The sequence below is a fragment of the Glycine soja genome, chromosome 1, assembly GCF_004193775.1.
Source record: "Glycine soja cultivar W05 chromosome 1, ASM419377v2, whole genome shotgun sequence".
In the NCBI taxonomy this organism is placed as follows: domain Eukaryota; kingdom Viridiplantae; phylum Streptophyta; class Magnoliopsida; order Fabales; family Fabaceae; genus Glycine; species Glycine soja.
Genome location: NC_041002.1, coordinates 56,971,240 through 57,022,712, shown reverse-complemented (window position 1 = coordinate 57,022,712; position 51,473 = coordinate 56,971,240). Strand labels below are relative to the sequence as shown.

Genomic DNA, 51,473 nt, shown 5'->3' with positions numbered 1-51,473 from the left:
TATATATATATATATATATGATAATAGAAATATTATGAGTGACAAAATTCTTCCATTAAATGTATAATGTAATTATATATTTAAGATTAAATTCGAGACCATAACTAAGTTTAAACAATGTCTTACTTGATGGTTAGTTTGTCATTTTCTAAGATAAGAATTTACTCTCTATATATATATTCAAAATTTGGTTTGAAATTTTCTTGTAATTTATCGCTTCACTAAATTTTACAAGCTAAATGTGACGTGAGAATTCACATTTTTTATTTTTATATATAATTCTCTGACTTTATCTTTCAAATGTGTTTTTCTTAATAAAATGCAATATCAATTACCAGGTGTTTGAAAAAATTTTGTAAACGTGAAAAATCACATTCACTTGAAGCAACCTGAAATTTCAGGTTTTTGGATTTTTTTTTTGGCGTGAAAAGACTGAAATTGTGTTTTAAACTTGATTTTAAATCGTACTACACCCTTGTTCCTCTACCATGACTCAATAGTAAGGATGACTACTATTCAAATTATGGTGAATAGTTGGCTAATTTTGCATGCTAAGGTGCACTTCATTTTTCTATTAAATCCGGAAAACTAAAGTCATTAAAATATAACTCGTATAGCAAAATAGTGGATCCAAAATTTATTCGAAACTAACCATAAAAAGAAACAACACTTAAGTGATATATATAATAAGAATAAAATCACGTTATTTAGATAAACTTCTCTATTTATAAAAAAGAAGCACAATAAATTAAATTTCTTCTATAAATAAAAACCAACTTGTATATCTCAGTTTTAAGAAAAAATAAATGAAAAACATTTTTAAAAAATGAAATCTATAAATTAATTTCAACTTATAAAAAAAATTAATTCATCTTATTTTCTTTTCCTATAAATACTTTGAAAAAAGTTTATAAACCATTGTTTTAATATATCCCAATTATTTGATCATTTTTAAGAGTATCTACAGGGTTGTTTATGCGAGTTACTTACAAAGAAGATGCATTATTTTATTGTTCAATTATTTGCCTTAGCATTTCTTACACAGACGTTGCTGCTTAACTATAATTTTATCAATAAAAAGGTACTTTCTAGGCCAACAATCAACAAATAAATGAAAGGAAAGAAAGAGTTAAACACTCATTTTAATAACTTTAGCAAAAATATTGGATGAAAATTAACGTAAATTTACATTAAAAGACATCATGGAAAATAAAAAATTAGCAAAATACTGTAAAAATCATTTCTCAAAGAAAAACAAACGAAAGTGAACTCTAGATTGTAATCACCTCAGCAGATGCATGCATCCTCTTAAAAAGCACCTCAACCGCAAAGTTAAAAGTAAGCACAGCACACATGTAAAGTCAGTAACATACTTTAAATTTCAAGTTATTCGTAGTAAAATCTTTTAAGCATCAGTGTAATAATCATTTATGTGTAGTTTTTCTGCTTTGAATTTAATCCACAACAGCTATTGTCTCATCTGATATCAAACATCGGGTCAAAAAATGCCTTCTCACAACTATGACCCAGTTCCATGTCCATATGTCCATCTTGTAGGGATGTTAACTGAACATATATTACAACACACTCTCCCTAATGGAAAGATGATATTTACAAAGACCCAGTTAAAATGTGTCAGGAGACAAATGACTGTACATATACACAAATTAGAGATGCTAATAGGTGAAAGAGGGAAGGGGGGGCAAAATGGTTGGATCCATGGCAAGTTTTCACTATGTACAGATTATATACAAAATTTACTGCTCCCTTGAGATTTACCAGAAAGGGCACCACCTGAAAAAAGAAGAGAAAAGAGAAATCTAGAAATCATAATTTGCTGAAGATGTGAAAGGTTTATTATCTGTCATGAACCGACTATTTTAAAAGAAAAGCTAAAGCTGTTCGGCAAAGAAACATCAATGGCTTTATACTTTTATATCACAATTCTAACTCGTACCCTCACACGGAAGCCCTATTTCCATGCCATGAACCAATTATCCTAGAATTGGGGGGGCAGCAAGGATACAACTCTAGACCAATTGGTCATAGAAGCCCTATTTCCATTCCATGAACCAATTATCCTAAAAACTTGAGCTGATAGCTGAAGCCATCCGAATGGTTTTATATTATATTTCTAACCAAATTAAAAAATCATGAAAGTTCCTTTTGATCTAATCAAAAAGAGAAAATAAAGGAGGGAGTCAAAGATTGATAAGCCCATTTACCAGAACTCGTGTGTGGGTGGGTGTGTAAAATTTGATGTTTACTCAGAAAATTACTAAGTTAAGAGACCATACCCTACGTAGTTTTGGCACAAATTTTCATGCGAGGAAGCTTGGATTATTAACTTTTGAACTTGCAACTTCACAGATAAAGCATGATCAACTTCACGAGTGTCTCCAGAAATTAAACTGCTATGGTCCACAGCATGCTGAGGGGAGTTGTTTGATACTGAAGAACAAGTTGAAAAATCCCGTCCTGTAAGCTTATTACTCATGCGAGCCATGACAACCACAGCACGTTCATTCAGAACCTCATTAGCATCACCAAGTTGGTTAACAGCCTATATCACAGGTAGATAAAATGAGCACTCATTAATCAAAAGCAAGCAACAAAATAATACAGTATGAAGATACCTGTAGAAGTTCCCTTTCACGGGCACCACGCTGAGGGTGGGGAAGCTCTCTATTCGGGGCAGATTCCTCAGTATTTACAACAGGAGGTACATGATTGCTGGTAAGCATAGACATTTGTGGAACTTCATTGAAGTTAAAAAGACGCCAATTTATGAGAGGATCATGTACAAAGGCCTGAACACAGGAAGAAGAAATAATCAACATATTTATTAAAAAAAATTCCCAACTAGAAACATAAGATGATTTAGAGAAATAATCCCCACATGTTGACCCAATTTAACACCTGTAGTTAGAGAAGTGTTCTTTCAAGAGAAACATAATGATGGTTTTTTTTTTATCAGCAAACATAATGATGGTTACCTTACTTTTTTAACCTTGAACAAATCTTTGTAATTGTTCAGCTTGCCCTATTTCTTTCTTCACCTTTCATATATAGTCTTTATGATTATGATTATATAATATCTTTGCAAAGGTACAAAATCTGTGGAAAATTAAAAAAGAAAAACTCCCACTGCTTTTCTGTTTCTTAGATTGGGCTTGCATGAGAAAGGAAAGAAACATATAAAGGCCTTATGTTAGAAATCAAGTATTTATTAAGGGCCAACACTTTGTTAAACCTAACGGTTTTCCTTATAATTTTCCATACACAAATAATTTTAGTCAATTACCTACTACCTGGTACCCACATTAGCGGAAAAACCAAAAGGAGTAGTGCTAAACCTCCATACACTTGTATCAAATGATGTGACAGCCAAATTATAACCACCAAGTCCTCAATTAGATTTTATGAATTAAACAATGAAATTAAAAAATCAAATAATAATAAAAAAAGAAGGCAATATTTTTTACGCATTTTATTTCTTGGCGTTACATTGGATGATATGGCAATGCTCTGCACTGCCACATCAGTTGAGAGAAGAATTTAGGTTCAACATATGGAACATGTAGCATTACTAAACCTAAAATTACTCTCAAGTTAACAATTAGTTTCAAACTTCAATGTAGAATCTGAAATTTACCAGGCTTTCATCATTTGGAATTTCTCAAACTTAGATAACTAGAGAGAGGTTGGAGAGATGTAAATCTATACCTCCATCATGGCCATAACACTATCTTTATTTGTTCGCAAAACTTGCATAACATTTTCACAAGTTGAGCGGAAGTTTCCCTCAATACCACTAACTTCCATGGCTTTCACAAGCATTCTTGTCAAGCGGAAAGGAACCTGAATTGGAACTTGGAAGATAAGATACAATAAAATATTCATAATCCCTATCATTCGAACTTAGGAACGGTTAGCGATTGAGCACCTTCTCCGGGAACTTCTCACGGTTCATTGATGCTTCAAAACAGTCTCCAAAATCTATGTGTAAAATCTTCCCACTGCAGCACATCACAAATATTAGAGGCTTGAAAAAATTTAATTAATGCAAACATAGCAAACTTTCTTTATCACAGGCTACCTAAACCGGTGTAACATAAGATTGCTCGGATGGCGATCACCTAAACCAAGAAGGTAACCAACCTAGCAAAAACACAAGCACTAGTTTAGCCCATAATATACAATAAAAAAACTTCTTCGTACCCCATTGCCCAGAGGCTCTTCGCTATGCGAAGGTATGGGGGAGGGATGTTGTACGCAGCCTTACCCTTGCATATGCAAAGAGGCTGTTTCCGGATTCGAACCCATGACCAACAAGTCACCAAGGCACAACTTTACCGCTGCACCAGGGCTCGCCCTCAGCCCATAATATACAATAATTAAATTAAACAATAACAAGAACAGGGAAATATAATTGTGACTGGCAACACATTCAGGATACTATTGCCAGGTATTCATTAGCAAAATGTATGAAGTATATAGAAAATAAATAGCAATCAGCAAAGCACGTCAAAATTTTAGAACTCGTCAATTTCAATGGTTGGTGATAGAATTTGAGAGAAAATGTAAAGTAGATTTTATGATTGATCAGAATTATTAAGCCAAGTTACAATGAGATGTGTCAACTCTATATATAGAGTGACTAACAGAAAACTGACTCTAATAGTTACTAACTAACAAGATTAGTATCTCTAACTACCTGACAGCTCACTGACAACTTGTTGTTGACAACTATGACTAAGTAAAAATCATTACACTTTACTTAGTGGGAATAAGAATACTCTAATAGTAGGGAACTCATGCAAAACAGTAAGATCATATTAGCAATTGAGGAGAAAAATATGTTCATAATAGTGGTTATGCTAGCTTAAAACAGATAGATAGATAGATAGATAGATAGAGGGACAGTAAAAGGTCATCAAGTAATGGTCAAATTTTCACCAGCATACAAAGCGCATGTCCTAGTGGGATAAGGCTTTTATTGTATGCAAAGGCACATGTTCCACCTTTCACAGCCGATTGTAAAGTCAAATGTTTAGAAAAGCTACGTGGAGGAACTTCTTATAAATGCTTTCAAAATAAAATAAAATCAGAACTTCATATAAATAAGAACTTCTGAAAAGCATATGTTCCGCAACCTTGGGCTATGGAACTTAGTGGATTATACGGTATTAAAAAAAATGTGGCAGGCAGATACAAGATAACAGTGCATGCATAGTAAGAACACACACCATGCTCATAACTGCCAAACTCCTCGTATAATTTGTCCTCCTCTCAAGCCATATCTCCGATGTTCGACTTTTCAACCAAAGTACCTATGAGTTGGAATGTTGTGAAACTCCGGGTAAGTATTATGTTATAGAAAACCATATACCAAGTAAAACTTATACAAACATCACACCCTTGCTAGGTCATTTCCTTCTGTATTGTTCAAAGCATGTTCAAACACCTCCACTTTAGCTATAAGAGGCAAATGATCATAATCAGGTGCAAAACTGAGCATGCATTTGTGTTCCTGATTCAAAGTGATCTGTACAAGAAGGATAAAACAATTCAAGCAACTTAAATCATGGAAAATAATCATATTTATGAGTTAACTATACTACATTTAAACCCAATCATTGGTAAGTGAAAGCAACAGGAACTATGGAGAGAAATGGATAGAAGAGGGGATTTCAAACAGACCTTTCTGGCATCTCTATACTCCCGAATAAGATGATGCAAAGTGTCACAATTTGGGACCCATTCAATTAAACCACTGTTTGGAGACAAAGGAATTACAGCATATCGCTCAATAGACAGATCTTTCTCTGCTGTTTTGGGAGAATTCTCAAGGAGAGTATTCACCAAACCAAAAAGCTAGCAAAAGTAATAATAGAATGCTTATTAATTTGTCAAGATGGGCGAACCTAGAGAAAATTTACCAGGTGCCAAATATATACAAACTGCATGCTCAAAGACAACCAGTAGAAAGGAAATACCTGCATAACTCGTTCATCCTGGCGTAAATCCTCATGTCCCTTCAACAAGAAGGCATAATCATCACCATCACTCCCATGAATGGTTAACTTCCTGGGTCGTTGCTTAGATGTTATGACAACAAGTTGGCGTGCAAATGATGCAATTGTAACCACTGGTGCATCTGAAATAAAGATATGGAAGTATTAGTAGACTAAAGGATTGAATCTGATCCAGCATCAAGGAGGTCATAAAACTAATTTACCAGCACGGTATGACCCGGGAACAGCAAGCTCCAAATTGCGGCATTCTAGCAATTCTGGAGAAACAGACTACAAAGAATATGCATAAAATTTAAGGCCCATAACAATGACAAAACGAATGCATGAATGAAAAAGCATTATTCTTACCTCCAAGTCTAAAGTTGTCAGACTTTGAAGTTGTTTATCTATCTTTCTGAAAACATGATAATAGATATCCCAAGCCTGATAAAGAAATTATTAGAAAACTAGCTCCAGGAAGGGAAACTGGAAATTAATTGATTTATTTCTTTGAAATCCAGCATTTCAACAATATTTAAGAATGCAATATTTCTTGGCAATTCCATTTTTCAGAAACCAGTATGGCATAGGAACATCAGCCCCCTTCATTTTTGCTTCAATCTTTTTCACTAGCTTACGGTTTGGACTTTGGATTATAAGGTTTAGGCTCTTTTCAGGCATGTAACTCCTACTACTAATATCAATTTCAATCCTCCAGTAGAGAGTCAGGTTCCTTCTTGACAAAGTTCATTTGGAAATCTTAAGGTCCTGCTATGATTAAGCCTTTCTCCTCATATGTATGTTGTGTTACATTCTAATGGATGTCAATGTGTAAGTATAATATATAAAACGAGGGGACTAAGTCTAATTTTCGAACCAAACAATGTCTAGGTGTAGTTACCACTATCCTCAAAAAGAGTTTAGTGTAATTATCCATTAAAAATAATATGCTCCGTTGTGTACCTAAAGCACATGATCCTTTTACATGTCTCTCATTCCTTTCTCTCTAGACAATATTAATGTGTCCAAATGACCTTCATAATAAGAAATTTGCTACAATTTTGTCCAAATTTTGATACCTGGGTCAGCTCAGCATCTTTCCCAGTTCTCTTATAATTCATACAGCACTCGTAAGCCTCTAATAATTCCTGTCGATAAGCCTGAAATAACAAGGTGCTGGCAAATTAAAATAAAAAAACTTAAAGTGATAACACCAACATAAAAAATTATGATAAATAATACAAGCAAGGTTTCCAAGATTCACAATATACTATAGTGGCTTAAATAAAAACACAAAAGGAGATTATTGCACCTCAATAAATATTCTCTCCTTTATGGTGACGTTGTTTTTCATTGCTCCTTCTTCAAGCATTTCATGCAATGGCTCCAACACATTTAGCATCCCTTCAATATTATGCTCACCAAAATACAAACGGCTAGCTTCTTCCAGTGCCTCATGCCACATTTCATGCCAAAGAATGGCAACTCTGATCAGTTCCTTTGATACAAGTTGCGCCTGTAGACAATGCCAGCTTATGGTTAAAATGACAGGAGTCTAACAAAAGTAATCTTCGGATAGATTATTATCAAACCTGATCCACTAGTACACCACTATGCTGCCGAACTTTGTCAACAACTTCCTGAGCTGCAGCTTTACGTAAGTTGCTTATTGATTTACAGGCCACAAGCAAAGGATACATGAGAGCCTACAGAAGAAATAAAACATAAATAGACCAAAATTAATAACAAATTTGACATCCAAATCATTTAATGTAACATGACCAACGATACATTACAATAAGAAGCATTTAGTAAGTCTGTTAAGTGCTACTCTTTGAGAAGTAACACAATTATTATATCAAGAAGTTGACAATAAAAGGAATTACGAAAATGACAAAATCATGTCATCGCACTACAGACTCCAGATTTGTCAACCAATTAAATTCAGTTCTCATCTTGCCAACTAAAATGCTTATCAACACCTCATTTTTTCTGTTTTTTTAATATTTATTTTTAATTTCATTATTACTTGCAACCGCCACCAGCAAAAATTTCATGTAAGTGTACTTCATTCACTAAGTATTGCAGAATTGAGTTGGGCAAAATTACATTCACCACAGACAAAATTACAACCAAGTGAAACTATCAAACAGGGAAAATTTTAAGCCTTGATTATTATTTGTGAGTACACAAAAGATGAGTGTCAAGAGTTAAACATTAATTTAACTAGCCATCAATAAAATAATTGATAATATTTGCAGCAATAAAAGGAGCAAACCCGTGATTGAATTACATACCACCCTAACTCTCAAGTCTTGGTGAAAAAAAAATTCATATAAATATAGCCAACCAAAAACTGAAATTCATCCAAACATAAAAAAACGTGTTGCTTCCACATGTTCACAATATCTTCAGTTCTCAGAAGTGAACAACTACAAAGTGATACTTGTAAGAAATTCACAAATAGAAACAAGTCCAAGTTCAACAATATTACACACATACCTGTGGATGATTTTGCCCAATCCGAACCAAAAGTGACTGTATCAACTCTCTCACAGCATGGTTATTAGAGTGTATCCTGGCAATTATTTGAGGTAGAACTACTAGCCAAGTATTGATGTTAACTAGGGAAAATCCTTTCTTTAGGGCCATTTGTACTTCTGCTGTAGCTCCATGGTTGAACCATAATGTCAAAAGTCGAAGAATATCCTGCAGCCAATGTGACATAAAGTTTCATATTCACAGGAAGCAGACTAGCATATTCCAATTGGATTGCATGCAAGAAAGACATACCAAAAGTGCAGTTATTAAAAAAGTAAATTGCAAAAAATATAATTTTCCAAGAATTGCACCATTGAATACAAATCCATTTTTTTATTCGATATTTCAAAAATGTCTCAGGAAAAGGAAGAACTAAGAAATAAGAAAATTAAAATTATTGATGTGTTTTCTGCCTATTTTTAATGTGCATTTGGTTAAGCTTGAAAAAGTTCTTTGATTATATAACTTTTTTTTGGAGTTTTTTCCCCCCAAAAAGCTACTTTTTTACTTTCGAGAAAAGCACCAAATACGCTTTTTCTTGTATGTTTGCTTTTCTTTTCTTTTTTAATAAGAAACACCTAGTGAGACAAGGCTTTGTTGTTGTCATTAATTAGTTGGTTAGTTATTTTAGGCTAAAATATTCATTTTTCGTCGCTACGAAATTTTATATTTTTTAGTCCTCCTAAAATTGATACATACAACTTTTTGGCTTGGAAATAGGTTTGGTTAATAATCATACCTACGTGGCTAATGAGTATCCACCTAAGCTACTGGGTGTCAACAGGTGTCACAAGTTGAGTGGCTGTATTTTTGGCATGCAGTAAGTGCAATCATGTGTTTCTGAAGTGCTCCCCGAGAGCAAGTTGTGCTAAAAATGGAAGTTCCTCCAATGGAGGTGGCTCGAGTTCCTTCGAGTGGATTTGGTGGACGCTTCTTGTTCCTTCTAATGGACTGCACTGTAGCATTTGGAGCGAAGATTCATGGTGGCGGGGCTACCAAACAAGTCGCGGTTATTGGCACAGAATCTGTGACCTTAGGGGCTTGGATCAGTGTTCTTCCACCATGGGTGGTGCATGGATTTGTGCTTTGGCTTTTTTCCTTTTTCCTCTTTGAGGAAACGAAAATGTGTGCTTGAATCCAAAAAAAATTTAAATGAAAATTCAAAAACCTGGTTGCAAAAATCCTGTTTTTTTATACATTTTCCCGGCAACACATTTTTTTCTACTGGGTGTCAACAGGTGTCACAAGTTGATTTGCAATTGACACTGGTTTTTTGTGCAGAACTATTATAAATACTAGTTAAAAACTGGCACTCCGTGTATTAAAGTATGATGGTGAGTCTGTAAGTGCAGCAGTTATTCAACTGCTTGCACTGAATTAGTTTTAGATATTGTGTTTCTGTTATTCAACACTTGAGTCTATATAAACACAGTTGTATCATCTCTTTCGTTGGTTAAATGAAAGTCCCTGTTGCATATATGTGTTGTTTTGTGTATGGTAGCTTAGGGGGTGTTTGATTTGCTTGTTTTCTGTTTTCATTTTCACTGGAAATAGAAAATGGTGATGGAAATGTGTTTGATTGAATTTTTGTTTTCATTTTCAGTGAAAATATTTTCCCAAATGAACCAAAAATTGGAAACAACAAAATCTCGTTTTCAGTGTTTTCAGTTGAAACCAGGAACCTCATTTTGGGTAAAATGAAAACGCGGTGGCAAGGAATGCAATTTTAAACAACAACAACAACAACAACGCCTTATCCCACTAGGTGGGGTCGGCTACATGGATCAACTTCCGCCATAATGTTCTATCAAGTACCATACTTCTATCCAAATCATTAAGTTCAAGGAATGCAATTTTAAGCAAATCTAAAAATACATTTCCTTTTGAAAACGCATTTTCAGTGTTTTTATTTCTTGAAAGCAGAAAACAAGAAGTCAAACCAAATATGTTTTCAGAATTCTAATCTTTTGAAAATGAAAACAGGTTTCAGAAAATGAAAACAAGAAATGTAAACAGAAAATGAAAATGCAAACGAAACACACCCTTAGTTATTTAGCTTTATTCAGAAGACAGCAGGGGTTAGGTCATTGTGTCAGCTGTCTCTCTCCTACTTTTTGTATCTTTTATATATACATATATATATATGTTATTTGAAAGCAATAAAGATAAGTTAGTGAGTAAAAATTTCCTCATATTGAAATGTCAAAATAGGCAAGCTATCTTCCGATTATTTTAGTTTTTTTAGAGAACGAATCGGGAGACATTACGAAATTTTTTCAAATAGAAATAAGAAAAAGTATAAGTATGCAAATGAATCTGTCTTGATTCTTTTTTTTACCGTCCGTCTGCCTCTGTCTCCGACCGCCATTTTCTCCGTCGAGACTAGGGTTGGGTGCGCGTCGAGGAGCACGACTCACCCCTGCAAGTCGCGTGGCCAGAAGGTCAACCACGTGCCGCCGCAGGCCAACGTCAACTCTGGCGTGTGACCGCCACGTGCCGCCTTCCCGTTGCCGGAATCACGTCGGACCAGCGTCAATCTGTTCGTCGGCCTCCCCTGAGTGCGTTTCAGCCTTCGGTTTTCAGTGTTGACACTTGGAACGTGTCAGTCTTGTGCTTCCTTCCCTTTCTCTCCATTAGGGTTTCGTCTTTTTGATTAGAAATGGCTTCTTCCGACCCTGTGTTCTCCTTCAATTGAAAGAATTATTTGTCTTGGTCTGCTTCAGTGGAGCTGTGGTTTATCGGTCAAGGGTACCATGACCACTTGGAGAAAGGTGTTGATGCTGTTTCAAACGATGAGACCTGAATGGGAAAAGCTTGATTATCAACTCTGCGTTGTGTTATGGCAATCAGTTGAGCCAAATGTTTTGGAGATCCTTAGATCATTCAAAACATGTCACTCCTTTTGGAAGAAGGCCCAAGAGATCTTTGCCAATGATATTCAAAGCCTGTTTGATGCAACCATGAAAGTTACGGCTCTCAAGCAAACCAGCCACAACATGATTGCACATATAGGTAAAGCTCGGGCAGTAGTGGAAGAGCTGAAAAGATTTCTTGTGGCTGATTCGTTGGAGGAAGTGAATAGGAAGTTGGACAAGTTTTACATGGTTCTTATCTTGAGGAGCCTACAGTCAAATTTTGATCATGTGCACGATCAAGTTCTTGCTGGAGACCAAGTTCCATCAATGGACTCCCTCATCACTAGATTTCTTCGTGTGCCTCATGTATTGAAGGATGAAAACCTTGCTGATGTTATGGAAACATCAGCCATGGTTGCACCTCGTGGGAGAGGAGGAGGCCGTAACAATAGAGGAGGCCGCAGTGAAAGGGGTGGACATCCTCATTGCACCTATTGCAAGAGAATGGGCCACACTCAAGAAAACTGTTACTCATTGCATGGCTTTCCTGACAAAGTAGCACTGGTATCTAAGTCAGAAAAATCAGAGTCTTGGTTCTCTGATGAGGAGTACCAAGAGTATTTGAAGCTCAAATCCGAGAAACCCAACAACCAAAAACAATCTTCCTTTGTACCATGTTTTTTAACCGCATGTATCTCTCAATCCATTGAAGGTCCCAGTCCTTGGATACTTGATTCAGGTGCCTCTGATCATATCTCTAGTAACAAATCTTCTTTTTCATCCATTTCTTTTCCAAAAATTCCTCACCTTGTTACTGTAGCTAATGGTTTCAAGGTTGCGTCTCAAGGAAGTGGCCAAGTTTCATTATCTCCTTCATTAAAGTTGAATTTTGTACTTTTATTCCTCAATGTCCCTATAATTTAATCTCATTGAGTCAGTTGACTCATTCATTAAATTGTTCAGTAACCTTTATTGCTAATTCTTTTGTTATTCAGGAACATGGCACGGGTCGACTGATTGGAGAAGGACGTGAATCACGAGGGCTTTACTACTTAGAATCCAGCTTTCCTGCGTCCTGTTTTGCAACCTGAAAACCCAAACTTTTGCATGATCGTTTGGGCCACCCAAGTCTACCAAAACTAAAAATGATGGTTCCTAGTCTTAAGAATCTTCGAGTCTTAGAATGTGAGCCTTGTCAACTAGGAAAGCATGTTAGGTCATTATTTCCTCAAACTGTACAAAGATGTAGCTCGACTTTTTCTACCATTCATTCTGATATTTGGGGACCAAGTCGTGTTACATTTTTTGATTTTCGATATTTTGTAACCTTTATTGATGAATTCTCCAGATGTACTTGGGTTTATTTAATGAAAGACAGATCTGAACTTTTGCCTATATTCATGTCTTTCTTTAATGAGATTGAGAATCAATTTGGAAAAACTAATAAGATTTTCATAAGTGATAATGCTAAAGGGTATTTCTCTCATGACCTATCCTCTTTTTTATCTTCAAAAGGTATTCTACATCAGTCCACATGTCCTCATACACCACAACAAAATGGTATAACAAAAAGAAAGAATCATCATCTTCTTGAAAATGCACATTCTCTAATGTTAAACTCCAATATTCCTATACACCATTGGGAAGATGCAGTGCTTACTGCTTGCTTCTTAATAAACAGGATGCCTTCTTCTTCCCTTGAAAACTAAATTCCTCACTCAATTATTTTTCCTCATGATCCATTATTTCATGTCTCTCCTAAAGTGTTTGGTTGTACTTGTTTTGTCCATGATCTCTCTCCTGGTTTAGACAAACTCTCTACTAAGGCCATCAAATATGTCTTTTTGGGTTATTCTCGTCTTGAAAAGGGTTACAAGTGTTACTCTCCAACCAGAAGACGATACTATATGTCTACGGATGTAACATTCTTTGAAGACACACCCTTCTTCTCAACCTCCATGGACCATTCTTCTCTCTAGCAAGTACTACCAGTTCCTTCTCCTTGTCCACTAGGTAATTCTGATCAAACTGTTAGTGAAGTCCCATCTTCTCCACCAAATTCAACTGAAGTTGCTTCTCCACCTCTTATTACATATCAACGCAGGACACGACAAGTTGGTTCTATAGTGCCTGAATTTTCTCCTCGTGATTCTCATCCTCCTCCAACCAATCCTCAAACCATGGATCCTTCTTCTCATCACTCTGATTCAGATTGGCCCATTGACATCAGGAAAGGTACTTAATCTACTCATAATCCTCATCCTATTTATAACTTCTTGAGTTATCATCGTTTGTCTCCTTCATATGTTTTCTTTGTGTTCTCATTATCTTCCCTTACTATTCCTTCCAATGTTCATGAGGCACTTGATCATCCTGGATGGCGACAAGCTATAATTGATGAAATACAGGCTCTTGAAAATAATGGTACTTGGGAACTTATTCCCCTTCCTCCTGGCAAGACAACTGTGAGTTGTAGATGGGTCTATACTGTTAAAGTTGGGCCCAATGGTGAGGTTGATCGGCTTAAGGCTCAGTTAGTAGCTAAAGGCTACACTCAGATATATGGTTTTAATTATTGTGATACTTTTTCTCCTGTAGCTAAAATCACTACCGTTCGTCTGTTTCTTGCTATGGCTGCCATGCGTCACTGGCCCCTCCATTAGCTTGATATTAAAAATGCCTTCCTTCATGGTGACCTTGAGGAGGAGATTTATATGGAGCAACCTCCTGGGTTTGTTGCTCAGGAGGAGTATGGTCTTGTGTGTAAGCTACATCGATCTCTCTATGGGTTGAAGCAATCTCCTCGAGCTTGGTTTGGTAAATTTAGTCATATTGTTCAACTTTTTAGGCTGAAACGAAGTGAAACTGATCATTCTATTTTTTACTGTCATACATCCCCTGAAAAGTGTGTTTATCTAATGGTCTATGTTGATGATATAGTGATTACAGGGAATGAAACTACTAAGATTGTCCAGCTAAAAGAGCATTTATTCAGCCATTTCCAAACCAAAGACCTGGGATATCTGAAGTATTTCTTGGTATTGAGGTGGCTCAATCAGGAGATGATGTTGTGATCTCTCAAAGGAAGTATGCTCTTGATATTCTGGAAGAAACAGGCATGCAAAATTGTAGACCTATTGATAGCCCTATGGATCCAAATCTGAAGCTCATGACAGATCAGAGTGAAGTTTATCCTGATCCCGAGAGGTATAGTGGACTTGTGGGAAAACTCATTTATCTCACCATTACAAGACTTGATATTTCCTTTGCTGTTGGAGTGGTTAGCCAATTTATTCAAAATCCTCATGTTGATCATTGGAATGTTGTTATGCATATTCTTAGATATGTTAAGAGAGCCCCTGGACAAGGATTGTTGTATGAAGACAAGGGTAACACACAAGTATCTGGGTATTGTGATGCAGATTGGGCCAGTTGTCCCATGGATAGAAGATCTACATCAGAATATTGTGTCTTCATTGGAGGGAATGTTATCTCTTGGAAAAGAAAAAAGCAAACTGTTGTTGCTCAATCCAGTGCAGAAGCTGAATATCGATCTATGACTATGATTACATGTGAACTTATGTGGATTAAACAATTTCTCCAAGAATTAAGATTTTGTGAAGTGGTGCAAATGAAGTTATACTGTGATAATCAGGCTGCTCTTCACATTGCTTCAAACCCAGTCTTCCACGAGAGGACTAAGCACATAGAGATTGATTGTCATTTCATTCGGGAGAAACTATTGTCCAAGGTGATTGTCACTGAGTTCATTAATTCTAATGATCAGCCAGCAGATATTTTGACTAAGTCCTTAAGAGGACCTAGGATTCAGTCTATATGTTCCAAGCTTGGTGCATATGATTTATATGCTCTAGCTTGAGGGGAGTGTTGAATATGTGTTGTTTTGTGTATGGTTGCTTAGTTATTTAGCTTTATTCAGAAGACAGCAGGGGTTAGGTCATTGTGTCAGCTGTCTCTCTCCTACTTTTTGTATTTTATATATATATATGTTATTTGAAAGCAATAAAGATAAGGTAGTGAGTGAAAATTTCCTCACATATTCAAATCTCAAGTCCCTTCAAATCTATTTTAGAAATCAAATATGGTATCCAGAGCCTAGTTCGATCAACTATGGCTAATCCTCCTTCTACCAATTCTGCTTTTCCCTCCTCTTCCGCTTTCCCCAATTCTATCACTGAAAAGGTCAATTATTCAAACTTTCTTCTATGGCGGCAGCAAATTAAACCTGTTATCAACTTGTACAAACTTCAACGATTCGTCCCAAATCCTTCAATTCAACCTCAGTTTCTCTTTGACAACGATCGCAAAGAAGGAATCGAGAATCCAGCATGTGAAACGTGGGAACAGCAAGACCAGGTCTAGCTCACATGGCTTCAATCACCGCTTTCTTTGTTGATCCTCTCTCGAGTTCTTGGCAGCATTCATTCGTATCAAGTGTGGGAGAAGATTCAAGACTATTTTCACAAGCAGACGCGTGCGAAGGCTCAACAGTTGCAAACTGAGTTGTGCGCAACAGTACTCAATGACAAAACAATGTGCAAGTTCCTCCTACGCATTAAAGCACTCACAGATGGTCTTGCATCGGTTGGAAATCTGATTTCGCCTCCGTAGCACACTAATGCAATCCTTGAAAGCCTTCCACAGGACTAAAGCTCCGTAATCACTGTTATTGAGAGTAAATCCGAACCTCTTCCGATTGAAGAGGTCAAAGCTCTTCTCCTTGCACATGAGTCAAGGTTGCAGAAGTATCGCAAGATCTCAGACTCACCTTCTGTGAATCTCACTCAGCTGTCAACAACTGTGCCTAATTCTTCCTCTGCACAAAGTTCTGATGCGCCAAACAAAGGATCACAGTTGTCAGATTTGGAAAATTTTCACTCTGGTTCTGGCGGTGAATTTGGCCGTGGTGTGATGGTTTTGGCCACACTAGTGGATTCAGCAAGTAGTGTCTATCTTGAAAACATAGATGACCAAGTCATGTGCAGAACAGATTCTGTTATGCAGCTAGAAGCATACTTCGGAAAGTAATCTGTGAAACACTTCAGAATCCAAAGGAACATGATGTTCAGTTATCATACTGATAGTGCTTAATAAAAATTCTGCCCACAGAAGTCAGGTCACAACCAGTCATTGGACATGAGCCTCGGCACACTGACAGATTAAACATCAATTACTTTCACTCTAGAATTTGCAGCTCCATTTAAGCACTATGCCAAGTAAGAATTGTCAACTTATAAATTTCCCATGGAAGGTTTTCAAAGTTTTATGAGAAAAAAATAAATTTAAAGAACAGTTATTACAGCGAAGTCTAGAAAGCAAGGCTGAAAGTTAAAATTATGAAGCAAACATGAAAGCATGAGAGCTTTTCCAAACACTTGAATACAGTAACTAATAGTAGATCGCTTTGTCCTTGAGTCAGTGCATACAATAATTACTGAACCTAAAACTTCTTCGTTATTGCCAATATTGTCCAAATTGATCAATACATGTACGGATGGTTTCATATTATAACAGAAATTGTAACTTACCTGTAAACTATCATCAACACCTTTGGAATTTGCTGCACATGCTATAGAATGAAAGTATCCAGTGACAGCTGCAGCAACAAATTGTGCTGCAACATCGGGGAATCCTCTTAAAGTATAATGAGACATCACTGCTGTGTTGAATAATGCCCATTTATGCCAAGCTTTGGCCCATTTATTTGCATACTGAGTAGCTTTTGTGAATGCATTAAGTATATCTACAAATATTGAAACTAATTTTTTTTAAAAGAATAAAAGATAAACATCATTTTATCTTCAAAGTCAAAACTATGACAACTAAGAACCTTTAATGGATTCATCAACAAGCCCAGGAGAAAGTGACCACTGCCAGGAGCCAAGATTTAGATAAACACGAGCAAGGAGAGGAACACTAGGATTCAAACCATTTGTGAAGCTCGATGGTGTAACTGGTTGAATGCTGGGTGCACTTGAGAGTTCCATAGCCAAATTCTAGGTCAAGTAATGCAGGCAGATGATCAGTGATAAATATTCAAGTTCAGATAAGCTCTCCCTATACAATAAGAAGACATATAATACCTGAAGCCTTATAAATGCTTCCCTGCGCTTTGAATCCTCTCCAAGGGACCACTGGTACTTCAAGTATGCTAGCATTACTTGAGGAGGGCCATGGTATCGAACATTTTCAGGAGACTTTTCAGGGTCATACTGATAGAATGAACAATAACTTGAGTGGGGTACACAACAATGAGGAATAACACAAGATAGCAAACATTTTAGACCAGGTATACAGCACAAACCTGTAGAAGTTTAACTAATGTAGATTTTGCTTGACTAATGCGCCCACTTTTTCTGCAAAGAGAGGCGAATTTGAGCCAGGTTTCAACATCTTCCACAGGAGGCAGCACAAGTGCTCTAACAACCAAAAGAGCCTGCCAAACCTACAAACAAGCACAATAAAGTCAGAGGAAGGAAAATCAAGCATAATTATGCAAAATGTTAATACAAGGATAAATTGCAAGAGCTCATCATAAACTTTTGTCAAGAGATTTAAAACTGAATATTCAGTATTGAACATCCTAAGTTGCCAATCACAATAAATAGCAGCAGTATCACAATGGACCTTTGCATAGCCGCCCTCCATCACTCCAGAACTCCTATAACATCAAATTTCAGATTCACAGCTGTAATTATAGTTTATTCCAGTTGCAATGCTTCAAAAATTGAAATGTTTTTTTATGAAATACCTGTTTCAAAAAACTTAATCCTCGCTTAAAATCGGCTCATATCTGTTTTGCAATCTCTTAAACTCAAAAAATCTCCACTTTACTCAAACTTAAACCCACCCGCTTCCACTGATTGAGGTAGTTTTGGTCTCCCAACATCCATAGCACAGAGACCAATTGTTAGGGCTAATAACCTCTATTCTCTTTTTTTAATAATAATAATAAATAAATAAAAACATCACAGAGTCATAGAGATGTTGCAGCAAGTTCTCAGAAGGTTACATCAGTTTCAGCAAGCTTCTAGCAGCCCACACCAGTTTTAATAGCTTCTAGCAGCCCACACCAGTTTTAATAGCTTCTTGCTCCATGTTTGGGCTCAGCACTACTTGGTTCTTAGTTCTCCTTTTCATCCATCCCTGGCCAAGCCCACCTCTGTTTTGATATGCTTTTTAATATTAGCAACTTCTTGTTCAAATTACTTTGGAATATTAATTATAATTTTATTAATCTTTTAGTACTTTTTCAGTTTTGAGCATTTATTATGTGTGATAGAAATTATTTGCATTATATCCGCAATGCAGTGTTCACACTGCAATCAACTACACCATTAATGTGTTTTCTTGGGTTGGCCGAGATTAACTAGTGTGAACACATGATATCACATCTCTCTCCTAAATGAGTAGTTATTGGGAAAAATCCAAGTCACACATTGACTAGAGATAAGGCAAACATAGAATATATAAGTGGACAGTGGAGGGAAACCCTCACCCCCTGAGCCAGCTTTTGGGATTGAGTTAACCTAAACCCACATTCTAAGATGGTATCAGAATCTATCCTAGATTCCATTAAACAGACCACCCACCATATTTTCCACGCACCAAGCCCAAAAGTGTTGGGCGTGAGGGGGTGTATTGAGAAAAACCTAAGTCCTACATTGACTAGAGATAAGACAAAGATAGAATACATGAGTGGGGGACAACCCTCACCCCATGAGCTTGCTTTTGGGGTTGAGTTAGGCCCAAACCCACATTCCAAGAATAGTCGGAAGTAATAGAACATTCATAGTACTACATATTAAATAAAACCAAAGCAAAGAAAGCGTCAATTAATATGTATTGGTTGAATTGCACACAACCATTGTTTGTACTTTCACTACTTTGTAGTGCCAACCATATGAATTTGATAGTTGTAATCAAAGCTAACATAACCTCAGCATCAAAGTACTATAGCTTATCAATTTTTTTTTTTTTTTTTGGAAGGCAAATAATATATATGTATTAATATAGTATAGTCAAATAATATATATGTACTATAGCTTATCAATAATTATCAAGAAAAGATTATGTGCCAAACATGTCCGGCTCTTAAGATTAACTGAAAATTAGCATTATTGTTTCAAAATAGTTTCATTTTTCTCACACCCCTTTCTGCACAATTACAACTGTGGACATTTGCAAGGTCATATCAGTCAAGACCACTCTTCACAGGTTGACATACAATTCAATGAAATAGACACCGTTAGGGTTTTTAGTATGCACGAGGATTATGGCCCTGTCTACCTCAACGTTGCTTTTGGCTCCTTCTATACGCTGAGTCCACATGTTGCGAATAAGAGCCCGCCGCTCTTCTGCTACTTGGTCTCCAGTAGGAAGTGTACGGTAATCAATAACCTGGTAGAAGAAAAGATCTTCCCAATTTATATTCATAACAATAACATTGAGTAAAGGACAGCAACTGAAAGTAATTCTTCTCAATATATTAGAGCTTAACCTCTTCTAGTTCTGATAGTTGCTGAACACGAACCATATTACTGTAAGCACGTTCATAACTCTCCAAAACCTGGAAGTGAAAAAAATTATATAACAAACTTCTTTGAAAGCAAATGAAATAAAAGCAACAATTACATATGTTTGAGTTGCGATTCACACACATTCCAATGCACATTTTTTCAAATCCACTGGTCTAGTCTACTTGAATGGATGTATGGGACTTCTACACATGAAATCAAACCTACTCTACATCATAAAAACAACACATGGAGGGTTTGTTGGATTTTCTTCTAACTTTTGGTTTTAAAAACCTTTTTAAAGTAATTCCATGCTACTCAAGAATCAATTTCCCATCCAAAATCTATTAAATTTTGAAAATTGTTTCCAAAATAAGTGTTTTAAAACCCAAAACACAAACAGTTGGGATATTTTTCTCATGCTCTTCTGTTTTGTGGTCCTAGCTCAAGTGTGTGAGTCATCTAGAGTGGTGCTGCATGTGGTGAGGGATGAGCTTGGGGTGAGTGTCTGTTTTTGTTCTCTTTTTTTTAACTAAACTATTTAAAATAGAAATCCTCCACACTCGGAAGCTACAAGAATATGACAACAGGCAATAAAATATGTTTAGAGGAAGTCATGCAGAAAAGGCTATATCAATCAATTTTCATTGAAATCAGTGATATTTATAGGAATATGAGACATTATTCAATTAATGATCATAAACAGTAAAAGATTTCACCATAAAAGGCAAATCGTTGTATAAGGTTGTAAAAAAAAAAATCATCGTATAAGTTTTATATACCTTTGAGGCAAAGGGGTCACCTCTTCCCAAGAGCATAAGTTGTTAATAGAAGCATTGGGAATGGTTTTTTACTTTTTATCAATATTTCTAAATCAATATCAAATGCAAGGCTGATCTTAAAATCCTACAATCAAATGCGTTCTCAGGGTGTGATTACACGATTAAACAATGTCGTGCGCATATGGTGAATGTCCAGCACACAATTAAATACTGGTACAGCATGGAAAGTAATTGCAAAACTTCCTTGCCCCATTCCCAAAAACAAAGTGCTATCATCACTTCATATTGGTTAAATTTCTCGTTATCCAATGATAATGTACGTGAATACGGCATAGTGCCCAATACAATAGAAGAATTAGTAAAGTCAAAATATCAATGCTAAAAATAAAGGTTAAATGACCATTTTGATCCTTTATCTTATTTTTTTTATTCAGTTTGGTTCTTTATCTTTTCAAAAGTTTGTTTTGCTCCTTTATCATATTTAAAAGGTTTAAAATGGTCCTTTGTCTTTTAAAAAGTTCACTTTGGTACCTCATCTTATTTAAAAGGTTGAAAATGGTCATTCAACTACTGTAGATACAACAATTTAGCACCAGTGGTGCAGGTATACACGGCCCATAGGCATCCACCCTCAGGAAATCCAGAGAATCTTAACAAATACATTTTTTTTTTTTGCTCAGCAAAATTAATTATATATAAATATGAAAAAGAGTACCAGAGGTACTATAGACCACATAGTTAGTAAGGAAATAACAGATTCAGAGCAATAAGCATCTGAATGAAAATGTAGGGGAAAAATACATGCCCTGCACAGCTATTTGAACCTATTACACATATTATCACTCCCTAGAGTTAGAAAGCTGCTTTGAGGTGTGAGGACCAAAAACTAAATGGCACTGTGAATCCCTTCTCCGCAACCTTAAGCCATGACCAAGTTAGGAATATGGCGTCCTCCATGACCTTGCTTCCATCAAAAGAATGGTTATGAAATACTACCCCATTTCGATGCTTCCAGATGACCCATGTGAGTGCTACCCACAAGCACTTCCATCTTCTAGCTTTTACTCCATTAGCAGACCTGTTGTCGTGTTGCAGAAAGTGATCTTTGGAGTTATGTGGGAATGCACCCAAAGAGTTTACCCATGACTGAGTTTCCCACCATAGAGGTTCTGTTTTTGTGCAGTGGAAAAACAGATGTGCTGCATCTTCCTCCGAGCTATTACATAAAGGACATCTTGAGTCGTTTAGCTCCACTTGTCTGACCCTGAGGTTTGTCCTGGTTGGCAAACTTAACAAATACATTTGATATGTATAGTAGAAAGATTCTGTGGATTTATCCCAGAGTGATAGCCCCCACCTCAAAAAATATTCCCACAACAGAAAATCCCCCTAGTGCTTTTCTACGCCACTCCTCCCCTTACAAAATTCATCCTCGCATTACTACTCCATACTTGGAATGGGACATTAAAACCCCTTTCCAGTGCCTTCAGCCACAACCAAATTTAGAACATTGCATCATCCAGAACTGTTTCCCCTCAAAATTCCTTGTTGTTAAAGATGTACTTGTTCCTATGAAGCCAAATACACCATGTTACAGCAGCCCACAACACCATCCACTTCTGCCCATCAATTCTGCTGCTTTCACAGTACCAATGCTGCAGAAAATGTTCCCTTGACACCACCTGAACCACTAAGGCAACCCCAATCCACGAGTAACACTCCATCCATATATCTCTTACATTTTCACAGCTAAAAAATAGATGCCCTGCTGATTCCTCAACCCTCAAACATAATGGACATTTATAGTTTAGATCCCCCACAGGTATTTGTCTCAGACATAGATTTCTTGGCAAATTTCCCCCGAAGGGGTCCTTCCCGAAATGGGGCTCTTTCTAAACGATTTCCGGGAAGGGTCTGTTTTTGACGTGAACTTTCAAAGAAAACGCCAGCAGCAATGGCGATTTGAGCATGCAGCAACACGTGGAGGGAAAATCGCCAATACCAGCAGCGATTTCGTGCCAGCAGGACTCGCCAGTTTGACTGGTTGCACCCTGTCTCGCCAGACGCAGTGGCGATATGCACTGGTGTAGCGGTTCAGCAACACAGTGATAGGGCGCAGGCTAGGCTTCAGGCTAGCGCTTCAGCAGCAGCAGGGCAGCATGCCGGTCTCGCCAGTTTGACTGGCGAGAAGCTTGAAAAAAAAATTTGTTCATTTTCTCCTATAAATGGATCTCTCCTTGACTCCTTCACGTACCAGTTCAAAAAAAAGATTGTGAGTGTGTGTATTCTGAGTGTGTGTTTGGTTTCTGTTAGTGAACAAGCTTTGCTCCTCCTTGTGTTGCCTCTTGCTCATGCGTAGCTCCTCTTCCTTGTAAGTGTTTTTAACTCATGTTTTAAATTTCATGGCACACACTTGTTTTGATTCTGAACTTTGAACTCTGAAAGCTTGAAGGCTCAGGAACTTATAATTGCTGCAGAAGGCAAATTTGGAAGTTTAGAAATTTTTTAAAATGCACACGAAAACCATAGGAGGAAGAACCAGCTATTTAAGCTAAACGATGTCACACACTCAGAATACACTGAACCAATGCTTTTGGCGGTTTTGGCCCTAGCCTGCGCGCCCCCTGAAGCCACTGCCGCACCAGTGCATGGCTTTATCGCCACTGCGTCTGGCGAGACATGGGCAGGGACCAACTCGCAAGTTTGACTGGCGAGACCAGCTGGCTTGAAATCGCCACTGGTCCTGGCAAGTCCGCTGCCACGTGGACCATCCGTGGAGGACTCGCCATTCCTGATGGCGGCATGCATTCCTCCCACGTAAAAAAAGACACCATCCCGGAAATACTTTCAAAACAGCACCATTCTGGGAATTTGTTTGTAAAACAACCCCTATTAGGGCAATTTTCCTAGATTTCTTCCGCTTGGTAGCCTATCCCTTACCAGCCTCCACACTAAATGACCTACCTTATTTGAGACTTTAACTTTCCACACCCTTTTGAATATCTCCTCTTCAGAAGATCCAACTACCGCCTCATACAACCATGCATAAGCCCCGCTAACAGTGTATCGATTATCGCTCCCAGCCACCCACATCCACCTATCCTTTTCACTTGGCCGAATACTATAATTATTCAGTTCAGCCAGAAAAGCTGACACTAACTCCACCTCCCAATCCTGAAAATTTCTTCTCCAAACAAAAGCCCATTCCCAAGAAGATCCCCCCATAAAACCCATCTTCGTCACTTTGCAGTTTTGTTGTTCAAACAAGACAAAAAGGTGCAGGAACTTTTCAGCTAGCGGCTCGTGCCCCCCCACCCATTTATCAGTCTAGAAGTTCACCCTTCTCCCACATCCAATTTTTAGTTTCATGCCTTTATTAAACCACTCCCCAACCGCCGAGACGCCACATGACTTCTTTAAATCCCTCCACCATAGTGATTCCTGCTGATTGACCCTCTCAACATCAAGCGCTCTCCAACCCCCATACTTAGAAACCAGAATTCTATTCCAAAGAGAATCATCCTCCTGAAGCATGTTCCATCACCACTTCCCTAGCAGTGCCATATTAAACAATTCCAAATCCCTAACTCCCCAGCCTCCATGGGATTTTGGTAGGCATATCACTTCCTACTTCACCCACGTAATCTTGATCTCATCCCCAACCCCGCCCCATAGAAACCTCCTTTGCAACCTTACCAATATCTCTATAACCTTCTTCGGAATTGAGTTGAGCACTGATTTAATCAAGCACACCCTTCCACCAAATGACAAGTGTCTTTGTCTCCATTTAGAAAGCTCCCTTTGAAATTTTGCCACAATCGGTTCCCAAGTTTCTGCTCTTCTCAGGTTAGCCCCTATCAGTAATCCCAAATAAACAAACGGAAACACAAGGAACCTGGAATTAATGATTGTGTGATGAGAATCATGAAACTGGCCAAATACAGGCTAAAGGCCCAAGTGGAGAAGGACGAAGGCCCAAGTGGAGAAGGACAAAGCCCCCGAGTGGAGAAGGATGAAGGCCCAAGTGGAGAAGGATGAAGGCCCAGAGGCAGAGACACTATCAAGACTATTAATTGTTGCTGAAGGCCCAAACTAATTTGAAGGCCCAAGTTAAATAAGTTTTTAGTTATAATTTATTTTTATTGTAATTTTGGCCCAAACTGTTTAAAAGGCCCATGTCTATTTTTATCTTTTTGTTTAGCTACACTATAAGTATGGGTTTTTGTTTTGAATAAAAGAAACTTTTGGCATTTTGATAAAATTTGGTGAGATTTTCTCTCTGGGTTCCTTGTTGAACCAATCTCAGACTTATCAAGGTAATCCTTGTGGCGTCTGTCCAGACTTATCTTCCTTCACCGGAAGTGGCGTCTACCCTGACTTATCTTCCTTCACTGGAAGTGGCGTCTACCCAGACTTATCTTCCTTCACTGGAAGTGGCGTCTACCCGGACTTATCTTCCTTCACTGGAAGTGGCGTCTAACCTGACTTATCTTCCTTCACCGGAAGTGGCGTCATCCAAACCTATTTAGCCTGTATCAAACGATCCGCCCCGTAAGGTTCACATCATCTGGTATCAGAGCTTCGGCTCTTGATACAGGTTCTATCCTATCCTATCCTATTTTTTTTTCTTTGTAATTTGTCTAGGTTCGTGTTTTTGTCCTTGTTCTGTTATTTGCGTTCTTGTTTACATCTTGTTTCGTTTTTGTTTGCGTCTTGTGTTCTGTTATTTGCGTTCTTGTTCTTGTCACATCCTTGTTCTTGTTTCTTGTGTCTTTCACACTGTGTCAAAAAAAAATTGCAAAACAAATTTGAAAAAAAAAGTGGGTGTTTGATCTTTGAACACGAAATTGAGGCATTTAGAGGTGTTTTTTTTGAAAGAAAATCGTGGAACAAATCCCCTTATCTAGATTCTCCTCTGAATTCTGAGCGTTTTGATATATAGTGGGCCTCAAACGGACAATCGTAGCAAAAGTTATGAGCATTTGAAGTTTACTTGTCATATCTGTGTTATCTTATCTGTTATCCTATCTGTTATCTTATTTGTTATCATATCTGTTTTCCAAATTAAATCTAATTTGTTATCCAAATCTGATCTATTATCCAAATCAAATCAAATCAAATCAAATTTTTTTAACCAAAATCAAATTTGATTTGTTATCCAAATTAAATCTGCTACACAATCTGTGATAATTAAACTGTCTTTCCTCTTATATACCTTGTGTGTCTAATTTGATTCATCCAGGAACTTAAGAGGGAGTGAGTGGTAAAAGGCAAGAGTGGAAACATCACACAAAAGCCTATATTGAGAGCATCAAACACGAGTGAACTACCATTAAAGAGAGAAACACGTGAGTAGAGTGTGGTGAGGTCCTGAATTTTTTTTAATTTACTGCAAAATTCTTTGTTCCTTAATCATGGCAAGAGCTGGTGACAATGGTGGTGTATATCATCAACTGGACGAATCTCAACGCTTATTTCTGGACGCGTGGACTACACAAATGCAACGTTTGTTGAACCGTAACAAAGAAAAGCCCTACAGACGAATAGCCAAATCTTCCTCATTTACTCTTAAACCTCTATCCCCTAGAGAAGTGTGTGATGACCAAATCAGAATGGGAGAAAAGAGAGAACAAGAGAAAGAAAATAGTGAGGCACCACAAAGGAATATGAAAAAGAAGAGTGATACACCCGAGGAAAAGAGTGATACACATGAGAGAAAATTTAATTATTTTGCAGAGGCGAGTGAAGTGAGGAAAGTGTTACCTGCTCATGAACCACTCAATCTACAGTATTGCAAAGACAGTAAAATTTCTACTGATAATTCTAATGAGTTTACTATTTCTATTTCTCCTAGTGTTCAACCATTATTGCAGGAATTTAAAAATGTCTTTCCTAAGGAGATTCCTCATGGACTACCACCTTCAAGAGGCATAGAACATCAAGTTGATGTCCTCCCCGGAGCTTCATTGCCTAACAGGCCAACTTACAAAAGCAATCCCCAAGAGACTCAACGTAAGGATGCACATGCCAAAGTTGAGTATGTGAAAAGATTGTATGACCAAGTGAAGGTGCAAATTGCAAAGAAGAATGAAAGCTATGTCAAGCAAGCCCACAAGACAAGGAAGGAAGTGGTACTTGAACCCGGTGATGATCCTGAACATTTGAGGACAAATGTTTTCCAAGAAGGAGGGAATGATGAGAATCATGAAACTGGCCAAATACAGGCTAAAGACCCAAGTGGAGAAGGACGAAGGCCCAAGTGGAGAAGGACAAAGCCCCCGAGTGGAGAAGGATGAAGGCCCAAGTGGAGAAGGATGAAGGCCCAGAGGCAGAGACACTATCAAGACTATTAATTGTTGCTGAAGGCCCAAGTTAAATAAGTTTTTAGTTATAATTTATTTTTATTGTAATTTTGGCCCAAACTGTTTAAAAGGCCCATGTCTATTTTTATCTTTTTGTTTAGCTACACTATAAGTATGGGTTTTTGTTTTGAATAAAAGAAACTTTTGGCATTTTGATAAAATTTGGTGAGATTTTCTCTCTGGGTTCCTTGTTGAACCAATTATCAGACTTATCAAGGTAATCCTTGTGGCGTCTACCCTGACTTATCTTCCTTCACCGGAAGTGGCATCTACCTTGACTTATCTTCCTTCACCGGAAGTGGCGTCTACCCGGACTTATCTTCCTTCACCGGAAGTGGCGTCTACCCTGACTTATCTTCCTTCACCGGAAGTGGCGTCTACCCAGACTTATCTTCCTTCATTGGAAGTGGCGTCTACCCAGACTTATCTTCCTTCACCGGAAGTGGCGTCTACCCTGACTTATCTTCCTTCACCGGAAGTGGCGTCATCCAAAAGCTCTACAGCCTGTATCAAGCGATCCGCCCCGTAAGGTTCACATCATTGTGGCCGAGTTCTGCACCCACAACTCCGAAACTCCAAATGCCCCAAACATGCTCTTATCGAAATTTATCTTCAGTCCTGAAAATAATTCAAACCCCCTCAATATGGCTTTGATTGTGAGGACATTCGACACTGTTGCATCTCCAAAAAACATTGTGTCGTCTGCATAATGAAGAAGGTCTACCTCCACCTTATCCTTCCCCACCAGAAAACCAGCATACACACCCTTCTTCTTTGCCTCCCTCATGAGCTCTGCTAACCCCTTTGCTACTATTATAAAGAGAAATGGGGCCAAAGGATCCCCCTGATGCAATCCCCTTTGAGGGATAAACTGATCTGAAGGACTTCAGTTGACCAGAACTGAAATCGAACTAGATTTCAAGCAACCCTCAATCCAGGAAATCCATTTCTGACAAAATCCCATGTGCCTCATCATGTAGAAAAGAAAACCCCAGTGCACTGAATCGTACACCTTCTCATAGTCGACCTTAAACACTTCCTCCTACTCCTCCGGACCTCCTCAATTGTTTCATTTGCCATCAGTACACTATGAAGCAGCTGGCTACCTTCCAAAAACGAACTTTGACGCAGATCAATCACCTCATGCAGAACGTTTTTTAACCTTCTTGACAAGATTTTTGCTACAATCTTGTACATGCAACCAACTAAGGCGACGGTAATCATTTAGCCCCTGTGGATCCACCACCTTTGGAATGAGGACGATAAAAGATGAATTGCAGCCTCAGGGGAAGACACCTCTTGAATGAAATTCTCCGAGAAACTTCAGAATATCTGCCTTCATGATACCCCAACATTCCTTAATGAATTTAAAATTAAATCCATTAGGACTGAGGGCGAGCCCTGGTGCAGCGGTAAAGTTGTGCCTTGGTGACTTGTTGGTCATGGGTTCGAATCTGGAAACAGCCTCTTTGTATATGTAAGGGTAAGGCTGCGTACAATATCCCTCCCCCATACCTTCGCATAGCGAAGAGCCTCCGGGCAATGGGGTACGAAATTTTTTAGGACTGGGGCTTTTAGAACTCCCACACTCCCTTACCGCTTCCTAGACCTCCTTTTCCCCAAATGGTGCATCCAGAGCCTCATTAGCATGCCCTTAAATACTTCTAAACTCAACCCCATCTAGATTCGGCCTACTCCCCATGCTTTCTTGAAATCTGTTTTGGAAAAACAGTTTGACTTCTTCCTTAACCCGCAAAGGTTCTCCAATCCACCCGCCATCAACTGAAATACCTCTAATCAAATTACTACGTCTCCTCCAATTAACCATGATATGATAAAACCTAGAATTCCAATCTCCTTTCCGTATCCATTTAATTCTCCCTTTTTGTCTAAGCAAAGATTCAGTGGATGTTGCAACCTTCCATAGCTCGTCTTGAAGTTTTCTTCTAAGCGCCCTTTCATCCTCCCTTAACCATCAGGACTACCCCAATTTCTCAACATCATTCAGCTGCTCCTCTATCCCTTCCGCCTATTTGGAAAAATCACCAAAGCACTCCTTATTCCATTCTTTTAGTTTATTCTTAAGAAATTTTAATTTTTCCTTAAGAACAACCCCCCCCCCCCAACAAAACCAGATACACCGCACCCCTCCCATGCTGCCCTTACCACATCTAGGAATTTATTATCCTGAAACCAGCAATCCAATGTCCTGAATGGTCTTGGGCCCCAATCTGCATTCACGAACTTCATTAAAATGGGACAATGATCAGAAAATGATCTATCAAGGATGTATTGTGTAATTCCATCCTCTACCATTTCTTCTTCTCACGATAAACACCTCTCGCACATCCCCCCCTCTTGAAAACACCCCACAAATCTCTCTGAGTACGATTCAGGGAAATTTGTGATATAAAAAGAGGTTATATTTGTTGCGTCCCTCTAGTTCGTCCACCGTTTCTTCAGCCGCGTACCCGGCGACCAAATATTCCCTTCTCAGTCCCCCCTCTAAGACCTCCCTCGAACTTTCTCTCTCTAGCTCTCCCTCTCATCCCTCTTTTTTTTTGGTCCTTCTACTATTTAAATCTTAAAATGTGGGTTTGGACCTAACTCAACCCCAAAAGCTAGCTCATAGGGTGAGAGTTGCCCCGCACTTACATATTATATCTTGGCCTTATCTCTAGCCGATGTGAAACTTGGATTTTCCCCAAATATTAAATATATTCAAAATGATCCTTTATCTAAGTGTTATTCGAAGGACAAATTTGGATATATTTAAATAGTTGAAGGGTCATTTTGAACCTTTTAAATAAGACAAGGTATCAAAGTGAATTTTTTAAAAGATAAAGGACAATTTTGATTCTTTTAAATAAGATAAAGGACCAAAGTAAACTTTCTAAAGTTAAATGGCCATTTTGAACAATATAAATAATATAAAGGATCATTTAGCCAAAAATAAAAACCACTAGGAAAAGTTAATAAAGCAAACTCACCAGAGCAGCAAGCTCTGTTGCCAGACATTTTCTAGCTCTTTCTACATACTCGCGTGCTTCATCATACTGCCAACAGATTGGAATCACAGTAAGTAAAATTGAATAAAATTAAAAGCAAGTGAAGTTGATATTTGAAGCAAACAAATACCTTTCCTCTACGAACCAATAGAACAGCCCTGAAGAAAGTACCACTACTACTTCCATCACTACTGGCAGCAGTGTTCCCCAAACCTCGAAGTTTTGTTTCGTCACCATCATCCAATCGAGACACATATTCTGCCATTTGGTCCCATTCTCCCATGTTCCAAGCAGCATTTGCAGCCTAACGAACATTAACACTGAGCATGGGCAGGGAAAAACATCCATCACAAGTGATATGAGTATAAAACCAACCATTGGTGCCATTTCAAGACGAGCAGCTGGCTCTGCCGGGGTCCAAAATTCTTTGCATAGGATATTCAACTCATCCCATTGAGCCAATGCAGCAAGGCATCTCATTTTACCTGAAAAGCAAGATCCAGGTTCAAACATTTCCAAAGATGCAAAAAAAAAAATCCTAAAAAAGTGTAAATCCAAACTGACAAGATAGTAGCATGAAAATTCAACCTTAAAAGCACAGAAATATGTTTTAAATTAAGTAATGGAAAGAGAACAAGAGAATGCAACATTTGACTAACTTGGAGCCCCCGAGATCAGGGGAGCTCTGATACCAACTTGGAGAAGAGGAAAATCTGTATAGAATTTGAAGACTTTTCCAACACAAGCACTAATCCATATTTATAGGCTAAACCTATTAAAGGAAAAATGTAATATACGAAAGCTAAAACCCTTCATAATAATTACAGATATAATCTTAATATATACAGGAAATATTCTACCCCAAATTAGCACCTATTTACAATAGATAACTCAGATTATCCAGAATTGATGTACCCCCACACATATAGATTATGAGGTATTCTACCATGCCAGAATATGTGTAGTCTGTCAAGGAACATTCAAAAAACTCAAATCAAGGAAGTTATAATGAAGGTGAAGTCATCAGCACAGACCTAAAGTGGCATCCAAGACAAGATGTGGACTTGTTGCTTGAGAAGCCTTTGCTGTATAAGCCTTGAGGGCATCATCCCATCGCTGCAGTTTCTCATACCTAAAAAGGACATCTAATATAAGTCTCTAATCTTCTCAAGAGCTTCCACAGATATAAAGTAGAATTGTTTAAGAAAAAGAAGGGATGATGAACTTAGAAATTAAATATCAAACAGTACCATGACTCCTTAAGTTGAAAATCTAGATGCTGTTGGGCATAGGTTAGTATTCCAACTGCAGCCTACAAAAAGCAAATGTTTTATTGAAATGCATGGATATCAGATAAAAAAGTTAAAACTATCAGAGCAGCAATGAAATGGTAAATCTTGATTAAAAAAAATCATTTCTATTCAACTCAACCTCATGTTGGTGTAATTGGTTGTTTATATGAATAAGAGCTTCAACTACAGCAACTGGGTTAGCATCCATCTTCTTGGAACGTGCTCCTTCAAATTCCATTTCTTTATAGTGTAAGGCTTTTGCAAATGCACGACACTGTGTGCCATTGAAAAGCAACAACACATGAAAGGTATAAGACAAAGTCAGGGAAATAATCCAATAACAGTAAAGAAGTTGTTTAAAAGGGAAGCATGCATCCCTAGTACCATTGGATCCTAATACCATTGGATCCAGCTGCCTACCTAGCACTAATGTTGTATCCCTAGTACCCCTGGTACTTTCAATTATATATATAATATATTTTTGCTGATCAAAAAAAAAAAGGGCAGCATGCATTGAACAAGGACATGGATACATCATGAACATATACACACACACATGAACCCCAAAAGACAAAAAAGAAGAAAAGAGAGACCTTCTCAGCAAGAGCACCAAGAAGGCGTATGTCAATAGGAAGAGGTTTCTCATCATGCTCCATGAACTCAGCCTGCAGTTTCAGTTAACAAAGACAACTGTAAATTTAAAAAGAAGCAAAATGTCATAATTTCATCTGTCTCCATGCATCTTTAAAATAATAAAAAAAAATGAACTAAGTCTAACCCTTCACCTTTGATAGAAAATATTTTCCAGATAAATGCAAGTTTGGCATAAAAACCAATAGAAAAAGATCCCTCCAGAACCAAAAAATTGAATTATTTTTCTAAACAAAAGTCATTTAAAAAGAAAAACCACCAAGCCCTTTCCCATGCCTTTTTAATGGTTTCACCTGGAGCTTTTTATGGTCTCCCCTTATTTCTAAGAGTAAATTACACCCCCAAGGTTTCATGAGATTGCACAAACTCTCGCTGCCTTTTTAATGTTTACAAAAACCTCCCTTATATGGGGGACACAGAGTAATGTTTTTCAAACAATTAAAGGGGTTAGTGTAATGTATAAAGGGTGTCAATATAATGTTTTTCAAACAATTAAGGGGGGTTAATCTAGGGGCAGAAAAAATAGGGGGTTTTGCAAAATCTCGCAAAACCTCAAGAGGAGTCAAGGGGGAAATCAGTAATGTGGGAGTAAATTATTAGAATTGTGCAGTTAAAAGCAACAAATAGTTGCACCCATACAATTAGACCACCATCAAAACTATCTAAATTCCTTGCTGTCCTAATGTGTTAGTTACACATCTTCAAGTAATCTCTCAACCTTTTGCATGTTGTAACAAGATATATCTAATAATCAATAATCTTTAGGAAGCAAATATAAAACAGGTGTCAAAATTCACATTCACAGATTCAATATATTCACCAAGATGAAAAGATATACCAAGTTAAGAAGTGTTGCCAAAATTTCTGGGGGGATATTTGGAGATGAAAATGCCATCTCTAGATTCCGAACTAGTTGTTTCTGGCTAGTCTCATTTAGCTGCGCCCAACAACTGACAAATCCAGCTGCAAATAACTCTCGCCCAACAAAAGGCTGTAAAATTCAGAGACAATAAGTGAAAGTCAGATAGGAAAACACTAATGCCACAATGAATAATATCCATAGTCAATGAAACCTGCAACTGTGCAAGCCTAGCACAGGTTCGTAAAGCTGGAGAAGGAGACTCCTTTAGAAGTTGAATGCTAAAATGCCTCATCCATTCTGCCCAATCTTCCTTAGTACTTCGCTGAGAAGCCTCCCCAGCTGTCCGTAATCGACCATCATTAACCTGTATGGAAGTTTTCAAGCCACCAATAGAAAAAATAAAAACTATAGAGCTGAGACTCCTCTGAACTGTAAATCTCATTTCCAGATTCCATTTCCCAATACTAAAAACATACAAAGCTAAGGTAAAACTTTAGTGTGCAATCCTTCATTAGGAATATAGAGCTTAGTAGAATCAGGACAAATGATTTGTTGCAGGATTACAAACTAAACAAAGCTCTATCCTAATGAGTTGTATATTTGCTGTCATGAGACTAGCATTCATATTATTATTTTTACTGAAAATGTGTGATTACCACACATATGTAATAATGCTTATATACATCATAAGCTACAATTAAGGAAAGGAAAATAAATGAAATCCCTAATTAAAAGCTATACAAATCATGCATTTAACACATTTTTAAACATCAAGTGGCAAGATATATGCGGTTTAAAATAAAGTTTTTTGGTGAATGTTGAATATATCAAGAATTCAGAGAACTTTCTCGAAAGGTGAATGTTGAAAATGTCAAGAGTTTGGAGAACTTTCTTGTATGTCATTGAGAAACTGTGAATGGAGTGAAGAGTATTGCACTGGTGAGCAGAAGAGAGATTATTCTCTGGCCCTGTATTCTGTTCTTGAATTTTGTTTTATTTGAATAAGTAAAATATAAATTATCAAGCCTAATGTTCACCAGTCTAATTGTTATCCTAACATGCAGTCAACAGGGATTAGCATTTCAACATTCAAACTTTCTTTGGTCAGTTTAAACTTTGGCTCAAAAGTCACTGGAGGCATGCTCAGTAGTCAGTAGCTAGATTTCCCAGGGGTTCAAGTCCAAAATAAAAGAACAAAAAACTTTACAACTAATCACATAAGGGTACCTGATGGCCTCTAAGTTTGTGAGCATCTGATCCATCTTCATAAGGATCAATCTCCACATCATCTAAAGGATCACTAATGACCTCAACAGGAAGCCGTCTGTTCAGTCTTTGTGAAGCTGTGATCCCAAGAATAAGTGGCTCCCGTCGCTGTAAACGCCCTTCAATTTCCTCAAATTCCTTGTGCTGCAGTTGTATGCTACTTTTAGAAAGTTGTAAGACAAAATATTTAATATCACACACACGCACACATCCCATGGGATAGAAAAGAGAAAATAAAGATAGAAAAACTCAGGACCCGCAAGCGATATTTCTGTAGAAGTTTGTGAATTGATGGAATAAAAATTGTGAAATCCTCGCCAAGAGCATGAGCCAAACAACAAAGTGCATCTACAGCATCCTTTCGGAGCTCATCATTTTTCCTGTAAGACATAAGTACAATTGATATTTGATAGGGATCACCAGATCAGGTAAAAAGAATGTAAAAGATGATAACATGAATTAAAGGAGAAAATTGAGCAACTCAAATTATTCATGGAATTCTAAAATACTCCCTCCGGTCCTTTTAATATAAGACACCTTTTAGAAGAAATTGATGGTCTTTCTTTAAGGCATTTTACAATTCCTATTAAGAATTTTATAAAAAAATCACTAGTTGTCCTTATTAAATACTCAGTATTTGTTTTTTTTTTATTAATGGTGGTGCATAATACTCTTAGTCTTAGACTTTATTGGGAAAAACCCAAGTCCCACATTGGCTAGAGAAAGGCCAATATAGAGTATATAAGTGGGAGTCAACCCTCACCCTATGAGCTAGTTTTTGGGGTTGAGTTAGGCCCAAACTCACATTCATAAGAGACTTTAATGTTTTCAAATCACCCATAACAAGTTAATGATTATTAATAAGAATAAAATTGGAACATTAGTAACATTTTTTTTAAAATATCAATAAAATCAACTGAATTAACTATTTTTATTGGTCCATGTGATTATGTCCAAAGTGCCTTGTATTAAGGACCGGAGGAGTAGTTTTTAAGTTGGTTTCAATGGCAAGTACCAATCAGATAAGAAAGACAAACTTTTATCATCCATGACTATTACAAGGAGACAAAATTTACTAAAAAAGATAAAGCCATAATTCATCCAGGGTAGATATCCCAGAACAAAACCCATAAATCATCGGTGGCAAACACTAAGTTAGAATTTACAATTACTTTATAAATCAAAATTAATTATAAATATTATCTCCCATTGTTGTTAAATGGCGGCACCATGGCAGAATAGAGCTATGGATTTTTGCCAACCACCATAGGCAATTTGTGAAGGGAGGACCGCTATGGCAGTGCCATAAGCCGCAATGGCATGTTTACATAGCAGAACTTTGACCTTCTGGCATATTCCGTCATTGGTAACACAGTTATCTCCTCATAGTACATCATTTTCTCAGTGTTGGAAAACAAGCTGCTAGGGAGTTTCGGCAATTCGTTTAGGCACAATCCACCACTTGATTAAAATACTGATATTGAATAGTAATGATTCAATGGATTTGCAAACCTTTGCTTCACAGTTCCCTATTTGTTTTGACATAAATCTCTTGATAATTATTTATCACTTGCACAAACAAATAATTATATTAACTTTCATTATTACATCAAAAGAATTTGAGTGGATGGAAGGACAATCTGATGCATACAAGTATATTTTGAAATTTCAGAATTTGCACACTCACCCATCCAAAACTAACTTCAAGTGGTGCACAAGAGAGGATATATGACCAGTGACCTGATGATAAAAAGGGAAGAGTATCAAATAACAGACTAGAACAATCAAAGACCAAACATGAAAAGTAAAAATATCACAATGCCTAGCATAAACAAGTCAATTTTAAAAAATTGAAGGTGAATAGAAGCAAGAACAGTAACTAACCTGAACACGAGGGATCAGGCTTGTCAAAGTTTTAATTGCAGCACGTCTTATGTCTACTGAGGCATCCACTTTAAAAAATCGTATTAGAGCAGGAAGAAGTAGATGCATATGCTCATCCAAAGTCCCTGCACAACCAAGAACAAAATTGTCACAGTTTGCCATTCCAGGCCATGAAAATTAGTTATGCTATAACTTCATTAAGCACAGTAAATTAATATGATATTATCCCCAAAAAATGGAACATATAAAAGCTGTTTTCAATAGTAGTGGTACACTGGCACCCACAATTTTTTTTCTTTGGAATTTTAGGTCTATTTCAAACATTAGCAGGTCACATGCACCCATAGTAGTCAAACTCAATAGTATGATGTGGCCATTGTGGCTTTTTGCGCACTAAAGCAGCGCTACCACAATATTAGCTTCAAAAATTAATTTTGACACCTGAAACAGCGTTGTTTATGGCTTGGTGAATAAAATTGTAATTTCTCCCCCATTTTTAATGCATATTTTGTTTAAAAAACATAATAGAATTTGGAACCCCTCTTCCTTGACTATTCACACAAAAAGTTAGCTTTGTTTTAACCTTTGATCCTTCAAACTTTTGCAGGATTATGTTTCTTTTCGTGTTCTGTTCTTTCTTATTCCTTTAGACTTTGCAGTTCACATTCTGCTAATTTTTATCTGATGTGTTATGTTCTCTTTCCATTAATTTCACTAGCATCTTTCATTTTTGGACTTTCATTATTATGTTCTTATTGATCCTAAATTGATGGTGATTGTGTGTGTAATCTATGACTTATTTAACATATATTTCTTTGATTTTAGTATTTTTTGTGTAGAATAATTGTATAAATTAATAGTTTAATTTATAATTTTTAAAATAATGGTCATCCCACTGTAGTATTGTCAAATATGGCTGCTACGCATCGCTATCTGAGATCTATAACTATTCATGCACCATTAATCGACCTTACTAGTTTAGGAAGTGGTGATTAAGCAATTGAACAAAGAGAAATGTTAGGATTACACTCTCTAACACACACTGTTGTTGACTGACATTTATTAGAAATCATGAATTTGTGGGTCTCATTTCTTAGACACTCATAATTTTATAGTTTCCAATAAATTTTAACCGATAGTAGAGAGAGTGTTTGGAGGAGTGTGTCAAAGAGTGTTTTGCTAGCACTGTTTTATTTACGTATTCAGGTCTGGGATTAAGGACCAGATCCTGAGATATAGCACTATTTACAGTAAAAACTCTCCTTAGACACTTTGAGCAGCCTAAACTCTCCCAAAGGGTCCAATTCAACTTAAATTCCAGCCCCCCCCCCCCCCCAACTCACTCTCCACTTATACCATTATTCTGTTATCACATTTTTGCCCACTCACTCCCCATTTCCACCTTTTTGACTATGATTAGGTGCATCGCATCTTTTGGCCCTTCTCACAAATACTTTAGAAATAATGGGCCTCTTTGGGCCCGTATCACACTCCTCTTGAATAAAAATACACACAATATGCTACAGGAAACTGGAAAGAGTACTAACCACCAAACACTTCAAGAGTATGAAGGATATCAAGAACATAAGTATAGTCATTGCACCGTTCTGCATCACTAAGGACCTGAATACAACCTGGCAGAATAACTGGAAGATATGTTCTAAATTCATCATTAAGAGCCAAGCAAAGCTGTTCCACCAGGTGAAGAACCTGCAACAACCAAGAAAATAATAATCATAAACTACAAAACATGTCCCTAGACCTAGGTTATTTTACAAAATCAGGGAAGAAGCAACACTAACTGGATAGCCAAGACCAGGACGAGCTGGTGCTGGAAGAGTGAATGCTGACCAAAATTCAGATATTAAAGATAGCAAATCTTGCAAATATTTACGAATGTGCTGCAACACCAACATCATACTTGAGCTTGTAAGCACAGTAGAATAATAATCATACAAAATATTAGACATATTTTAAAGACAATCTAATCTACCTGGCGCACAATAGACACCAGAGTTCCAAGCTTCCATGTTATAAAGTCCTTTAAACTATCTTCACATGTACGAACAGTATGAAAAAGATCAGGCAAAACCTACAAGGATGGAAGGCAAAAGCCACGAAACTATAAATGAAAACTAATTCAAATGCCATAAATAAGTACTTAAGGCATCAAGGCAGATATAAACATTTAAGCACTGGAAAGTAAGGTCTGTTACAAATTAAAGGCTAACAGCTAACCTTTGGCAGGTAGGGAACGCAGCCAAGTCCCATCGACTGACCTCACAAACAAAAATACAAATCATATTGGCAATGAATATCAGTAACATATGGAACTGACTTTACTTCAACAACATCCAACTAATGAAACAGAAAACTTAATATTCTTCAGTTTCACAACTCAAACCAAGATAGAATGAAATAAAAAATAAAAACTCATACCAAGAAAACGAAATCAAACTAATACGATCCTTAAATCAAATATTAGTAACACAAGTTCATTAATGTGTATAGGAGAACAAGTCCCACATTGATGGGTTAGATGGATATATAAGCAAAAGGGCAATGAGTCCAAAGTACCAAGGCATTTTTGGACAAACAGGCCAGTCAAGCTAAAGCCTACTCTTAGAATGTGTGTTAGCCCAACTCAACCCTACAAAATCGGCTTGTAAGGTGAGGGTTGCCCCCCACTTATATACAATATTTTGGCCTCATCACTAGTCGATACGGGATCTCAAACACACAACCCTCACGCCAAGGAGTGGACATCTCGAACGTGAAGTTTACAAGACTGGACATCTGTGGGTAGTCCAATAACGGTCCAATTGCCGATGGCACAATAGGCCCAATAACACTAGCTAGGATAGGCTCTGATATTAATTGACCATATCTCTAGTCGATGTAGGATCTCCAACACCTACTGGCACACTCTTTCCTCACTGTTAGACAAGGACCCCCACACAAACTCTAATATGGATCAGGGCCTATAGCCAAGGGAATACAAGAAGCCCAAACCAAAAAAAAAGCCCAAAAAAATTATTAAAAAAAAAGGCTCTGTAAATAAAAACAGAATTGTGGCCTCTAAAATTCAAGAAAAAGGAGCACAAATCTAGGCAATAAATGAAAACAAGACCTAAGGCCACCGAGGCCCAAACTTGAAGTATAAACCCAAGCAAAAATTTAAAAACAAGTCACAACTGGGTCAAACCAGTTGGACTAGAGGGATAGTGTGGGAGAACAAGTGCCACATCGATGGGTTAGACACAAGTTAAGAGATACATCAGCAAGAGGGCAATGAGTCCAAAGTGCAAAGGAATTTTCGGACAAACAAGTCACTCAAACTAAAGCCTAATAACACACCCTTCCTCACTCATAGACAGGGCCTGCACACAAATTCCAATAATGTGCGGGAAGAAAGTAAACTAAACAGAACAGATACAACAACTCTTTCTTCTTCTTTTTTCCATTTCATAAAAGTATTCATTAAGAAACCAGAGAGTACAAATCAGGAGGATCATAAATCCTTCTTAGGCAAGGCCACAGAGAAAACAAGAGGGAAGAAAGAAAAAAGAAAGCACTATAATGCCTCTATTATGCTTGCATACCTTGAATATGAACATAAGAGACCCAACCACCTTTAAGTGATAGCTAGCAAGTGATGGATCCCTCAATATTCGCATGAGAGAATTAATCGCAACCTGAATTCATAACGAAGACATCATAAATATCAAAACAAGTAGGAAAAATCAGAACATTATTAACAAGAAATGTTAATATGCTACCGTGGAGTAATAGTCATCTGATGAAGCAAAAGAAGGCCAAAGGTCCATGGGAAATTCATCCATAGACTGAATCTGTTGACTTGAATCGCTAGCAGAGCGGGTGACGTCTCCATGAGGCCCTGGCAAGGTTTTTTGATTTCGTTTATGCAAATGAGGATCCAGAGCACCCATGATGCCAAGAACCTAGCAAAACCCAAGTACAATTATGTATACATCCCTATATCAAAAAAATTATTTACTCAATTATTATCATCACCTTCAATACTTCACGTCTGGTGGACCATACTAGTTCACCATTCAGTAATTTTAAGAGTAACCCAAGTAATTGTGGATACTCATTATATGGAGTTATAACATACCTGTCAAAACAGAAACAAACTCAAACAACATCAATACAGAAAAATTGAGTACATCACTTGGAAAATGGAAATCTGATTCAAACTTTATTTTATTCTTCATATAAATATGACATCGACTTTCGAAATAATGCACATTAGCAAATCAAAACTATATATGTAATCTAAAAAAACCTTGAATGTGAAAATTTTCAAATGGCTGCAACAGTTTTTACCTTTTTTAACAGTTTTGAACATATTAGTGGAAAAAAAAAATTTTTGCTCAGCAAAAATAGATAATATATTAATTGAGTACCAGAGGTACTAGATATACAAGTAAAATATAAGATCAAAGGCTGATGGTTTCATTAGCGGACTAATGTAATCCTAATAGAGACCAAAGCCTAGATTACAAGTGATCTGTATTTTGCAACTATGCCCTGTACTGGCAGCAACTAATACACAAATCCTGATCTAAGGTTGCTGGACCAGTGACTGTAGCTAATGTTAAAGTCCTTCTCTAAATTCCGTAGCCACGTCCACAGTAGAAAGATGCATCATCCATGATTTTATTAGTGGAAAAATACAACACAAAAAGTCATAATGATACACAAAAGGCATGTGATTACTTTTATATACTAACAAAAACAAACATGTGCATACCCCGTGCTCTGCACAACTTGACCTAGTGTAGCAACAGCCACTTCACGTTTGGAGACAGCAGCTCCATCCAATAAAGCTTCAACAATTAAAGGCATAAGTTCAGGAATGTATTGCCTCATTGCAAAACCGCCCTAAACAAAACCACAATCCAAATAAGTATGTTAACAATAAATATAAAAGACAAGCATGCCCAAAGAGAGAAATTTACTGACCACCCTCGCAAGATCCCCCACAGTTACAAGGACTCCACTAATGGTTCCAGTATTGGCATTAACATCAACAAGTCTGGCCACGAGTGCCTGACATAATCAGAAAATCTTTAAGATACCAAATGCAATAAAACAGGAATGTATCTTTAACACCATAACTAATTAAACCTTATGAATTGGAGCAGTGTATGGAAGTATTAGCCGTTCACAATTCCTTATCAAACAACCAATTAACTTTGCACTTTCTTCTTTGCATTTGCTATCTGCACTGCTGACACAGCAAGAGAATAAAATGGACATGTAATAAAAAAGTTCTTCAATCTACCAATGCACTCCATAACAATGAATATTTCCATACATGTGCTTTATCTACCAATAAAATAAACACTAGAACATTACCTCTGCTCTAAGTAAGTTAACAACTGTATAAGATGGCGACGAAGAGCTGGAAGAACATATGCAGGATTTTTCTCTGATAACCTTCCAGCCACAGAAATTGCATACTCTCTAACATCAAAATCCTGCAGAATTAGATTCTTCAATATCAACAGAATGTAAAATGAATAGGTGGTAGAATATCTAATCTGTGCATACTTTTTTTAAATTAATGAATAGTGCATTTTTTTCTTTAAAAGCAAGTACGTTGAAATTGCAATTGGGGTTTTCTAATGTGTGACCAAGGGTGCATGACAAGAAGACAAAAATAGAAAGTTTTTTCTTGAAAAAGAAAAATATTTACTATATTAAAAATACAAAAATCATCTAATGTTTGCTTCTTTTAGTAATTTAAAACCTTTAGCATATATTTAATTCTTTCACATTATGTGCCCATAGGCACACATTAGAAAAACTTATTATAATTTAAAAGATAAAATTTCACCATCAAACACATCAAGATACTCAACAAACCCAACAAGAGGGCCCTTAAAGCTGTGTGCCAACATCATGCATATTCAAGCAACATTTTCTTAAGTTAAACAGATAAATGTAATTCCCCAAAATCCAATTACCACCCTTGCAAAAAATAAAAATAAAAAAACATCACACAACTGCCCAGAGCCTCAGATACAAATCAGCCAATAGAGCCTAATGGAAGATTAAACAACATGAAATCAAAATCTAAAGGCCAAATTGCATGGCATCTTCCCAACACAAGGTATCTAGGCTAGTTGTACCTCATCATTTAAAGCAGCAAATACTGCACTCAGGTTGTCTGCCTGGGCCAAATACTCATCAAAACCTCTATCTCCATGGAGAGAAGTAAAGATAGAATGCCGAACAGTAACATCAGCATCTGCAACAGCAGAAATGAGAAGCTTCTCAACAAGCTGCAGAAAGTCAAAGATCAGTTAGCAACAAACATATCATTACATAAAAGTAAGATCCGCAAAGAACAAAAGGACTAAACAACAGACAACAATAGTCTTATCCCACTAGATGAGCTTGGCCACATGAATCACACAATGTCATTAGACTCCATTAAAAATCACAAGATTTTGCATGTGTTATTCTTGTTCCCCCTTTACCCTTTATCACAGGATTAAAAAACATACAATTGACTCTTCTCATCAGTGCCTCAAGTGGCCTTCTTTATATGTGTGCAAACCACCTTAACCAATTTTCTAACGAGTGTCACATAAATATCTCCTCATATACAATCATTCCATATCTTGTCATTTAATGCTAATAAAAGGACAAAAGCTTAAGAAAAAAAATATAAAACACACCTAGTCAGCAACATAGAACTTATTAAGAATATGCCTTTTGACAATTTTCAATTCTAAAAACACAATGATTTTCTTGACAACCACCTTACACAGATAATTAATTGCACTTTGGTGGCATGCAACTATTTTGTACAATATTGTTTAAAGTAAATCCTTAAGTCCCTATATTTTTCAGGGATGTTAAAAAGCTTAATGGGTTGATTCAATTCAAGAAACTTGGAGTAAAACAATATGGTGATTCGTTGAGGAAATTACATAGTTGATTCAAATCGTCTATGCGTAATTCCCTCAACGAACCACCATATTGTTTGACTCCAAGTTTCTTGAATCAACCTATTAAGTGTTTCATTGCATTTCTTCGAGCGAACCCTTATGCATGGATTAATGAGAATTTTAATAGCACTTAAATAAATCTCTTTCCATGTACATAGGCCGTTCATTCTTGTATCATATTGTTATCTTCAGGGCCCCAATTAGAAGTTGTTGAAACTGTAAACCAAATTACAAGCATTTAAAATCCATATAGTTAAAAAATTTCTGATTGGATCACCGGATCCAACCTATCATTAGAAAATTATTATGATGCTCCAACACTAGAGCCCAACAAGAAATTTTAAATACGGTAGGCATCCAGTTACAACAACTTGAAATATAGGGACATATCTAAACAACCCAAAAAATTAAAGGGGCCTATTAAATTTTATAGTGCAGCAAAGGCATCCGAAAGGTCCCCTTAAAAACCGGTTCATAAGGGGGTGGTCTACCCAGCTATATAAGCACTTATCATGTTCATGAATTACCCAATGTGGGACTATTCTTAACACGCCCCCTCGAGCCAGGGCTCGTCACCACAAAGCGAGGGCTGGCGGCACCCACCGGACAGAAGCAGAATATGGCTCTGATACCATATTAAATTTTATAGTGCAGCAAAGGCATCCGAAAGGTCCCCTTAAAAACCGGTTCATAAGGGGGTGGTCTACCCAGCTATATAAGCACTTATCATGTTCATGAATTACCCGATGTGGGACTATTCTTAACAGGGCCTACAAATTAACTTAAAATATTTTAACAAAAGTCACATGGTTAGGAAATTGCTGTGCATGGGTGGGTGGGTGGGTGGAGGGATTTCTTTCCCACAGCACACATACATAGGGGAAGAACTCTCCAACTCCCAAAATATTCGCAAATATATAAATTTTGAATATCCAGAACAAATTTTGTAGTGAGCACTTGGTAGAGTTTCTGGGATCTCCGAATATCCAGAGTATTCACCATTATTTGAAATCTACCCTAATCTGGTGCTGTACCCATATTAGGACAGGGTCCAAAATTAGGGTTCAACAATGAGATTCTTCTACTCTATATCCAATTTCTGAACCAGTTGCATCAAATTGTATTGGTTTTTTTACTGTACGAGTGTAAAAAGGAAAAAGAAATCCTCTCAGAATATTTTAAACTTCAAAGATTCCAATCCTAATAGAGTACTAACTGCATCAGTATATGTTACACGACCTACTAACTGCATTTTAAACCTATTAACTGCATCATTCAATGTAACAGCTTTCTCTAACTGTACAGCAGACTATATAAATCTAATAACTCAACATTGGATTCATTAGATATGAAATACACAACTTCTCGGATATTATTCTCTGGTTTTCACTCTCCTTCACTTCCTCACTGTTTCCCTCACTTTCCTTCATTTTCTTGGTCATGCTCAGATTCTTTCACTTATTGCCAAACCTTTAAAAGTAATGAAGAAAAACTGTCTCAACATCTGACATAGCTTAATAGGTTCATCATACACTATAAAATCACAATCCAAAAGTGTTGCAAGCCAAAACCCTATCCAAGTTAGAAATCAGATGGGCAGAACAAAGCAAAGGATAACATAGACACCAATTAAAGAAGCTTAACACGTGGGTTCCCAGAAAACAAAAACTTCAAGAACTAGAAGTAATAATTATTAAAAACTAAAAAGAAACTAAACAAAAGATATGAAATGTGTCAAATCACTAAACCTCCTCAACAAGGATCCGGCGCTTCCCCCCTGATCGAGTCAACCTGCTAGAACCAAAATGTGAGCATGCCATACCAGAGAAAGAACTCGCAATCAATCTGCAACAACATAGAGCTGCATCTTTTCGCGTAGCTCCATCCTCATCATCCAAATAGACAACAACTGACTCTCTAGCAAATTCAAGTAGTTCGTGGCCCTATATCAACAAAATAAAATGGAATTAAACCTCTAGCAATTTTCCAACAACTTATAAATACACAAAAACAAAATGAAGATTTTAATAAAATATGAATGTGAGTCACTATAGAAAATGAGTATGCCGAACCTTAAAGTTAAAACGGGCAAGAGTCTGCAAAGCAAGTTGTACAAGAGCAGAACCATTAAGCTCTGAGACTTGTTGAGGGACATTTATTATTATCCCTCTACCCACGCTTTGTGCAGGCCTCCCCAAATGATAATGCGACTTAGAAAGAACCATAGATATGCTGTCTAGCAATCGGCCTTGAATGGTTGGCAGCAGAGACGGAATGCTGAACAAAAATAACACAAATACAAAATGCCTTTTAAAATTAATCACTACAAAGGTGATAAACTTTGCTCCAAACCAACACTATACCTGGTACTTATTTGCTCAAGGGCTTCCACAAGTACAGTAGAAAGGCCAGTAGAAAACATAATATCCAAAAGTCCACGTACATGAGGTTCCATTGCTGACCCCATTGCTTTAGCAATACTTCCAACACAAGCCAATGCCTCAAGTGAAGGTTTGATCCTACGTGGAGCAATCTACATTCATAAAGTGACCAAACTGTCAAATCAAATCCTTAATAGGACAAAATAACCAAGCACTCCTCTAAATAAGAAATGCTACATACAATAAGATAAATTATGGCACAAAACTAGCATCAAACAATTACTGAAACATACCGCCTCACGTAAGTGAGTAGTTATTGTCGGCAAGTAATGTATTAGTTCCCCATCCAGTGCCCCAGCCATCTCTCCCAGAGCAATGAACCCACTATCACGATCTTGTGGTGCTTTCAAGACAGAAAGAATATGATCCATGCATATCTGCAAGGAATTTCAGCTCCATAGGCATTCAAATAAGTAAAATTTGGAACTTAATCAAAAGTCATCATTCTCAATGTCCTCACAGTCTAAAAAGTATAATCAAGTAATAGGGTAATGTTAACATACAGTTAAGTAGTTTGTGACAAAACGATCACGTAGAAAATGGGCAATACGAGGCAGCAATGAAGTTATGCTCAGGCGAACTAGCCGATCCCGGTGCTCAAGGTATCTGAGAACAATTTCAGCAACTTCGCGGTATCTTGACATCATGAACTCGCCAGTATTCCTGCCCAACCACAACCAGAGACATGAATTGATAGCAGACCCCCAATTAGGAGGATGCCTACTAGAATGAATAGAAAGGAGTGCAGGCAATCAGGGCAGTTAACTAATGTTGTTGACAATCGTCATAACAACAAGGATGGTTAGGATAGCCCTAACTTGGTCCATTTGGCAGCAAAGGAATAAGGTCATCTTCTTGAATGAACCATTCAGTGGAAGCAAGCAGATGGAGGATGCAGTGTTTCTGCTCTGAACATGGCTCAGAGCTATGGAGAAAGATTTTTCTATGCATTTTAACCAGTGGTCTAGCAATCTAATAGATGGTTTTTGTAATTAGGAAGGAAAACAACCTGAGGGATAATGTATCTGTATCTGTAGATGACCACTCTGGATCCTATCAGCCTGTAGCCAGCCTGATCATTGTATCCAGCAGTCTATCTAGAACTATACTGTATCTTTAGTACCTCTGGTACTTTTATTTAAATATAACTACTTTTGCTGACCAAAAAAAAAAAGGATGGTTAGGATTGGGAAATGATTAGTTAAGCTGTCAGTTAGTTGAGAAGATTTTATCAAATACGATATAGGGAGAAGGAAGCATTGATTGAAAATTGTAAAGAGAGGTTGAGGAGAGCCAGGACTCTCAAATTTCCTGGGTGTTGAATTCCTTTTTGTACACTTGTCGGTTTTCTTCTGTCTCAGACCTGTGATCTCTCTGATTTAGATCTTGAGAACAGAATACAATCAATAAAATCCCATTTATTTTTCTATTCTACTTCATCTAAATCTGCTCCAATTCTATCACAAAATAATGGAAAAAGATTACTAACTAGTATGTGACACTAATTTCATAATGGTACATGTATTTTTTAAAAATGGATGAATTCATTACAGTAAACCAACTCTAGCCTTTTATTATTGCACACAAAGCAATAATATAACAGTAATAGACACGATGGGCATACTTGACACTTACCTTTTTTACATTTTTATAAATTTAACTATTTAACTTAAATTTCCAACATAGGTTGACAATAGTAATCCCCATCATTGGGCAAGACAAGAACACGCATTATACTTGATTGATGACTAAACGTATTAAATCCAAGACAGTGAAGAAACTAAATCACAGTGGACAATGAATGATAACCAAATTCATCGGGGTTCTTCAAGCTTTCATCAAGAGAAAACAGGCAATAGAAAGAACAAAGGTGGATGTTTATACAATGAAATAGCTTAAAAATCAAATAGTTCCAACAAAAGTTCAGTATGGTCAGTAAAATCAATAGTAAGTTATTTACATCTCCCATCTCATGTTCAGTATGTATTAAAACACATTTTTCTAAAGCACGAATCATGAAGGACAAAACTTTAGCACCAGGCTGGGTTACCTAGCAGTGGTAATAGTAGTCAATAGCATGATATAGTGACATCACTAAGCAGAGCTTCCCTCGGCCACTACAGGATTCAAAGTTCAAATAGAGGAGCGGTTTTTGGTAGCAGCCACTGCAGCTGCAGGGCCAAAAGGCAGCATTTAGCATGCTATAGTGGCACTACTGTAGTGAGTTTCAAAAAACCCATTTGGACCTCTAGTGGGGAAGGGGGGGGGGGCATTTATGATCCTCCCCCCCAGATTTTTTTCTTAATTTTCCCACCATGCGACACTCTCTCTTGTGTCTGGACAAACCACACCCACCCACCTATCTCCAACAGTATTTCCAGTGTATTCAGCCATCCTCTCACCAGCCTAAGATCTCTGCAGCCCTATGTTCTGTTTTGTTCCCTGTCCTCTCAGGCCTCAATTGATGTTGCATCCCTTTGTTCTCTCTGTTTTCTTCAGTCCATTGTTGCAGTAGAATCCACTTTTTGAAACAGGTCTTTCAAGTTTCATTTTTTTCTGCTGCATGTTCTCTTCTAAGTTCTACCATTTTTCTTTTAATTTCTATCCTGGGTATCTTTAAAGTTTCGACGATCTGTATATATAAAATACATTTTTTATATCTCATACCAATTATTTTGTTGTAGCAGCTATCAAACTATAGGATTTTCAGAGCTGGCTGTTACACAATGTTAACCAGGATTAATAATTACGTAGTACCAGTGCTTAAATAAACCAAGCAACAATTTCCAAGCTTGCACACATTGTGAACATATGCTCTCTATGTACACAAGCATATAAACATAATAAGTTAATAACACTCCCTAAAAGTAAAACAGACACAATTTGACCAGAATGCTAGGTTGAAAATATTATAAAAATTCTGCATATCAACATTAACAAGGCAAAATGTTGAAAATTCTATTAACCTCAAAAGCTCTCCAACGGCAAGCAGTGAACCATGTATGCTGTGCACGGGTGCATTTTTACCCAATCCATCTTGTGTTGCTTCAAACATTCGATAGTACCTGCAATAAAATAGAAATAAGGGATTCACTCTCCAATAGGGGCATATTGTGCAATAAATCATTAAAGCAAAAAAAGCATGCGATAAGATGAAAGTGTGTATAAATGAAATGTCCAAAAGGCATTAAAGAAAAAACACATACAGCAAGGTAAAAAGTAAAGAACTCAAAGAATTAATGCCAAATTTTGTGCAATTTATTGCCGCAGAACCAAGCATTAAGTGATGCAGCGAAAACTGAGGTACTCCTTTCATTGAAATGACACAAACTGCTTTCGGCAGCAGGCTAGACTTATACTACAATCTATGATCCATTGAATAAAATTGTAATTTAACAGAATTGTGCAGAGATAAATGATCTTAAAATGTCTGCCATAATTATTCAGTTAGGACAATAACTTCAGCTTTCAGAGTCTATTCATTAATTGATTCTACTCAAATTCACTAGAGCAGGCAGGCAGTTGAATAATCTTACAAGTACACCACCAACCTTTGATTTGATGCTTCAAACTCTTTGGTGAAACAGAATTTTAATAAAATTCATTTAGTCTAAGTACATTAAGTGTTGCCAAAGGCAATGTAGCGACAAAATAGCATTACTACCACCTAGCAGCTTCGGGTTTACTATAGCTTTAAATGTTAACAAGTTAAGAACTAACCACTGCACGCGCCATCGTGTCTCACGCTTTTCAATAACACGAAGGCAAGCTCGCAGTGCCTCCACAGCCCGCTCACGAACTGGCAACGCTGGATCTCTCAAAGCAACCCAGATAGCATCGACAAATTCCGGCACATGGACATTGAAAACAGTCGAAGCATTTTCTGCCATTTCCTGCATGACCAAAAACAAAAGACAGTGCATGTTCTTAGCAAGAGGTAGATTCCAAAAATGTGAGAGCATGAAAACACAATCAAATGAAACTCAATTATCACCCAATGGCACTTACTTTCAAGATTAAAACAGCAGCAAATCGACGGTACTCGACTCTATTTCCTCGAAGCCAATCGAGAGCAATTTTAACCTAAAATATAAAAATAAAAAATGAGGAGAGTGAAGTGGAAGGGAAGAGGGGAATAGAGTGCAGTGCAGGAAGGTAACCTGGCGTTCGACTTCATCAGCAGTCATAGCTCCCCCAGCCCTAGCAAGGTGACCGAGAACCCTACTAGCAAGAACGAGAATCTCGGGATCGCGTTTGGTGTCGAAGACAATACGCATGTAGCTGGAAAATCTGGAGACCTTAGAAGCATTCTCCCCAAGCGCCACATCAATCAACTCGTCAATAGCCCTCAGAGCTCCCAGATTCTCGGCAACGTCGCTGCTGTCCAAAAGGCCGGAGATCCTGTCATACAACTGATCCATGAAACGCGAAAAGGCTTCGCCACTAATGTCACGAGCTTCTTCCTCTAGATGCTTCTTCAGAGCAAGAGAAGCACCCTCCTGAAGAGTGAAGTGAATTGAATTGAAGTGAAGTGAAGTGACACTAACACTAACACTGAAGAGTGAACTAATTACCTTGGGATTGCCGCGGGTGCAGAGGTCGGCGAGGATGCGGTTAAGAGCGTCGCCCGGTCCGGGTCCGACGGAGGGAGGGCCTATGTAACGGTGGGACTGAGACGCGGTTGCCATTAATTTATTTATTTGGCTACGCTAACCCAAGCCAAACCCTAAATTAGTTCAGTTACGATTGGAACGGACAAGTAGAGATTCGAGTCAATTTCAAAATGGGAAAGCAGGTCGGACATCGCGTTTCGCCATGCCCATGCCAAATGTGCTCTCTTTTCAGTCTGATGTAAATCACTTACACTACCAGGTTTATTATATTATTAATAATTTTAAGTAAATGTTTCATTTTATGGATCAGTTTAATGTATGGACTGAAACCTGAGACGCTAAAACATGTTTTGTTAACATGTCCATAAGCTAAAATATTATGATTTATGACTACTTCTATGGTGGGCAACTTTGTTGGGTAACCAATCCTAGTTTAATCTGGTGGTCAGAAATAAAGAAGATTGCCCTTCACTTAACATGGCGGTTTTGGGCGTTAATGATGATGATTTTTAAAAATGTTAAAATGTTTTCCACGTCTACTGTCTCACTAATGCAGTTGCCACTCTGTGAGGGTAAGTTGATTTCCACTTAGATCCAAACAGTGTGGTCTACATATTAGGGTTGCTAAAGGTTGGAGGCATCCATAGGTCTTCGAATTTGGTTGTGTCCGTGGCCATGGTGATTTGGGAGAAAAGGGCAACAATTGTCGTCCTGGTGGGAGAGCATATTCACATGACACTGTACTTTTGTTCCCAATAAGTTTTTGACTCTAACTATTAATTTTGTGTATACTTTTTTTGTTTCTTGTGTTCCATTTGTGAAGAGTGTGTGATTTTGAAGATCCTATTTGAGATGGCTATCACTGAATTTGATAATCATATTATGTTTTGTTCCTACAAAAACATGTAGGTGTGACGTTTTGTGTATAGAAGAGTAGAAAACCTAAGGAAAATGAGTCATTTGACAAATGCTGGGTTGGAGGTAAGTTTAGGAAGAAGGAAAAAACAACTATTTTTTTTACGATATTAGTTTGAATTTTGTAACATGTTATGTGTTATTGTTATGGGTCACGAAACGAAGAGATTTATGAGAATCATGAAGAATTTTTAAATGAAGAAGGAGTTGAAAATTGTGAAGATGAAACTGAAGAACATGACATTGAGGATGAAGATATGTTCAAGGCTGAAGGGTTTGACGAATAAGATATTGTGAATTGGTTATGAAGTCGCATAATGATTGATAGCAAGGTTGATGTATATAGGTTGGATGTGCTAAATGTAAGTGATGATGATATGAAATTATTGGATTTTGTTGATCTTGAAGTTACATATGAATTCTTTCGTTGGTATTGTTGGTTTCTCAATTCATAAAATTCA

General features: G+C 37.3%; 1 protein-coding gene across 1 annotated transcript; it reads right to left on the bottom strand.

The window, feature by feature from the left end:
- Window positions 1-1,356: 1,356 nt before the first annotated feature.
- Window positions 1,357-50,480, bottom strand: LOC114368041 (serine/threonine-protein kinase TOR-like). Its single transcript, XM_028325378.1, has 57 exons — window positions 50,059-50,480; window positions 49,645-49,983; window positions 49,493-49,567; window positions 49,205-49,377; window positions 48,451-48,549; window positions 45,988-46,147; window positions 45,718-45,861; window positions 45,407-45,576; window positions 45,116-45,320; window positions 44,792-44,986; window positions 42,219-42,371; window positions 41,443-41,564; window positions 41,212-41,311; window positions 41,047-41,133; window positions 40,835-40,965; window positions 40,093-40,195; window positions 39,837-40,019; window positions 39,660-39,752; window positions 38,296-38,331; window positions 38,051-38,149; window positions 37,860-37,958; window positions 37,605-37,767; window positions 36,058-36,182; window positions 35,861-35,913; window positions 34,430-34,553; window positions 34,135-34,317; window positions 33,119-33,271; window positions 32,884-33,036; window positions 31,988-32,059; window positions 31,534-31,668; window positions 31,353-31,414; window positions 31,137-31,234; window positions 30,478-30,587; window positions 30,233-30,406; window positions 30,085-30,150; window positions 19,935-20,003; window positions 19,724-19,834; window positions 17,739-17,879; window positions 17,518-17,646; window positions 17,265-17,430; window positions 16,963-17,177; window positions 8,520-8,726; window positions 7,610-7,723; window positions 7,330-7,533; window positions 7,097-7,177; window positions 6,387-6,461; window positions 6,242-6,308; window positions 6,000-6,160; window positions 5,704-5,877; window positions 5,420-5,548; window positions 5,250-5,333; window positions 4,100-4,161; window positions 3,947-4,019; window positions 3,727-3,861; window positions 2,637-2,810; window positions 2,298-2,563; window positions 1,357-1,794 (listed from the first exon to the last, which is right to left on the bottom strand). Exons 1-57 carry the CDS (start codon window positions 50,170-50,172, stop codon window positions 1,776-1,778), a joined length of 7,407 nt encoding a protein of 2,468 aa, XP_028181179.1. The 5' UTR covers window positions 50,173-50,480; the 3' UTR covers window positions 1,357-1,775.
- Window positions 50,481-51,473: the final 993 nt, after the last annotated feature.

Bases quoted from the DNA above. Each gene is read 5' to 3' on its own strand.
- LOC114368041 (XM_028325378.1), bottom strand. From the start codon at position 50,172: ATGGCAACCGCGTCTCAGTCCCACCGTTACATAGGCCCTCCCTCCGTC. The intron at 17,647-17,738 runs GTTTGTGCTGTA...TCATTCTATCAG, and splicing joins CATTAGTTAAACTTCTACAG to TATGACCCTGAAAAGTCTCC. The intron at 4,020-4,099 runs GTAGCCTGTGAT...GATGTGCTGCAG, and splicing joins CTTATGTTACACCGGTTTAG to TGGGAAGATTTTACACATAG.